Source organism: Molossus molossus, unplaced genomic scaffold (genome assembly GCF_014108415.1).
Source record: "Molossus molossus isolate mMolMol1 unplaced genomic scaffold, mMolMol1.p scaffold_m16_p_20, whole genome shotgun sequence".
NCBI classification, from domain to species: Eukaryota; Metazoa; Chordata; class Mammalia; order Chiroptera; family Molossidae; genus Molossus; species Molossus molossus.
The window spans coordinates 31,417,333-31,487,364 of NW_023425356.1; the positions used below are offsets into that span (position 1 = coordinate 31,417,333).

General features: G+C 54.6%; 1 protein-coding gene across 1 annotated transcript; it reads left to right on the top strand.

Annotated features, from left to right (window-relative positions):
- The first annotated feature begins 40,658 nt into the window (after positions 1 to 40,658).
- Positions 40,659 to 48,469, top strand: CDK18 (cyclin dependent kinase 18). Its single transcript, XM_036272687.1, has 15 exons — positions 40,659 to 40,789; positions 40,952 to 41,091; positions 41,674 to 41,799; positions 42,619 to 42,675; positions 43,510 to 43,624; positions 43,812 to 43,906; positions 44,132 to 44,194; positions 44,847 to 44,970; positions 45,059 to 45,179; positions 45,906 to 46,003; positions 46,227 to 46,332; positions 46,458 to 46,500; positions 47,188 to 47,278; positions 47,631 to 47,708; positions 48,317 to 48,469. Exons 1-15 carry the CDS (start codon positions 40,666 to 40,668, stop codon positions 48,349 to 48,351), a joined length of 1,416 nt encoding a protein of 471 aa, XP_036128580.1. The 5' UTR covers positions 40,659 to 40,665; the 3' UTR covers positions 48,352 to 48,469.
- Positions 48,470 to 70,032: the final 21,563 nt, after the last annotated feature.

A 70,032-nucleotide genomic window follows, 5' to 3' on the forward strand; every position in this document is an offset into this window, starting at 1 on the left:
GTAGAGAGGGAGGGAGAGAGAGGAAGAGAGAGAGAGAGAGGGAGGGGCCGGGGACAAACTGCAACCAAGGTACGTGCCCTTAGCGGGAACCAAACCCGGGTCTCTCTGGACCACAGGCCGATGCTCTAACCACTGAGCCAAACCTGCCAGGGCCAGAGAAAGTTGTTTGAGGGGTCCAGACGCTGAGGTGAAAATAGCACAAGCAGCTGGAAGAGGGGCAGGTCACAAGAAAGGCCAAGCTGCTGAAGCAAATGTGTGTGTGTGTGGGGGGGGGGGGTGTCGGAGGTTGGGCAGGAGAGGAAACAGGCGAAGGAAGAAATAATAATCCCAGTTCTAACTGCTTTGCACAGAAAACTCATTTAATCCTCACAAGTCTATGAGGCATGTACTCTTAAAATTGCGATTTCATAGATGAGGAACAATGGCAGAGAGAGGTTCCGTAACTTGCCCTTGGTCACACACCAAGAAAGTCGTGGGCAGGATTGGCACACAGGAAGTCAGGCTCCAGCATCTGGGCTTCGGATGGCACACTGCACTGTCTTGGCAAGCAGGAGTCAGGCCATAGTCGTCTTTCTGGTCCTGCTAAGGAGCCCAAGGTGATCCCACAGGGATGAAGAGATCTCGATGATTTAAATGAGCGAGTCCGCTGCTCAGACTGACACCAGGGACCCACCCGTGGAAGATGGGTTTTAGGGGCAAGGCAGAGAGATCTGATCTGTTAGTGTTATTGGTGGAAATGGGGTATCCCTTCCCCACTGGGTGCTAGGGATTGGGTCCTTACAATATCTCAAGAAAAAAATTTTCTGAGACTCTCACAGGATGAGTGATTTTTATTGGTATGGAATTATATCCCTGGGTTTGTAAAGTTCCATTTCCTTTTTAATACAGTCCCGGAAGAAGCTCAGCTGTGGATTCAGTAGAGCTAGAAGCAAAGCCAGTGTCCAGAGGTTCCGTTCCATGGCAGAGCTGGGTCTGGTGTAGCATCGGGCTAGGTGCAGTCCATCAGCCCGTTGTGTAGGGTCCACACAGCTGTGGGCCACATGGGTGAATACAGGAGCATGAGAACCCCCGAGAGCCAGGAACCTGAACCAAGAGAGTAAGAGAGAGAACTCCTTTGTTTAGCTTATGTATCTCAAATCTTTCTGTGCTTACAGTGGCCATGTCTACTCTGTCCAATGACCTGTTCCCAGGTGTGACGAACAGGCAAGTTCCTTCCCTATCTCATCCACACTTTACTGGGCATGCGTCTAAACTGCAGCTCCCTGGCAAAGCTGCACAAATGGCAGGCCTATAACATTCGCCTTCCCTTTGCTCCTTTCCAGGTATTGATAACCAGGTTATTTACAATGAAATCATTAGGAGGCTGTTATTGTGACCCCAGTGAGAAGAGGGCCAAGGGAGCTGGTTGGAGAGGAGAGGGTGGGTTTGAGAAAAACTGAGAAGGTGAACTTGGCAAAATGTGTTGACTGACAGGAAGTGAAGAGATGGAAAGAAGGGGTATGAAGGGAGACTTCCTACTTCTGGCTAAGGGCTTGGGCTCAGGTTCTTCACCAGCCATGATACTGTGGACAGAAAGGGGCCACATGCTAACCCGACACGCTCAGGGACCTAAAGTAACCACTTGAGATGGATGATCTGAAATTAAAACTTTCTAACGTAAAGCAGTTAGTGGTGGGTAGTCATGTCCAAGGGCAGTATTTTCCCCTAAAAAAGGTCAACCTTCACCTTAACTGAGCTTGTCTTATTGTCTTTTGTGCATCTAGGATAACATACCTGGTAAACAAGCCTTTAGAATAATAAAGTAATTTCCTTTTCTCAGGACCCCTCAAAGCACAACCACCCGCACCAGAGCCGAGACCACAAATCCCCTCAGTCATTGTTATCCTGTTACTTGTTGACTATGAACTATTCTGTGCCCACCTATGTAAAAGAAACACGTGTCTATCATTTTACTTTTTATCCAATCCCAGAGGTCTCCCCACTTTACTTTCTCCCGCCTCCCTGATCTATCACCAATGGATTTCACGTAACCCCAGTTATGCCTTCTGTTTTTATTGTAATGCATAAAATAAGGTGCAAAACTGCCACTTTCTGGAGCATTTTCTCAACCCATTGAGGTTTTACATCTTGGCAATTGTCATCAAATAAACTCATAAAAATTCTTACAGGTTCGGATGTTTCTTACACTGATAATATAGAACCCAGAAATGTCGTCAGGCATGACAACGAATTCGGTTGGGACCCGTTGTCTCTGAGGTGCTGGGGGACACCCAGATGGAGAAGTGTGGCAGTTACGGAAGTGCCCACTGCACTGCTCCCCGTGCCCACGTCCCCTCCCCCACCGGCACCACCTGGCCCTGTCTTCCACAGTCCCCCAAGGCACCAGCCTGTGGGCAATGCCAGTGCTTACTCTGGATTCCCAGTCCCGGCCATGCAGCCGTGGCCTGCCACCTGTGGGTGGGCCTCACAGACCCTCCCATTCCAGCCTGCCCTTACGGTGGGATGGGACTTTGCTACTCTGGTTTCTCTGCCAAGTGTGGGAACGTTATCTCCCTCTATGTGACATGACATTGAGACAGTTAGTAAGCCAGGGCAAGTCAAATAGGGAAACTGAGACAGAGAGTTATACAGCCAAGCAGTTTACAGAGGTCTAGTAAGTTGCAAAATTGTATCTTCCCTAACCAAGCACACTTATGAGTAAATGGTTACACTTCTCCTCCCCAACCAGAGGGCAAATAGCTTAAATCACCCTCTTAGGGAGGTAGACAGCAGAAATCCAATTAGTGCCATTTGCCAACCACACCCAAGGATGGATGAAGTCAGGGAAATACATTTCATGCAAAATAGATCGAGACATGGAAGTAGGGAACAGACTGTAAAACCTCAGAGGAAAGGGGGTGGGGGAAGTGTGAAGAGATAAACTTACATGCATATGTGAATAACCAATAGACACGACGATAGTGTGGGGAAGGCAAGGAGCCGGAGCGAGGAGGAGGGGTCCATGGGGGGAAAGAGGGAGGGACATCTGTAATACTTTCAACAATAGAGATTTTAAAAAAATTACACTTTAAGTTTCAGGAAATAAATAAATAAATAAACCTCATTTTGGTGACTCAGCATAAAGCTGATGTGTGTTCTATTGAGACCCTCCCCTAAGATCTCCCCTGAAATCCCCAATTTTAGAAACAGATAAGAATCCAACAGGGCTCTCCCTGGAGCACACCAGCCTCTCTTCTCCCTCTCAGGTGTACGTCTTTACTTTGCTCTCCTAAAGTCTAAGGGTCCCCACCAGACTTGCAAACAGGGGAGCAGTGGGCTGTGGCAGTTCGTCCCGGGCTAACCCCCCGAACCTGTGTCCCAGGCCCCCTCTAATCTAACTTGTTAGTGAGCTAATAACAGCCCCACCTTGGCTCTGTCCTGAAGCTTCTTCTACCCGCAGCCCTTTCTTCCCAGCTCTAACACATGTATTCTCCAGTCACCTGGACGGTACTGTGGCTCTTTCCTGCGTGAAGTAAGAGCCCACACACTACGGGCCGGCCTGAGGCAGCCCTGCTCCGGGCCTGGTCCCTTTCCTTTGACAACCTGGACTGTGACTCTACCCCTGAGAGCGAACCAGAGCCAAACCGAAGACGACCTCGTGCCAGGCCACGCACAGCGAGTAAGTCATCTGTGAGGGTTCCCAGAGGACACCCCCAGGTCTTCGGTGGGAAAGGGGGAGCGTTGAGTGTGGCTTGGGATGGCAGGGGACCCAAAGTGCACAGGCGTGACCTGTCACTGGGGTCAGGAGACCCGAGTGCTAATCCTGGCCCTGCTACTGACTTTCCACGTCACCCTGGGCAACTGACTGCCTGGCCCGGGTCTCCTCTAACACAGCTGAACGGCAGAAGCTGTCGGCTTATGCTTCGGCTCTCACCCTCCGGATGGGAACACCAGGAGAGGGGGCGCCCCAGGGACATCAAGTGCAGCTCTGGAGGAGGGAGGGGCACTTGGCAGAAAACTCAGCAAGGTGTTTTAGCAACAAGCAGGACAATAGAGCAGCTTAGTGCCTGGAGCTTATTCTGCTCATTCCCCGCCTGCGTGGGACGTGCCGGGGCTGGGTGTCTACGTTCCGCCCCCGGCTACAGCAGCATTCTCAGCAGCTTCGGTTACTTCGGCCACGGTAATCTGCTCAGGAAGAGCCCCGCCCTGCCTCAACCTGGGGGTGTTTGGGGTGCTGCACCCGCCTGCCTCCGCAGCCTCCTGCTTCCCTGCCCCTCCCTCACCCAGGGTGTGCCCTTCAGATGCCGGACAGGCCCACCAGCCAGCACGGGTCCGGGGCGGGAAGGGATACACACTGGGAACTGCCCCAGAGCTGGGTGGTGAGGAAGGAGGGATGTGGCCTCTCTTCGTTTCAAAGAGTCCTTACATACCAAATATTTTTAAATATTCTTCTGTCTGAGGTAGAAGTAAGATGAGGGGAGATCTGGCATGAGGGCTTTAAATCCCCAGAACTTTCTGGCATGGAGTTGAGGGGGTTTTGGGGGGCTGCACAAACATGGGTGAGGATCTCCGGGACACAGCTCCTTTCCCCCTTGAGGTGATGAACCGACTGACCCTGAGTTCTGGGTGTGGGGCTGGCTGCCTACAGAGCCTCTCTGACCCACGGTGTCCTCTTCTGGCACAGTTCTTGGGCAATAAAACATCTCTGCCCTGACACTCAGCGTTTGACACTGTTCACCCCTCCTTCCATTTGGAATCTTCTCCTCCCTCAATTACCAAAAAGTGGCATCTTCGGGCTCCCTTTTCCTCGGTATGAGTTAGGAATTTTCCATTTGCAGGACACAGAAAACTGGACCTAACCGCCGTAAGCAGCAAAGGACATCTATTTCTTCCCCCACGGTGCAGGCGAGGATTGAACGCACTTGGTGTCACCCAGGGCCACGTTTCTCTGGGATCCCAGATGCACCAAGGGCTCTTAGCCCCACGGGCTTCTTGTTCATGTACCGATGGAAAGAGCTGCTTTTCCCAGCACGACGGTCATCAGTGCTGAAACTCTCGTTGGCCCGACTTAAGACAAATGACCCCCTGAACCAATCATGGTTGCTGGGGGTGCCATGTGCTCCACCTGGGAGCCACTGAGTGGGAAAGGGAACTGATGCCTGGGGAGCCTCCTACACCCCTTTCCCCTGGGTCCTCCCCTTCTGGTCCCTGGGCCTGCCCACCTCGGCCTCTCTCCCCACAGCTCCCTCGGCATCCTCGCTCCCTCTCTCGGCTCTGAGATCATGTCCTTGGGGCCGAGTGCCTCCTTTTCTGTGTCTCAAGCCCTGACTCTCTTCCAACATCCCACCCCGTATCCTGATGTGCTCCCGGAGCATTTCTGCTAGGTACCCTCAAATTCATCCTCATATAGGAAGAATAGTCATCTTGTGCTGGCCGGTATGGCTCAGCAGTTAGAGCTTTGGCCCACGGACCAAGGATTGGCAGGTTCGATTCCATTCAGCGGCACACAGTTTGGTCCCCAGCACTGGTTGGGGTCATGCGGGGGGCAACTAGTTGACCTCTCCCCCCTCCCCCACTCTATCTGAAGATAAATGGAAATCTATCCTCGGGTGAGAATTTTTTAAAAAGTCATCTTTCCTCTAACATTATGCCTCTCACACAGACACACTTCAGTTACTCCCAGCTTGGGTTAGTCCTTCTTTACCTGCCCGTCACGTCAGGCCCGACATCCTGCGTTCTCCGGAATCCGTGCCGTCCCCATTACATCTGACGTCACCTGAAGCCTGGACCACGAAACACCCTCCTCTGCTTCCTCCCCAGTGTGCCCTGTTTCCTAGTTACGTTCTTTGTGTGTATGTTGCAAACATGCCCCCCTATATATATATATATACTTTTTAAAAACATGTTTTTTTTTCAACCACAGTTTACATTCAACATCATTTGCACCAGTTTCAAATGTGCAGCAGAGTGGCCAGAAACCCACACACTCTACAGAGTGGTCCCAAGCACCCCAACCACCTACCTGGCCCCCTCCCCAGTTATCGCGACATTAATGACTGTATTCCCCAAGCTGCAATCCACACCTCATTACTTTCATGTCAGCCCCTCTGAGGACACGCTGAAACTCCGTTTCCTATCACACCCACCCTCAAAAGCCTTCGCTCTCTCCCCATTGCCCACGTGACAAAGCCCCCTCTCTAAGCCTGGCATTCAGCATTCGGGGCTCCTGGTGAAGAGCCCCCTCTAACTTCAGGGGCTCCCATTTTGCCCTCTGCTGTCTGTTTCAGACCCCTGTCTGGTTTTGCAGACAGACCCTGAAAAACCATGGGCATTCCTGCCTCTTCCCTGTCCTCTCTGCAGCCTCCCAAAGGCCATCTCCGGCAGCCTTCCCTGGCCGCTTCTGCCTGGCAACCTCTTTGTCCCTGTCACATCTGTGTGTGTGTGTCCCTCTGCCCTTGAGTTCACAACTGCATCAAAGGCCCACGGACCGAAGAGCCGCTGCCCTCGTCTGTCCCAGGGGAGCCTGTCCTTGGTAGAAATGAGCTCACACGTGTGGAAGCGCTTGGAACAGTCTGGGTTTCATGGGGACAGAGGGGTGGTTTCTTGTTTCACCAGCCAGGAGGACAAGGACAGGAATGCTGAAAGAAGCCGCAGAAGGTGGAGCCTCAGGGAGATGGGGTCCTTAAGGACACGTAAGGACAGCTGCTGACCAGGAGAGAGCCACACTGGCATCAGAAGATAGGATTCGAGCTACAATCCCAGACACACTGCTAACCAGCTGCGGGACCTAGGGCAAGTCATCTAACCTCTCTGGGCTTTGGTTCCCTCATCGGATGAGGGGCATTATCCCGCCTGCTGTGCTCTGCCTCCAAGGTCATTGGAGATGAACCAATCATGGTGCTGGGGGTGCCATGTGCTCCACCTGGGAGCCGCTGGGTGGGAGAGGAAATGAGCACATAGACTGGAGACGGAGTGTGTGCCCAGAGACCTGGGCTCTATCTGGCCTGCCTCTGGGGGGCTCAAAGAGTAAGAAGGAAGCCTGGCCTTCCTCCAGCATGAAGTTCTGAACCAGTCTGGCCCCCAGCAGGCTTCAGGGAGAACAAGAGCTGATCAAAGGCCAGGGTTGTAAACAGCAGGGCGGCACCTCTTCCCAGGCGGAAGCCTGCAGACCAACTCCATTTGATACCCTGGTGGCTGCCAGCAGGGCCTTCCCGCCCTCTAGTGGGCGCAGTTAGGAGGTGCACCACTTCCACAACAGCCACAAGTTCTGTGGATTTCAGAATGCCACCTGGCACTTTTGAGCTTCGTCCTCTTATAGAATTCTCAACAGGCCTTCCAGGTCTGTGATAGGGGGTCTTATAGATGGAGATCTCCAGGTTTAGAGATTCTGGAATTGGACAAGCTCACACAGTTCATAGTGTGGGAGCTGGGACTCTGAGGCCAGAGGGTCCCTGGGGAGCTAGCTCAGGGCAGGGAAGATGTGGGTTCATTGTTGGAAGAGTTTTGTCATGGGAAAACAGGGGCGGCTGGCTCTGGAGAGCCCACCCCCTCCTTCTGCTGCTTTGGACTTTCCTGGGATGCTTTCCCTCCACCACGGGGGTAACCCTGTGACCCCGGGCCCTTTTCCTCTGAGGGAGGGTCTGCCAACTTTTCTGCAAAGGGCCAGGTAGTAAATAGCTGAAGCTTTGTGGGCCATATGGTCTCTGTTGCATGACTCGACTCTGCCACTGTGGCAGAAATCAATCACAGACAATGCATAAGTAAATGAGTGCGGCTGTGTTCCAATAAAACTTTATTTATAGACTTTGAGATTAACTTTCAGATGTCATAAAATATTCTTTTGAATTTTTCAACCATTTAAAAATGTAAAAACCATTCTGAGCTCGTGGGCAGTACAGAAAGAGGCAGGCAGTGGGCTATCGTGTCCCAACTCTTCCACTAAGGTGTAGGGGTCTGTCTTTACAGTGTTCGGGCTTTAATTCCTCCATCGACGGCTCCCTCTTTGTCCCTTGTTCTGGCTCTTCTTGCAATCCCCTCAGTGCGGCTAGAACCCAAGTTCTGCCCTCAGCCCTCTGTTCTCTTCACCTTCTCTCCGCAGACACTCACGTGGTCTCCCTAGTCTGGTGCAGGGATCCCAGCATGCCACCTCGCCCACCTCTCCTCAGCCACAGTGCCTTTGTCCAGCCACCCCGGGCAGCTCACCAGCCCATCAGTCGTCTTACACTCCCTTATCTGTGTGTTTGAAAAGCCATTTCCCTTCTCCAAACCCCAGGAGGGACATGGCATGTTCCAGAAAGCATACTGGGGTTGCTGCCACTCTGACTTGGGTCCAAATCCAGCCAGCACGTGATTTCTAGCCTGTCCTTCTCCAGGTGTTCATTTGGTTCATGCTTTACGTGATGTTGTTGGCGAAGCAGCGATGCTGCGACGTGAGAACTGAGTGAGGAGCCAGGGCACCTGGGCTCCGGTTCCAGCTCTGAACTTCTGGGAGTCACAGGTGCTGGGCTGTGAGAGCATTTGCATAGGATACACCGACCTGGACCTCAGGAGAGATAAAGATTCAGGCAGAGACTTATCACCCCCCAAAAAAATCCCAACTATGTGAAGTAATGAATGTGTTAACTAAACTTATTGTGATTATTTCACAATATGTGAATCATCGCATTGTGCACCTTAAGTTTACACAATGTTGCATGTCAATTACATCTAAATAAATCTAAATAAATCCAGGGGGGGAGCCTGGAATAACAATAAATATGTATATTGGAATCAACAGCATACAGATGATCACATGCCCCTGAAAGAGGATGAGGTCATTGGGAATGTAGGGTAAGAAGAATCCTGAAAATTATCTGCAGGGCCAGTCTTAACCCTCTGTGGCCAGGAGGTGGCAGCATAGGCCATTAAGGGGTGTTGCGAGGGGCAGGAAATAGGAGCTCAAGAGAGAGGGGTAAGGTTCCCCTAAACTTCAATAACCCCCAGCTTGGGCAACAGTGCGTGGCACTAAGTGTGGGAGGGAGGGGAGCTGAATCAGAGGGTATATGGTCTATATAACTTTTTTCAACTAAAAGCTCCCTGGATGGGGATCAAGCAGGTATTATACTTCCAAGAGCACTGAACTGGGAGCCCAAAGAGTAGCACTCATTTGGGGAAAAGTGGAGGAGCACAGGTTACCTACTCTCAGGCTGCCTAGGTTCAAATCCCAGCGCTACCGTTTACTAGCTGTGTTGCAGTTTCTTTTTTTCTTTGACTGTCCTAAACTGTTTACTAGGTAAGAATTTTACAAACATGACTTATGTTAGCGGGAACGGGGGAGCTGGAGAGTAGTGCGCCTTCCCCAAGCTCCACAGCAAGAATCGCCAATGGTGTGGTGGGCTTGTGGCCCCTTCCGAGGCCACGGCTCCTGCGGCCTGCAGATGTCAGCGCTCGTCCCCTGTGCTTGTGCACTGGTTTGGCGATCCTTTGGGTGTCCGGGTTCCGTCTGATCGCCTTATGGAATGACCAATGGGGATAACCTGGAAGAATGTGTGTGTAGACCCTTCACCAACCCAGTAAGAGTGCAGGACCCCAGAGCCCCACAGTGCTGTCCAGCCGGCTCCTCACAACACACTGAAGACTTGGAGCAAACGTTAGCTGGTTAACACCATGATGGACAGGCTTGCCCTAGGTCGCACCTTAGGAACAGGGCCTTTGTGGCCACCACGGCGCACAGGAATCTCACACGTGACATAACCTTGCTTGGCCTCGTACCCCAGCCTGCGAGTCTTATCCAGCCCGTGGGGCCCTGTGGAACGCAGAGAGCTGGCAGGACCGCCAGCAGCGCCCCGAGAAGGAGGCGCCTTACATCCGACTGCTTCTTCCTCCACAGCTCCTGCGTGTACTTGTCAGCGCCCAACTTGGTTTACCTGATGGCCGCGGCCAGACGGAACAGATGCGTTTCATTTTCTTTATAAAATAGGGACAATGATAGTGTCTGTCTCCATAGAGTTGTGTATGAGATTAACTGATACCTGAAAAGCTCTTAGAATAGTGCTCAACATGTAGAAAGTACTTAATAAACATTAGCAATTAATGTTATTACCTTTAAGATCCCACACTGAATGGGAGACCCTCCAGGTCACTCCTTCCCATGAAGAAGCCCCAAGATCTCAACCTGGGGACTCAGGCAGGCAGCTGCCCTGTTAGATCAGCCATTGGGAAAACGGCCCTGGTAGGAGCAGAGCATGTCATGCCACCCCGAGAGACAGATTTCAGAGGCAATGCCAACACTGGGGTTAGAGGGCACATACCTACTTACCCTGATATTTTTTTTCTTTGTTGATTTTAGAGAGAGAGGAAGGGAGAAGGAGAGAGAGATAGAAACATTGAGAGAGAACATCAATTGGCCGCCTCCTGCATGCCCTCCACTGGGGATTTGGCCCACAACCTGGGCATGTGCCCTGACCGGGAATCGAACCAGCGACCTCTTGGTGTATGGGTTGATGTTCAACCACTGAGCCATACTGGCTGGGCTACCCTGATATCCTTTTTAACTAACTGGGGTCTGACACCTCCCTTTACCAGTCTCCAGAAGAAATTAGAGCTAGAACAGACCCGTGTGTGTGTGTGTGTGTGTGTGTGTGTGTGTAGAAGTGGGGAGGGGTTAGAGGTTGAGGAGAGGTGGTAAGACTGCCTCTCTTTCCCCTACTACCCTAGTTTGTCTCTGATCCTGAGCTCAACTGATGACATGAAAAGACCCCTGGGCTGGGCATTAGGAGACTCAGGTTCCAAGGTCCTGGCTGTGTGATGCTGAGTGACTCATTTCCCTCGCGGACCTCAAAGTTCCTTCTGATATTGCCTGATGTTGGGTGGGCTTGTGACTCCTCCCTGCCAGTCCTGCCGCTCCACCTCAGACCCCTCTTCCACCGTCTCCACCTCCCACTCCCACACCGCACTCCAGCTGCCTTGTAGAAGGCCCCTAGGCCCAGAGGGCATTGCCCTTTTACTGAGAGCAAATGAGAGAAGACAGCCTCCCAGCCTGTCAGTTTCCATTCTCCTGTAGGATGCTTCTCAGGGTTCAGTAGGTGGGCCCAGACTGGCAGCTCGGCTCCTGGGAACTAGAGTCTAAAAACAGCGGAGGGGCAGAGCCGTGGAGGTCAGACGCCTGGGAACAGTCTGCATGGGAGGGAGGGGTGGTGTCCAGGCAGCCTCAGTTCCAGTCCCGGGACAGGCGGCATCTGGCCATCACTTCCTGACTTCATTGCTCAGAGCCCTGTCTCTGCCCTGGCTTGCAGCCCTCACCCTAGTGGGTGGGCAGCGCAGGGGGGCTGGGGGGTCATGACACTGTTGGACCCTGCTGGAGGAAGTGAGGGGAGAGGCGGGAGGGGCTGGTTAATACCTAACCACGCTGGTGGCATCAGGGGGACCACTCAATTGCCAGGAGCCAGGGCTCACAGTTCTCCCCCAAAAGTGCCTCTCCTCAGAATGAGCAGAAGTATAACCTTCTCCTGACATGGTGGAAGTTCTGGAAGCTGAAGAGAGATAGGGTTCTGTCTGGTCCTCTCTGATTTCTTATAAACAACAGCAAGGTGCAGGGTGAATGGGCAGAGAAAATTTCCTGGGATTAGAAGATGAAGAAATGATGAAATGATGGCTTGTTCCAGAGTGTGGGGCACAGTTAATCCTTTCTGGTCAAGGAATTGAACTGGAACCAATAAGCAGGGTTGGTGAGATAATTCGTGACTCAATGCAAAATGAAAACATAGCACTCCTGTTCCAAAAGTATTCAGAATGTCCAGAAGGCAACAGTAAGGCATTAATCCAAGGGTGGGGCTTCTGACTGGGGGGCCCTTCTGAGCACAGGGTCCTGGGAGACTGCATGACCAGACGCCCATGAAGCCAGCCCTGCCAAGAGCTATCATTTATTAAGCACCTACTGTGTACTAGACATGTTATGTGCATTATCTCATCTAGTTCTCGAACAACTCTATGAAGTAGGCATGACTAGGTTCTCTCTACGAATGAGGAAACCTTGAGTAGTTAAACCACCTGCCAAGGTCACCTGTGCTAGGGAGTACTGTCTGAATCCAGTTTCCTCTGAGGCCAATGCCTGTGTCCTTCTGATCGGTGCTGCCTCTGTTCTCTGGCCTCCGGGGGCTGTCACGGCATCTGAGCGTGACAGTCTGAGGTTGTAGCAGAGACTCCGTCCCCAGTCTGCCCTGCCCTGTGCTGGGCTGAGGGCATGGGGAAGGGCCTGGTGCCACATGCGCATCCAGGTGTTGCAGAAAGCACACGTGCTTTGGGCTCAGACAGCCTTGGACTGGTGTTCAGCTCTGCCTCTAAGTGACTAGAAAGGTCACCGGAACTCATTAAGCCTCAGTTTCCTCATCTGTAAAATGGGATAACAATATCTACTTTATGTTCTCACGAGGGTGGCATACAATGCCTGCCACATGACGGGCACCCACTAGAGTCCATTCTAGTCAGAAGAACACATTGGGGTCCACGCCCGGCCCACGTGGGTCCCTCCCTTGGGCAAACCCGCTCTCCACCTGCTGCCTGCCCCTCTTCGAAGCAGCTCCGCTCCCCCTCTCCCGGGAGTTCTTCCCCGCCAGGCTCCCCCAGCGGCCTCTCTCCTAAGTGACTTGGCAGTGTCCTTTAACATCGGGGTTCAAGGTGTACTGTTCATCCCACCAGGGAGAGTTAATGCCAGACGTGGGGAGGTTACCAAGTCCCTGGATTCTTGCAGTCTGGGTCGGTCTGACCCCTTTCTGCTGTGGCAGCTGCCAGCCCTGATGCACCCTCTCTGCCCGGGAAGAGCGGCTGAGCCCTTCCTGCGAGACGGCCCCCGCCCTGGAAGCTCCCACTGGGTGCCTGGGCAGCACCTGGAGCTGGCTTTCTCCAGGGAGGGCTGTGGGTTTCTGACCCCTCCCGGTTCCTCTACTCAACTCTCACCCCTCTCACGGACAGGTCCCCGGGACAAAGTCCTCTTCCACCCCCTCCCAGCCCATGCCAGGAAGCGAGGCGGATGGTTCCCAGCAGAGTAGATGGTCCGGTGGGGGGATAGCTAAGGCCCCAGAAACTTCTGGTACCTGAGAAAGAGCACACTCTCCCTGCCCTCCCCCCTCCCCCGAACCGGGCCAACTGCTGCTCGGGCTGCCCGGGTGCCACCTGCCCCTTTGCCCTCTCTCCGGGAGTAAATATTGGCTCAGGCTCACTCACCAGCTGTTTAACTAGAGCGAAGTCATGGGTTCGTCGAAGGCTGAGATCCTAGGAAAGACATGCTGGACATTAATGCCCCACGGGGACCCCGGACAAGCCCCCTGGGCAAACAGTTCACTCGGGGCCCAGGTCCGGCTCCTTTCCTTCCCCTGGTTACACCAGGTGCTGTCAGACACCAACTGCGAGGCGGGGCTGTCACCTGGAGTAGCTGGTCCCGTGGACTGGGTTTTTTTTCTGGCCAGGGCATTTGGCAAGATGGTCTGATTTGGGGCCGTCTGGTGTATTCACGACTTGTACCTGGCCCCGCCTGTACAGACTTGTCACTACTGCTTGGACACTCGGCAGTACTCGACACATTCTGTGTATCTTGATCGGACGTCGCTATTCATTCATGTAGGGTCCCTGGACCTAGCTGATCATCCAGGTGTGTGTGAGCTGTACAGGTCTGGTATCTGCCCCATCACTTAGTGTGTGTTCCTGGGAGGCCCCGTAATCCACACTATTCTGGCCCCGAGCTCACCCCAGAGGAAAAGGGATTGCGGATATCACCCCCTGCTTCTTATTCACCCCTTTAGATGTCCCCCCACCCTGGACCTGTCCAGACTGCTTCTGGTTCCTGGCCCCTCCTACCTGCCAGGCCCCTCTTCCATCCCTCCGGCCACACCTGGCTGCTCTGGGGCCCCAGCCCCTCCCAGGCAGCAGGAAAAGGGGAAGCTGGTCTGGGAGGAGCCCCTGGGAAATTAGCTGTGACTCCAGGGACCAGTGGTTCCAGAGCTGGGTTCACAAGGTGTGGTGGCAAAGGCCATAGATCTGGGCCCGGAAGCTTGCCTCCGCCAGGCTGAGGCGGGAGAGGGGCAGCTGCCTTCCCTCTGCAGTGGACACATGCCCCCCCCAACCCCCTTCCCGTCTGGCCAAGGGCTGCTAAGAGCTGAGACTGAGAGGGCGGGAGAAGCACCACCCACACAGGCGGTTCTCTGGGCTGTGCCAACCTCAGAGCCCAGCCCTGCCAGGCTGGCCTCATCTTTCCCTCCCTCCCAGGTAGGGGCGGGGGACACAGACAGGTGACTAGAGGGGTAACAGTATTGGCCTGGAGCCAGTCAGAGCCAGGAGAACCCAGGGGAGAGGGGGAGGGGCCGAGGGGTTTCTGCGCACTGTCCTGACAGCTCCCTGGGCTCCAGGTGAGCGCTGGCCACCAATCCAGCTGTCAGTTTAAACTAAAACGCCTCTCAAATGTACGCCAAACAGCATCCTCATCTTCTGTCTGCCCTGGTTTCAGAGGCTCTGCCTCTGGGTCTCCCTGTCTCTGCCCCCCGTGAACCTGCTTTGTTGTCTGTGCTGAATGACTTTCTCAGTGGCTCTGTCCTCTATTAGGGTCCAGCTGCTGGAGCCAGAGCTCAGCACGTTTCATCAGCCAGGCCCAAGCTGCTCGGCGAGGGGCAGGGGCTGGGTACCAGAGAACTCTGAAAGGTCTCGGTGCCTCTACAGGAGAGTCTGATCTTGTGTCCTCCTGACCCCTTGTGCACCTCCCCAGGCCCCAGGCAGCTGCCACCTCTGCAGGCTCCTCTCTCCTGCTCCATCCTCTGGGCCCTGGGCAGCAGCGTGAGGTAAGGTGCAGAAGCATCTTCTCTTTCCTGTGGCTAGCGGTCATGGCTGGCTGGAGGTAGAAGCATCCAGAGCAGGCCGATCACTTGACAGCTCTTCACCAGGATATTTTTTCAACATCTTTGATCAAAGTGCATTTAGAAGAGGGCCTTGTGGGGGTGGGCAGAGATGTGTTGGGGCTGGCCTTGGCCCCTCGTGCCTTCCCAACTGGTTTGTGTTTCCCAGTCAGCAAAGCAAAAGCTCTGCTATTTAGCCAACCCCACCATCCTGTCTAGAGCAGTCTTGACCATGAGGGGAGCTCACCTCTCCCCTGAGAGACTTGTCAAATGATTTCTCCTACACACATCTCCTTACATTTCCACCTGCAGCTAGCCCAACCCTTACTTCAGTTGTGACTACAGGGGACTCTGGTCTTGCCTGCCCCCCAGCATCTGTCCCCGTCAGCTCCCATCTAGTTGCAACGCAATGCTGGGGGCAGGTGGGGCTTCGATGTTCTCAGACAAACCTGCAGCAAGGACTTCATAACCTGCCTCTTCCTGGACCTCGCTCCCTGAAGTCAAGCGCAGAGTCTCCTGGAGAAGCTAGTTTGGCCCGTTTGCTCTCAGTGGGTCCTGGGTCCGGGCAGGGAGAGGCAGGGTCCCTCCTCTTATTCCATGCCCTTTCACTTCCTTCCTTGAGGACTTTCCAGATCTCCTCGCAAGGTCACGGGAGGGCCCTAGGGCTCCCCACTCACAACTCACACCCCTCCAGTTTCCCTTCCCTCAGCCCGCCCCCAGAAGGGCCTGGAGCAAGGCCTCATCCTTGCTCTAGCCCTTCCCACTACGTCCCTGTCCTTCGAGGAGGGGCAGCCGGTGCCTTGAAGAGACCGGGATTTTGTGTTTAATTATGGAGCAGGCACTTGGCAATGAGGCAGCTCCCAGCAGGGTGTGTGATGTCTCTCGGCCCCCTAGCTAATGAGACAGTGCAGAGCCAGCTGACAGAGGAGGCTCCGTCATTCAGGGGTGCCTAATGGCTGTGGAGGCTATTGCTTTTTAATGAGATCAGGAGCAAAAACTGTCTTTTCCTCCTCCCCTCCTTCTCCCCCTCCCCTTTTTCCTCCTCCTCTTCCTTCTCCTCCTCCACCTTCTTTTTTTTTTTTTTTTTAAATCTGTCCAGCTAGGAGAAATGGAGTTCTGGTCTCTTCTAACATGCTATTCCAACCTGGACATGCAGTACAATGGCAGTGGGGGGTCCATTTAAACACTCATCAGTCCTGAATGACTTGTTTAGAGGAGGGTCCGATCCACACTTGGTACTTGGGTGATGCAGAGAGGAAGTTCAAGGTGTCCTGACTGCCCCTCAGACTAACCCTCCTCTAGCACCTGTCACAGCATGCAGCCAAGGTCAGCTACAGGTCAGTCCCAACCACCGGACCACTGGTCTCCACCTTCTCTGTGTCACAGAACCCTCTGAGAGTCTCACAAAAGCTTATCTATCTCTAGCTCTTTCGAAAAGAAGAACAGCTAACACTGATTGTCCTCTGACTATGTTCCAAGAACCGTGCTAAGTTATTATGCATTTAACCCTCACCATGACCCTTGAAAAAGGTGCTATATTATTCCATTTCATAGATTAGGAAATCGAGGCCCAGAGTGGTGAATAATTTGCCTCTATCACACAGATAAAACTTGAGTCCAGAAGACTGACTCCACGTGAACATGGTCATTTGTAGAGACCCTCTCTTTAGAAACATGCAGTCCACACACACGCACACGCATGCACACACATGCACACACGCACACATGCGCACATACATGCACACACACACACACAAAGACAATATTAGCATATACTGTTATGGGTTTTCACAGACTCACTGAAGCCTCCCCCTGCTCAGAGGTATGAAAGCCCCCACGTTTAGGAAGTCCAAACCCAGACTGTGAGAAGCCCGAGGGCAGGAACTGCCAACCCTGATCACTGGGTAAATTAGTGTTTACGGAAGGAAGAAACAGGAAAGCAAGGGAAAGAGGAGATGGGGAGGGAGGGCACGATCCCTGCCTTCAGGAAGTTCAGAATCTGTGTGGCTCAGTTGGTTGAGCGTCGTCCCATCCTCTCTCTGAAATCAATAAAAACATATTAAAAAAAATAAGAAGAAGTTCAGAATTGAATTCGTTGGGCAAGATATGCAAACTAAAAGACTTGAATAACAGCTCGAGGGAAAGGAGAGTCCTGCCAAGCCAAGCAGGACCACTCTGCTCCTTGGGCAAAGCACACAGAGGACGGAAGGCCTCTGGTGCCGCGGGGACCAGGTGGGCGACAGAGGTGGCAGGCTTGGAGCCCTTCAGCAGTAAGTCACCGAGGTGTACATGGTGTTCCCGGCGCCAGCTTTGTTTGCTTTCTCTCCAGGGCGGTGTGGGCAGGAGAGATGAGCTGGGAGGCTGGCACAATCCTCGGGCTCCTGCCTACTCTCCCCTTCCCAGCGCAGCCTAGCAGCTCACAGCCCCCCGGGCTCCCAGATGCCCTTCCCCGCCTTCCACTCACCCCCCAGCCCCCCACAATCAGACAGCTGCCCTACCCCGACCTCCAGAACTGCCCTCATTGAGGACCAACCATCTGTCTTTCCCTAGGACTTCCCATTCTAGAACTGAGAGTCCCAGGAAAGCCAGGACAGTTGGTCACTCTGTCCGTGGCTTCCTAGCTGAAGAATTCAGTACCTTCCACCTTGACCTCTAGGCTGCTCCTGGAGCCCCTTTCCTTCCCGACACCCTCTCTCCGCCTGGCTCCAGTCCTGTCCTCCAGTTCGCTCACTGGCCTCCTCCTTTGTCAGCTCCTTCCTCTGCTGACTACCTTCTGCCATTTTGTTCTCCAGCCCGACTACTTGCTGGGTACTGGGGCTACAAGGCTAGCGATCTGCTCCCTGGCCTCAGGAGACCCAGAGCCAGTGAAGGCGACAGACACAGCCCCGCTCACTGGGAGATGCAATGAGAGAAGCATGTACATGGAACAGAAGCGCCTCAGACTGCAGAGCAACCAAACACGTGTGGACGGCGCCAAGGACTCGCACAAAGAGGTGGTAACTCCTGAACTGGGCTTTGAAGATACCAGATGAGGGGGGAAGCCCCTTCAGGTGGCGAGAACAATGGGCAAAGGCATGCAGCAGTGAAATACAGCAGTGTGCACGAGTAAAGTACACGTGGTTGGATGTGGCTGACGAGGGAGGCGGAGACCAGGTGACGGGGGCCTCAGATGCGATGTGTCCCTGAGTGAGTCAATGAGTGAGCTTCAGGAGGTCTGTAGGTCCCGAAATGAATGGGAAATACGCATGTGTTTTTAATAGCGTGTCAGTGTCCGCAGATTCTGAAGGAGGTCTCGGGCCCCAGAGGACCGCTGTTGGAGGGCTGTCCGAAGCGGCTGGCAGCGCGCCTGATGCCAGGTTTCGGTTTTCACCAAGATCTCTCTGGTGGCTGACTGAGGGAGGATGCGGTAGGAGAGCTAGAAGCCAGCTGAGGGGGTGCGCAGAGTCCCCCCTTCAGCCCTCTTCCTCGGCCCCGTGCCGTCTTCCCGAGCCAGTCTGCATCCCTAAGACACTGGCCTCCAGGCCTGTCCAGCGGGCCTTCTCCACATGTCCAGACATTTCCACCAACATGTTCTATCGGCCCCTCGGAGCCTCCCTGGCCACAGCTGCATCAGTGTCTGCCTGGCACATGCTGGGCCCCAAAGAAGTGTTTTCCTGCGGAACTGTGGCCCCTCTGCGGGGTGGGGCAAGAGTGGGTATACGGTTGTGAGTATGCAAAATACAAATTATTCTCATGTGATCATTTATTCATCATTGTATTATTTTCCGTACGAACAACTGTAAACCTACTTCTGTTCCCACCCTGTATCATGAACTCAGGAACTGGATTTTAGATCTTTCTGGGGATCGATCAACTTTTCACCCAAAAGTCTTAAAATTCTTTTTTTTTTATCCTCACCCGAGGATATTTTTCCATTTATCTTCAGATAGAGTGGGAGGGAGAAAGAGAAATATCAATGTGAGAGAGAGATACATCGATTGGTTGCCTCCCACATAACCCCGACCAGGGCCAGAGACGAACCGCAACTGAGGTACATGCTCTTGGCTGGAATCAAACCCACAATTCTTTGGTCTGTAGGCTGACGCTCTGACCACTGAGCAAAACTGGCCAGGGCCATTGATATTTTTTTTTTGGACAGAGTGGGAGGGAGGGAGCGAGAGAGAGAAATATCCATGTGAGAGAGACACAGCAATTGGTTGCCTCTTGCATGACCCAACCAGGGCCTAGGATCAAACCTGCAACCAACTGAGATACATGCCCTTGACTGGGAAGTGAACCTGCAACTCTGGTCCATGGGCCAACGCTCTAACCACTGAGCAACCTGCCAGGGCTCAAAATTCTTAAGATTTCCTAAAAAAAGAAATCTGTAGCTCCTATCCTCACTTATTAGCTGAAAAGTAACTGCATACTCTGAGCAGGTGATACTACAAGCAGGAGTGTTTGACCCCGTCTACACATGAGCACACTGAGGCCCGCGGCTAGCAAATGGACTTAGAAAGTCCCGGTGACCCAGCTCTCTCTCTCCTCCCACAGCCTGCACAGGGACCCTCTTGGTGACCTAACCCCAGCATGGCCAGTGCTGCCTGCAACCTCGCCCCATGACTGCTCGAGCCTTGTTGCTAAGGGCCGCTGGCCCATCTTCTCTGGTTTCCTTGCTGTGGCAATGCAGCAATCCGAAGGACTGTGTGTGCAGTATGTTTGGGAGGCACTGCTGGATACAGGGGTGGGGCTCTAATTGGTTTGATGGTTGCTAGGGTCAACAGGGCTGTGATTGGCTGACTCTATCTGTGTGTCTACTCTGTCCCAGAACCCTCTGGGGATGTAGCTGTTGCCCCTCTGAAGTCTGGAGCGGCCGTGCATGGTGTGTGTGCATGCATGCATATGCACACGTGCCTGTACATTTAGCACATGTGCAGTGAGGAGAGGATATCATGCTTGGTGCAGTGATAACAGCCTGGGTTTATTCAGAGGAGAAGTAAGAACTGGCTGAGTCCAGCCAAGTCCTGTTGTCCCTACTGACTGGTACATCCTAGGCAGCCGGACCACAGGGGTCAGTCCTGTTGTCCCTACTGACTGGTACATCCTAGGCAGCCGGACCACAGGGGTCAGTCCATGAACGCAGTCTCCGTTGCCATTCTCTCTCCTCCCTGACAAGGGCACACCTGCCCTGGGGAGAGTTTCACTTCATTCTTACTCAGTTTCCCATTTCCCTTGTCTTGACCATCTCCTCCAAACCTAAGAAGGACCCTTGGGCCAAACACAAATGATCTCATCACATGCAGATCTTGCAGTTTACAAAGCACTTTCACAGTCACACTCTCATGTAACCCTCCTGAAAGGAAGGCGTTCGCATTACTCCCATTTTGCAGAGGAGGAAAACTGAGGCCCAGATAAAGGGAATGACTCTGGTACCCGACCGAGGGGCAGAGTCAGGGTCTTGGGCCTCCCAGTGTTCCTGCAGGGTGTGCCCGCATGGGTATGGGCAGAGCCAGAACGAGAGCCTTTCCAGCTGTGCGGAAGGAAATCTCTGTTCGCTGAAGCTCCTGGTCTGGGTGCTGTGCCTCCTGGGGGAAGAGGGGCGGGCTTGAACTTTGTTTTTTCAGAAGCTATTCCAATACACTACCCACACAATCTGTGAGCGAGAGCTGTTTCCAGCTTCCCCACTCAGCCCGCAGGCGCCCAGGGACGCCTGTCCTATCTGCAGAAGCAGTTATTGTGCTGCAGAGGAGGGCAACAAGCAGGGACTGGGCGCCAAGTGTCCGTCTCATTGAAACCTCACAACAGCCCCATGAGAACAAGACTATTACCATCTCTGTGTCACAGATGGGAAACCAGAGATGTGAGGAGCTGCCCAAGGTCACAAGTCTGAGTGGCTTTAAAGTCACTTTAAAGATCTTGCTTGGTGGGGCAGCAGGACAGGAATCCCTCCGTGGTGGAAGACCCAGGCTGTGCTGCATCTACTGAGCGGAGCGTGTTGACAGATGTATGGGGGGAAAATGGCATGGGAGCAGGTCAAGGACACCAAAGAGTTCAGACGGGGAATGGAAAAATTAGGATAGCTCAAACAATGCACACACATAAGCTCCCCAGCCAGCTAGTAAGCTCTGCCCACCTGCCCAAAGTCACTCTTACCTGGTGCCCCTTTCTACCTGCCCATCTGTTCATACACCTTCCCTGGGGCTGCCAAAGTTTCACCTGCCATTATCTGGGCCCTATACAGATAGATGCCCATCTGCAGCCCATTTCCTTACCCTGACCACAAGGAGAAAGATAATGCCTTCAAAACAGAAGATTTCAGCCCGGGCTGGTTTGGCTCAGCGGTTAGAGTGTCGGCCAGTAGACCAAAGAGTCATGGGTGCGATTACAGTCAAGGGCACGTACCTTGGTTGCTGTTTGGTCCCCCACCCTGGTTGGGGTCGTGCAGGAGGCAACCAGTCGATGTGTCTCTTTCACATCGATGTTTCTCTCTCTCTCTCCTTCTCTCTCCTCCCACCTCCCTCCCTCCCTCCCTCTCATTCTATCTGAAGATAAATGGAAAAATATTCTTGGATAAGAATTAAAAAAAAAAACAACACACACACACAAAACAAAACAAACAAACAAAAAAAAAACCCCAAAAGATTTCAGAGATTCTGAAACACAATCCCATGTCAGGGGTAGGGGGTGATGTGACAGTCTCTGAGCAGGTGGTTGGCAGATGGTTGGCCCTACATTGTTTAAGTTGTCACCTTTCCTCTGAAATTGTCTCTGATTTTCTTGAGTGCAGTTAAGGGATTCTTCCTCTGCCCCAGCCCATATTGCCTTACCAGGTGACTGTTCCTCTGCATGTCCCTCTTCCACTGGACAGTGACCTGCTTGAGAATAGGGATTGAGACTTAAAGGCATCCCTCTATCTCAGGGATCCAGTACAGTCCCCGGCACATAGCAGGTGCTCAATAAATGTTTGTTGAATGGGCAAACAATAGTAATTATATCTGTTTTTTATTGAGTTCCTATAATGAGCCAAGCCCTATGCTTTGGTGTACATTTTTTTTTTTTTTTTTTTTTATCCTCACCCGAGGACATTTTTCCATTTTTTGTTCAAGTAGAGTGGGAGGGAGAGAGAGGAACTGAGAGAGAGGAGAGAAACATCGATGTGAAGGGACACATCGAGTGGCTGCCACCCGCACGACCAACCAGGGCCGGGGACAAACTGCAACCGAGGTACGCGCCCTTAGCGGGAACCGAACCCGGGTCTCTCCAGACCGCAGGCCGACGCTCTAACCGCTGAGCCAAACTGGCCAGGGCGGTGTACATTATTTTTATAAGTATGTTTGTATTTATTTTTTAGAGAGAGGAAGGGAAAGAGAGAGAGAAACATCGATGTGAGAGAGATACAATGATTGGCCACCTCCTGTACACCCCCCACAGGGGGTCGAGCCCGAAACTGGGGCATGTGCCCTGACCAGGAATCAAACCGGGACCTCTCAGTCCATGGGACAATGATTACTCCACTGAGCCACACCAGCCAGGCGGTGTACATTATTATTATTATTATTTTATCGTCACCCGAGGACATTTTTTTATTTCTTTTTTTGTTAAGATAGAGCGGGAGGGAGAGAGAGGAAGAGAGAGAGAGAGAAATTAACACCCATGTGAAAGGTAAACATTGAGTGGCTGCCACCTGCACAACCCAATCAGGGCCGGGGACAAACTACAACCGAGGTACATGCCCTTAGCAGGAACCGAACCCGGGTCTCTCTGGACCGCAGGCCGACGCTCTAACCACTGAGCTAAACCAGCCAGGGCCATTATTTTTAAAATGCACAACAACTACACAAGATCAATTTTAGTATCTTTGTTTTTCAAATGGCAAAACCAGGCTCAGAAAGGTTAAGTCACTTGCTCAAGGCCACACAGCCAATACAAGAAAGTTCTGGGAATCAAGGTGTTTCTAAGACGCTCCCAGCCTGGCCTATCATACCAGTGGTTCCCACCTTGACAATCTCCGCTACCTTATCTCCTAGACTCAAACAGACACAAAGGAGTGACTGTCTCCTATTTCTAAGGTAAGTCCCCTCTTCTTCCTGCCACTGCTCTACTCTAAGCCTAGAATTTCTTTTTCACCAGGATTTGCCTCCAAATTGGGGTCCTCATCTCCAGATTTGCCCTCACCATCACTTGGCTGCCAGAGCTCAGCCTAAAGCACAGACTGGTGATATCGCTTTCCTCTGAAATGCTCCATGTTGCATGTTGTGTTTTCAGGTAGGGTCCTGGCTCTTAGCCACAATGTAGTAGGAGGGTCTTCAGATCCCAGAATCTGCCTCCCATTATGGCATCACCCTCGGCCCTACTGACTCTAAGCTCCGGTCTCAGAGAACTGTGTGGCCACCCATATTCATTCTCTCTCTCTCTCTCGCCCCCCTTCATTTTACTTATGGTGTTAGCCCACCTGGAAAAACAAACAAAAACTCCTTCCCCACCTCCGCGGTCCTCACATCCCATAACCCTCAGCTCAAGCAGCAGAATGACCCCTCCAGGCAGACACAGCTCTAACCTCAGTCTTACAGCCTCATAGCTGTTCACTTAGACTGTGAGCTCCCTCAGAGGAAGGACTGCGTTTCACTCATCTTTTGTACCCAGAGACTTGTCTATTATTTGGCATACAAGAGATGTTCAGAAAACTTCCGTTGACGCCTCTTGACCTCATCCACCCCCCTGGTTCCTTGAAACGCTATCTTTTGGGCCCAATTCTCTCGAATCTTCTAAAGCACAGTTCCTTTGCCATCACCCTGTGCTCTGCCTTTCCCTGCCTCTGCATGGCCCCTTGTCCCCAGTGTTCTCATCACAGACATGGGTTATGGAACCAGGCAGGTTGCTTCCCCTCCCCAAAGCCTGGAGGTTCTGGATCCACCCCTCGTTATACCCTTTCAACACTCAGCAGTTTTGTTTTATAAAGTGTGGTGCCCAGGAAATCGACATGCCCTGGCAGAGAAAACATATAGCAGACAGCTGGGAGGCCCTTTGCAGGCGGCCTCTGCAGGCTACCCACAGGCTCTACTCTCCTGCAGAGCCCGGTTACCTCCTTCTTTCCGCCATGTCCGTCCCCTGTGGATCCGGAGAGATCTTGGGCTGCAGGCTGATGTTGGGGGCAGATGGCTGCCCTGAGGGTGAGACCTCAGGCCCATGTCTTCTAGAAAGGAAGTCCTTCTACTCTCAATAACTCCTCCCCAGGCTCAAAGCCAGGACTTAAAGGGTGGCGGTCACTTCAGATCAATCCTAGGGAAGAGTTCAGGCAGAAATATATCCCCACTGCATACCACCCTCCCTCAAGAGACCCCCTGACTAGGGCCCCCAAACTGGCAGGGCAGAGGACACAGACCTCCTTGAGGTGCCCATCAGATCTGAGGTACAGCCCTCCGGCAGAGGAAGCGGGGCTGGGAGGGGCCCAGATGGGGCCACTTGGCCTGTCACCCCATCTCAGTTTTCCTTTGATCCCAAAAGTCAGACGAGTAAAGTGGCCTTAATCATGGCTTGTCACTAACTCCTTGTGGGGCTGTGGGCCAGTTCAAACCTTCTTTCTCAGCCTCAGTTTCCCCTTCTATAAAATTAAAACTGAACCAGCACTCGCTTGTCCGTAAGTAGTCTTGGATGGTTCTCAGCTGACCTGTAGGGTTTAATTCTAGGACAAACTGAATTAGCCTTTAGAGTAGGACGTGGGGGTGACAGCTATTGGTGGGGCTGGAGAGGTAGGGTCAACCAGGCCCTGGAGAGGTAGGGTCAACCAGGTGGGAGCTTTGTACCTAAAGGTAACTGAAAAGTCCCACCGGACAAAGGAAGAGTCCCACGGCCACTGTGGTCAAGAACTCTAAAAGCCAAAAGGACCCGCAGGACCTGTCTGTGCACCTTAGCCCCTCAGGTGCCAGGTGCTGGGATCAGGATCACTCAGGTGGGTCAGCTCCATTTAGAGACAGGCCCTTTCAGCAAATCACCCCAGTGCCCTGGCCCCAGTCCCGGGGTACTCCAGGCTAGAGGGTCTCACCCCTTCGTCAAGGCTCTCATGGTCAGCCCCAGAGGAGGGCCAGCAGAGGCCAGGCCCAGGACCCAAACCGGAAGAGGTGCTTGGAACAGGGTTCCCAGAGTGGGAGAAAGGGGTGGGCACTCAGGCAGAGGGAGCCTGGAGATTGGCAGCTGCTGTGGGCAGCTAGGGAGGGACGGGGAGGAGTCAACTTGTACACGTGAAAAACTCTAGCAGAGGCCGGGCTTTCCCCTTCCTCCTCCTCCTCCTCCTCCTCCTCCTCCTCTCCCTCCTCTTCCCCACCTTCCTCCACCCTCCTTTCCCCTCCCCTTCACCCTCCTCCTCCAGCTCAGGTTGCAGCTTCTCTGGGGAGCCGCTCACCTTTCCGGGGCAAAGAAAGCACCTCGGAGCCTGAGTGGGGACCCCGGCAGGGCGCAGGGCGCAGCGCCCAGCCCCGCGGCCCCTGGATCCGCGGTGAGTCCCGCCGGCGGGGGCCGGGGAGGAGGGAGGTCGGAGCAGGGGGCACCGTGGCGCCGGCAAAACGGAGCAAAGGTAAGCCGGGCAGCTCTTAAAGGCACCGCTGCGTTTGCCAGGGGGCGAGGGGTTGGAGGAGCGGCGTGGGAGACGGGGGATCGCGAGGCGGGCTGGGGGCGGGGGTGGGGGTGATGTCCTGCGGAGGCCACTCCCAGGTCCCAGGTGCTTAGGCGGGAGGGCGATTTTGGGTGCGCAGACTACCCCTCTCCCCCGGGGGCGGCTCCGTCGGGACTCCCTTGGGCACCCCGGGGCTTTGTCTGAACCCCGGGAAGCAAAGTTTTCCACCCCGTGGCGAACCTGGCGCTTTCCGAGTGCCCTTCCTTCTGGGGAGGGCAAGGGTCAGGCGCCCGGCGCGGAGGGAAGCCGCGAGTGCGGGCCGGCTCGCTGCCTCAAGGGCTCCCTGGGCTCCGGTGAACTTTCTGGAGCCCAGGCTGGGGGCGGGAGGCCGGAGCCCTGGGGTGAAGGTGGAAGGACACCGCGTGAGGCGTCGCGGATTCCGGCGCTGGGAGGAGGGGGTTCAGTGCCGGGCTCGGGATCGCTGCCTCTTCTCTCTCTGCCCACCCTGGAGCCCAGGGGGCACCCCCCCCCCCGCCCGGCAGCCCCTGGCAAAGGGTTAATGCAGCCGTGGGAAAGGGTGGGTGGCCTGCTGGGCTGAGGAGAGGGGTCTGAGGATTCTGCTGTGGGGGAGATGATCAGGAATGGAAGGACTGTGCTGGCCCTGGGGTGGGAGGGGGCTGTTGAGATAGTAACTGATTTTTTGTGCTGTCACCGTCCTGCTGGACACAAGTGGCCTCTTCCTCTGAACCCCTTGCCAGGGTGGGGGCAGTGAGGAGGAAGTTAGCTCCTTAGAACCTGCTCCCTACCCCCAGACGTGCCCAGCGCCCCGCAGTTCCCAGCTGTGGTCTAGGCCCTGGGTGTCTCGCCGACACCACTGGCTTGCCCCTCTTGTGACAGTGCCCTGAGAGATCCCGCGTGTTCGCGTGGCGTTTTCCACCGGGCTGGGCACGCACCACATTCCTGGACACAGGCCTGAGGGAGCTGAGCCCTCGAAGACGCCTGGGAAGTCTGGCCAGCAGGGCGTCTAGTCCTCAGAGGTCCCCTGCCTTTAGCCTGGCCTTGGCAGGGGGTTGAGACAACAGTGGCTTAGTGTTGGCGAAGGTGAGGATGGTGCCAGGCAACGCTGGCTCCCAGGTTTGGGTCCACATCCTGAAGGTGTGCTGAAGAGAGGGTCACCTTGCCCCAGCCACCTCCTGTGCAGCTGAGGAGCCAGTGAGGCTGACCTCCCCCCACCCCGGCAACCTCATGCCCATTAGGTGCCTGGGAGGCTCCCCACCCCTTGCCCACACCCACCAGGAGAATGGAGCCTTCATAGTCCCCAAACTTACTGGGGTTTCCAGAGCCAGAGTAGACTTCAGTAAGTTACATCCAATTTTTGAATGCCTCAGTGGCTGCCATTTACTATCTCCTGGGCGCCCAGCAGTGTCGCACAGTGTCCAGGAGTAGGCGTCGTCCCCCCCAGACTCCGGGGAGGAAACAGAGGCTCTGAGAGACCAACCTGCCCAAAACTGCACAGAGGTGGGATCCAGCCCACTCCCTTCTGCGCCCCAGCCCCCCGCTCTCAGTCTCTGCCCCACCAAAGGGGATCCCAGTTCTCCGGTTTCGCCTCAGCCCTCAGGAGAAGGAAGGATGGGGTGGTCCTCCAATAAGAGACTCCCTTTCGCCCTGTGCCAGGCAGAGCTGGCCTCTCCGTGGGTCTCAGGGGACGGGGCACCAGATCTGAGGAACAAGCAGGTTCCAGGTCTGAGACCTCAGGGGAACAGCTGCCTGCCTTGGAAGCCTCCCCCGGGACCTCGAGGAGATGGAGCTGTCTTTACGGCTGCATTTGTTTTCTCTCCAGAGCCCAACTGTCCTCTGCCCACTTGTGCCCAGGCACACAGGCCCCATGCTCTGAGGCGGAGCCTGGCTGGGCTCCTCTCAGCTCCTAGCCCAGCCTGGCCTCTCCTATCCTGGGGACAACCCATTTTGAACTTCTGTCCAGCATCTCCATCTATCCCCACCCCGATTACATCTTTCCTTCTCTGATTTTAAGGCCTAAAGGGCGGGGGGGGGGGGGGGGCTTGATGGAGTCCAGCTCCGGCACACTCTAGCTATTTGACTCCTCTCTCCCTAGCAGACTCCTGAGCTTCTCCAAGCCTCAGTTTCCTCATGTGTGAAATGGGATCATAACAGGGAAGACTGTTACAGGAATTAAATGAAGTAATGCAGAGCTCCTGGGACGTAGCCGATGCTGAATAACCAGTAGCTGTATGCACTGTTGCTATTTGGAAAGGGATTTCCTAGTCATGCCTGGCTCTTGTTAGAGACTGAGACGGGCTTTTCTAATCCCATCAGGCCAGGCTCCTAGACAGTATCTTGCTTGTTCTTCCAGGCTGGGGAAGAAGGCTCTGCATACGAGAATGAGGGGGTGGGGTACAGGTTGGATGGAAACCTGCAAGAGGGAACCAGGAAACTGCTGTGGGGACTCCCCTCTAGTTTCCAGGATGAATGGGGTAGGCCTGGGAGCTGGAAAACCTGTAGCCTCTTCCTCTGAGGGGCCTCTGGCAGGCCCTCCTTTCCCTGGGGGAAGAAGACCACCCCCGCCCCCAGTACTTAATTAATTGCAGTCCCCGTTCTGCTCTGTTGTCCATGAGGGAGTGGCTGGCCTGGATCCAGGCTCACCTGATTAATTTCACGAACCCTTTGGGAACGAGTCACATTTCTCTTCCCGAGCCCTGTGTCCCGCCATAACCCCTTCCCTCTCCCATCTCAGACCCGTCACCTTTGTCCTCCTGGCATTAGCTGCTGAGCGGGCACTTTCCCATCTCCAGGGGGTGGGAGCCGACCAAGGGTAGGCTTGCTTCGTCTGGTCCCCACAGCTGTGGACACACGTACACAGAACCCACTCTGAGGCCGGGCTCACGGTAAGTCAGGTGAAGGGTCTCGGACCCAGGGTCATGACAGAGCCAGGGACACAGCAGCACATTGGGAAGAGGAGAGCTGTGGCACATCTGAGCCAGACCTCCTGTTTGAGGGAGAGCCCATCTGCTCCCGAAACCTCCACGGTGGTTCCATCTGCCGAGGAGGAGGGATCGGGAGGCAAGTGTGAGGTTTGGCTTTGAACCGAAAAGGGTCTTGATGCTCCCTGATCACATGAGCGGCCCTGGTGAGACAGGACGCCTGGTCTCAGAGTCATTGGCCGGATCTTTCGAAGGGGCAGTGATAAGACCCCCTGTCTTGAAACTGGATGGTGGTCTCACCCTGTGCATCTGCCCCTCCTACCAACATTCAGGTCTTCCTGGAAATGGAGGGGTGGGGATAGGCAAGATGATATAATGGCTGGCTGGTGCAAACATTCATTTTTCACATGTTGAGTGTGCGTCTCCTGTCCACCGTGGGCGGAGGACTTGTTTGGACTTTGGGGTCAGTTCAGATCCTGCCCCTGCCATGCGGTAAGTGGTCGCCTAGATGAAGGAACTTGCTCACCCAATTTTGTTTCCTCATTTGGCCAATGGGGAGAGTAACAGTGTCACCTCACGTGGTTGTGCGATTCCAATGAGACACTGTCCACCGACCTGGTGTCATCACTGACAGGCGGTGGCAGATGGGGTTAGTAGGCACATTTGACAGTTCTCAGTACCTGCCTCTGCTCAATCCCTGTAGAAATCAGGGCAAATGGGGAAGGAGACTCTGTTCTTAAACTGTTTCTACCCTCCGTCACCCCCAGCGCCCTCTGCATTTTATCATGATCATTCGGGCAAAGCGCCAACATGATCTGTCCTCACACCTTCCCTGAAGAAGCTGCTCCTTTCTTGCCTTTTGGGGGTCCCCTCAGGAACCAGGGCTGCTTCTCTCCCCTGCTCTAACCATCCAGAACAGGGGAGCCTTGCTGGGTGACAGGCCCAGGAGGGAACATGGCTGTCCTTCCCCATGTCCTGGTAGTACCTGGGAGCAGGTAGGTGGTAGGTCATGTGCTGGAGGGTGTCACTATGACATCAGCAGTGCTGGGTCTGCAGACCACCTCTGCCAGCAGGGCATGAGACGAGGCCAGGAAAGGGGTCCCAGAGCCGTTCCTTGTTTCCAGCTTGGAGCCCCCAACCATGGCTGGGCTGGGAACCACATTCTGAGCTGATGCCAGACCTGACGCGGCCCCTTCTCTGTGCAAGGCGGCCCTTGAGTGGGCTGCTGATTCCCCTGGAAACAGTGCCCGGTGGAGGGACTGCTGTCTCGGGAAGCGGGAAGGGCACTGAACTCGAAGTCACAAGCCCTCAGTCCTAGTCTCAGCTCTGCTCTGTCAACCAAGTGGCCTTGGGCAGGTCGCTCCCCTTCTGAGTCCTGCCTTCTTCACCTGAGAGATGAGGGCACAGACCAGGCGATTTCTAAAGCCCCATCCAAGACTGCTAGTCTGTGGTTCCAACTTTTACCAGCCCTGCTGACAAAGTGAGCTGTTTTTCTGAGACCTGGGGAGGGTCTCCACGTTCTGTTCCCCCAAACTCTGGAGCATGGGGACTTCCCTCGCTGAGGCCTGGGTAGCCGGTCTCTGCCATGGCTCAGATGGTCAAGGAAGCCTGGAAGGCCTCCCCCCAGGTAGATGGGTGCTAGGTTCTAATGCCACACAGGCCCTGGATGCTCAAGGGCAAGGCTTGGCGAACTGGGGAAAAACGCCACAGGAGACACTAATATTTTGGGACACTTGAAAAGGATATAAAATTCAAGTTTCAGTGTCCGTGGGTGAAGGTTCACTGGAACGCAGCCACCCTTGTTTCCGCCCCGTCCGTGGGCACTCTGTGCAAGCGTGGATCGCGGCCGAGGCGGGGGCCCACGGAGCCCCGCGTGCTGCCTGAGGCCTTCGACAGCACCCTGGCCGACCCCTGCTCCAGACGAGGCTTGCTCTAAACAGTGCTGGAATCTCAATCTAAAAATACTTTCTTTTCACTTAAAAAGAAGTGTTACTTCTCTCAACGTGAACAGTGAATGTTCATTGTGAAAATATTAGATAATGCAAATAAGAACAAGAAGATCTTAAAATCCCCCACAATTCTGTCCCCCAGGGATAATGACTATTAGCATTGTAACATCTGTCTCCCTGGGTTATGTGCAGTGTTTGCATGTATATGTGGACATGGATGACACATGTGTATCCGCACATGCAACTTTTACGAATCATACACATCTGCCCTTTTTCCTTAAAAACTCATCTCAAACTGCTTGCTGTCTCTGATTGTCCGAGGCCCAGTGGGGTTATCCTCGTATCTCAGACCGTTGGGGGCCAGCCAGCCAGAGGGGCCTGGCAGGCAGTCTGCCCTGCCTGGGTGAGATTCAGGGGCTCGGTGGGGCCAGTCATCAGCACATGGGTGGTGGTTTCCACCGCTGGAAAACGTGAGGTCACCGGGCAGAGTGGGTAGATGGGGAGGAACAAAGGGCCAGAGAGGGTCCTCTGGAGAGTGCAGACACGGGGACAGGAAGAGGAAGTGAGGCCGCCAGGCACGGAGGGAGAAAGGAGTCGGAGGAGGGGCCGGGGGAAGGGAAGACAACGTGCCTGGCACCGAGCAGCTGCTTGTGAAATCAGACAGTGATTAGAAGAAACCAGCACCTCCCTTCAAGAGCCCTGAGCTCCCGGTGGCAGGTGCCGCTGATGGGGGCAGTTAGTGACCAGGTGAACAAGGGAGATGTCCAGAGGCTTCCCAGGAGCCTTAGAGACAGGGAAGGGTGGGGGTGTTCCAGGCTGAAGCGGTTGCCTGGGCCCAGCCTGGTTGAGGGAAACCACGCAGAGTGTGAGGAGGCAGCCGGAGAACGTTGACCAGGGAGTTCTGTTGGAATGCGGGCATGGGGTACTGTGGGCCAGACTCTGCCGGGGGCTGAGAGTGGAGTATAAATAGGAATATGGTCTAGAAATGCTGGGAAACCCTTCCTGCCTGCCCTCCCTGCTCCTGAGACGGAGGGCTCCCCAGGGACACCAGCCCTCGAAGGCCCCTGCAGTTCTGTTGCTAAAGTTGGGCATGTAGAGAAATCCAGAGATGTTAACAAGGATCCTATGACAGGTTCTCAGATCTGGGCGAGGGGAGGCCAGAGAGCGGGTGAACTCGATGCTCCTTTTTCCTCCTAATTTATAGAAGATGGGGAGCATCCGCATCTGTGCTTAGGCAGATGGAGAGGAAACAGATGTGAGCTCTTTCCTTTGGGATTTAAGGAAGACTTCAGAAAAGTTTTTGGAATTTTGAAAGCACTAGGCGTTAGGTGAGGGGCTTCCTTTGAGGGTCTTTAGCGGGGTTACTAGAGGGAGTGGGAACGGGTCTCCTGTGCCCAGCAGTGGGGCGGGCGTTGCCTGGAAGCAGGACAGTGTGGGGGTGGAGGTCTGGCTTCAGCCTGTGGTCTGGGATGTCAGCTGACATAAGGGCGCCTGGTTCCATCTTACCACTTGGGAAGCCAGAGACTCCCCAAATATTGCAGGCTTTAGCTGGGTCTCCAGATAAGGTTAAAAGAAAATACCGTGCGTTGATCTGTGTGCCTCCATTTCTTGAGCCTTAGGAAGCCAGAGAGAGTATCAACAGTACTGATGCGGGGCCCACAGAGAGGCTAGAAGTGGGGCAGTCAGGGAATCAGAAGGGGTCTCTACAGGGGTCAAGGCCAAAGTCTGAGCTTGGGTGGTGTACCTGACCCCTGAGTCTCTAGGAATCTGCCCCTGAGGGATGGGAGCCCAGGAAGGGCCCAGGGGCCTGCCAACCTCCCTCCCCATGAGCCCTGGAGGCCTCAACTTGATGTCTGTCTGATTGGAATCTCTTACTAGGATTTTGCCCATCCCCATTTCATCCCTCGCTGTGGTTGCCACCCGCCAGCCCAGAGACCTCTGCAGGCCTCACTTAGGAAATTGCCGCCAGGCAGGAAGCTGCCCCTCCGCCCACCGCCATCTGCCCACTGCCACGGGGTCAGAGGCGGCTGGAGAAGCAGGGTTAGGTTACGGCTGAGGCTCCGAGTCCAGTCGGCAATGATGGTCTCAGTTCTCTTTCCTCCAAACAGCTCCTGGAACTAGGAACGCGCCGCTTTCATCTGTTCACGCACTGACTGGGCGAGGGTTCGCGGGGGCCAGGCCCTAAGACAGGCCCTGGAGTGTAATGATGAGTCAGACCCAGCCGTTGCCCTTAATAAGCTCACAGGTGAACTAGGGAAACAGACAAGTGAACAGGACAGGGAGCCAAGGGCTGTGCCTGGGGGTGCCCAAATGCTGTGGGAGCCCAGAGGAGTGGCTCGCCTGGCTGGGCCAGCGGGGTTCCAGGCTGGAGAAAACAGGAGGGGCAGCATAGCAGGCGTCTAGGGAGAGACTGTGCCTGGATTGAGCCTTGAAGATGTGGGCACTTTGCTGGCTTTTCCCCAGTCCCTGGCCCACCATCCTGGTGTCCCATTCCCCCTCCTCCCCACCAGAGCCAGGAAAACGAGGCAGAACCACGCCCCAGGGAGTCTAGGGCTGGTTGGCTTGCTCTAGTGTGTCCAGAGAGGGCAGGGCAGGACCCGGCCCAGTGGTGCTCAAGTCCTGCTGACAGAGTGGGGCTGGTCCCACAAGAAGGCAAACCTAGCCCTGGCCGGTTTGGCTCAGCGGTTAGAGCATCGGCCTGCGGTCCCAAGAGACCTGGGTTCGGTTCCCGCTGAGGGCACGTACCTCGGTTGCAGTTTGTCCCCGGCCCTGGTTGGTCGTGCGGGTGGCAGCCACTCAATGTGTCCCTTTCATGTCGATGTTTCTCTCTCTCTCCCTCTTCCTCTCTCTCCCTCCCACTCTACCTGAACAAAAAAATGGAGGGAATGTCCTCGGGTGAGGATAAAAAAAAAAAAAAAAGAAGGTAAACCTAGACACCGGCCAGACACAAGGAAGGGAACCAGCACTGCTGCACAGACGGACGGAGCGTCCTGGAGATCTAGGTGACTGGAGGGCTGTCCTCAGTGGGCCTAATGTTCATCTGTCCGGAGAGGAAAGAGGCTTCAACAAGTCATTGTGATACAGTGGCTAAGGTCGAACTCAGCCCTCTGTTCACGTGTTCTGCAAACACGGCTGAGCACCTGGGCGGTTCCGACGCCGTGCCAGGCACTGGGAGACGAAGGTGACGCTCCCGCCCTGAAGGACATCGCAGTCTAGCTGTGAGCGGGCGCTGGCCGCTCTGGAAGCAGCATCTCATTTTACTTAGAGGAAGGAGGTGGTGTCACGCGCAGCTTCTCGGGAAGGACACTGGAGTTGAGTTTGGAAGGGGTTTTGCCAAGGGAAAATGAGGAAGGGCGTCCCAGGCCAAGGGAAGGGCCTGTGCAGAGCTGGGGGGCATAAATGTGGTTCCCTCGGTGAATGCTCAGTGCCTTCCATTGAACTGGACCCTCCACGGAGGGGTGCGAGCTGAGACGAGGAGGCAGGGATTCCAACCCTAGAGCATTTGGACTTTTTCCTGAGGACAGTGTTAGACTGAAGGATCTGGGCGGGAGTGACCTCCTCAGAAAGCCCCGGAGAAAGTGAAGTCTCCCAGCCTGGTAGCAGCTGGTTAGGTGTTAGCCCCATTTAGCAGACAAGGACACTGAGGAGTGGGGCCCTGCCCAGGTGGCAGTGACAGTAAGCGGGAGGGCTGGGATTGTTTCCCATGACTCCAAACTGTGCTCACTGTTGGATGTCCCATCAGGTAGCATGCTGCAGGGGTGACCCTGAACCCCAGACGCTTCGCCTCCTAACCAGGCTTCCTGCAGGTAGGCCCAGCGTGCTCCCAGAAGGCCTCCCCCTCCTGCTTCCTACATTCCAAACAGAGGCGGTGGGAATCGTCTCTGAGTTCCCTCACTGTGTCCAGAGCCTCTGTTCACTGGCAGGGTGACGCAGGCCTGATGTCTCCCGAGATTCTTGCCCCCCAGAGGGCCCCAGGCTGGTAGCCTCCCTCGTCCAGATCGGAGCTGGGGCAGGATGAAGTCAGTGATGAGAGCTCAGGGCTTCTGCGTCTGCCCTTGCCTCCCAGCCTCAGTCAGCCATGGGATGCCTGGCTTCCCCTGAGGGCCCTCCCAAGCTCGGGAGGGAAACTCAAACCTCAAGCTCTCAGGGCAGGGTCAGTTAGAGGATGAAGGAAGAGATGCTATCTGCAGGTTCCCTGCAGGCACAGTTCTCACTGGGAGGAGGGAGTGTCTGAAGTCTCAGCTCATGACGTCTGCAAACTTGGTCAGCTGTGGCCTCAAGTTCCTTTGAAACCTGCCCAGAGGCCCCACATGGCTGAGTTACCGAGGTGGGGGCAGGGAGCGGGCAGCAGAGGGTATCATAAGGATCCTGGCTGGTGGTCAGCCTTTAGGACTAAGGGTCAGACCCTCTGGGCTTCAGAAAGTGGGCATTTGGAAGTTATATCCTTCAGCCCTTGCCCTTGGGCCCACAGAGACAGACTTAAAACAAAAAGAGGAATTGGGGAAGCATGTGACGTGTACCCGGACATGGGCTGTGAAACAGGCAGCCGTGTTTGCTGTCTGTCACCAGCACGGTCCCATGAGGTGACGCACTTTGGAGTATAGATAAGGGCACCCAGCGGACCTGGAGGTTCAGCGAAGCTTCTGAAGACCCGAGGCCTGAACTGCATGTAGGGGTGTGGCCTGGAGCAGAGCTGGAGGGGGGAGCACAGCCAGAAAGGAAGAGGGCCCACATCTCAAGGACCTTGGGTGCAGGCTGGGAGCGGGAGCTGTATTCAGGAGGAAGGCAGAGAGGTTCCTCCTGAGGGCTGGCTGGGAATCTCCAGGCTGCCCCTTGGAGGTTAAGAAGCGAAGCTGACCCTGCCCGCCTCACCAGGGGTGGTCAAACTTCGGTGAGGTGGAGGCTGCTGCCCAGCTTTCCCTGCATGTTCGGGCAACTCCTCTGCCTTGTGGTCTCCTGGTCAGGACCCCAGGGCTTCCAGACACAGGTCTGGGCCTGGCAGAGGTGGTCCTGGGAGTGGGGCTACCTGGATGGTGGCTTCAGGGGCCTGGCCTGCTCTGAGCGGATGATGGGGTCTGTCAGCCAGGAGGCCAGGTCCCCTGAGCTGCATGGCTCTTCTGAGTTCCCTCAGTCGAAGTTGGGGAGCCCTGCCTGCCTAGCCTTGCCCTCTGGGGGCTCTGGCCTGCCGATAGCACCCGAGTTCCCTGCTCCCCTCTTCCCTGCGGGTCTCAGAGCACCTGTGGGCTGTGCGGACGTGTGAGGGGCGTGTCTGATGAGCTTTACGTGGGGCCTCGTTTCTGGTCCGTCTCCATGTCTGAGCAGGCGCTTGAGAGAAGAGAAGGGGGGGCTGACATTTTCTGGGCGTCTTCCTTGTGCTGATGCTGCGTCATGGCGGCTCACTCAGCATCTCCATCAGACGTCCTCTGGCCATCAGACACTGCCCCAAAGCCAGCCCCCCCAAGCCATCCTGGCCTCCACTCTCAGTGGCCCTCACCTCCGTCCTTCCGTCTCAGGCCCGAACCCTGAGTCCCGCTTGACTCCTCTCTCCCAGCCCATGTGTAGTCCTTCTGCAGGTCCCTTTGGCTCCACCTTGCAGACGCTTCCAGAATAGACCACTTCTCCCCACCCCACCGCTCCCACACTCGCCCCAGACGTCACCATCCTCTGGCCCTCTGAGTAGCCTCCTGCTCATGCAGTCTGTTCTCAACACCAAAGCCAGAGAGAGGCATTTCACATGTAGGTGGGATCATGTGCTTGAACCCTCCCAAGTCCTCAGAGGCCCCAACATGATGTGCTCTGCGTGGTGCTCCCCTCTGGCCTCCTCGCCAGCCACACAGCCACTCCTCTTCGGTTCCTCGCATCTGCCTCAGGGCCTTTGCTTCTGCTGTTCCCTGGCTCACCTGCTTCCCCAGATTCCACATGACTAGTACTCCCCCAAGCCTACTTGAAATCTTTCCAAGAAGATGTCACCTTCTCAGGGAGACCTTCCTAACCACCCTCTTTAAAACTGCCGGGCCCCACCTCTCACACCCCACACCTCCATGCTTTATCTCCTCCACTGCACTTGTCACCATCTGACGTTTTGTGTGTGTTACTTTATTGTCCATGCGCCCCTCCCCGCTTCATCAGACCGTAAGTACCATGAAGGCAGGAATGAATGGATGTTTTGTTCACAAGAGTCTCAGGATTGGTAACAATTCCTGGTATGTAGTAGCTGTTCAATAAATAATTATCAAATGAATGACCAGAGCCAAAGCAAGGAATTATATAACTTAATCGCCCTCATACAGCCTGCTAGTGGTAGCGCCCGAATTTAAACCTGGGTTTGTCTGAATTTTAATTCGAGGGGTGGGGGGCTGGAGGGTAGGGAAGGAACCTGGAGGACAAAAGAACACATACAGCCTCGCCACAGGGAGGGGTGGAGGGGAGCTTTGCAGTTAGGGAAGAAAGGAGCAATGTGGTCGTGGAGTTTGTGCACTTGGCGACACCAGGAAGGGCTGCATGCTTCGGAGCCAGTCCCGGCCTCTGTCCCGTGGGCCGGAAGCGTTGGAATGTGGATCGGTAAGTGCCTTCTGCTGAGGTTCCAGGACTGCAGCCCTTGCTCGCTCGCTCGCTGCACACCAGCCTCTGGGCAAGTGTCCGTTTCCTCCTGGCCTGACTCCTGCTTCCCCCTGCCATCCGCTTCTCTGGCACCAGCAGGAAGTTCTGGAAGGCCTGCTTGGCAGTCTGCCTGCCCAGCCTGAAGCTCCCAGCTCCCGAGACGGCTGTGCCCCTTCTCCATCCCCCACCCCACCCCAAGCAGGCCAGCATCCCTGGACGGCCATCTCCCTCTTCTCCTGGCACCAGTTGTACGGGGACAGCCCCAGATGGCTCTCTGGCCTGGGGACAAAGGCCACACTGTGCCCAGCCCTGGGCTGGCCTGAGGCTGGGTCACACTGAGCCCTTCTGTCCCCATATGGGGGTGGGGACAGATAGCACAAGGTGACAGGCCATTTTCCTTCCCCCTCGACCCCCAAATCTGAGGAGCTGACTCTCCCGAGGGAAAAGCGACAGAGGCATCTTGTGTCGTGAGCTAGGGAACAACAGGCCATTTACTGCCCAGGCTGCCCTGTCACACCCAAGACCCTGCTGGGTTCAATGCCCCAATTGTCCCCAGCAGAGAGAGGCAGCCACTCTCTGCTCTGGTCACCACCCCTGCCACCTGCTCCCCATCACCCTCCGGAAGTCCATCCCTAGTCTGACCTCCATCGCTACTGCAACAGTGACAGCCACTTCCTCTTGGTCTCTTCTCAGGCCACTGGCAAGCAGCTGGTCCCCATCCCTCGACATTGCTTGCACCGCATTCCTGCCTGAGTCAGCTGTCCTGTTCCATCCCTCTGGCTCCCTGTCCCACCTTCCCCCTGCCCAACCCAAGCTAGTGGCCCTTTCTAACTGAACGTGAGGAGAGCAGGTACGATTCAGGGCCAGGTCTACTTTATCTTGCGAAAATTGAGGGCCTCTCTCCCAAAGGCTTTTAATGAGCTCCCCTGCCCCTCCTACACAGACAAGAGCAAGGGCATGAGATTTATGGTGGCAACTGGTGCATTCCTGAGTCACAAACCCATCACGCCATGCCATAAATCCCAGGCTGCAGGATGGCTTTATGGGGGTTCCCTGTTTTTAGAAGGGGGCATGGCTGGCCCTTCTTGGCAGAGCTCAGACCTCAGGGAGCCAAGTGCATGGCCCCCCACCCCCAATGGATAACCATGGTCAAGCCTGGGGCATCAGTTTGTGCCAGGCAGACATTTCCTCCCTTTCTCGGGGGTTCTCCTGCATCACTCCAAGTGCTGTCCACCCTCCAGCACCTCCCCAGCTCTGAGGAGTCCCTATCTCAGCCAGTGGGGCAGCCTGGAAAGCCAGGCAGGTTACTATCCCTTACCTGGACCTCAGGTGCTTCCCCACCATGGCTCATGTCCAGATCACTGGGGATGCTTTTTAAGGCTGCATTTTCCCGGTTGCCATCCGCAGAGCCTCAGTTCCAGGATCTGAGGGTGAAACCCAGGTATCTGAGTTTTTTATAAAGCTTCTTGGTGGTGCTGATGATCTGCTGACCTTGTAAAGAACTGACCCACATGATGGAGACTTTTCCACTCTCCTGTCATGCTGGGAAATGTGAGCCAGCAGGCAGGGTGTGTCCAGGTGCTCTTGTCACGGGAACCCCTATGATTCCCCAAGGCTGGCTGCACACTGTGAGGCAGGTGGCTGCCCTCTGCGAGCTTCCTGTCTGAGGATCCTGCAGCCGCAGGCCCGAGACCCTGCGCAGAGCCACGCGGCGGACGAGGTCGGCTCGCAGGAACGAGCTTCCAGGGTGGGGGACTGGGAGGTCCGTGGCTGGCGGGCTTTGCCGGGGCAGCTGGTAGGAGAGCCCTCAGCTACCTCCTCATCAGATGGGGCCTCACCAGCCCTCGAGTTCCCTGAGAGTAGGGACCACCCTTGACTCAGTGTAACCCCATTGTCTAGCACAAAGCCTGGCACTTAGTGACTAATCAGTCCTCGTTTGTGGAGCTGAACCGAGCAAGACTCCAGGGCCCACTGACAGGGAAGCTGAGCTGGCCGTGCAGACCCAAGGCCTGTATCCGGAGAGGCACACGCCTGAAGAAGGAAACCTGGCCATTCCTAGTCTCAGGACTCAGAGGACCTGGGGGGCCAACCTTAGGTGTATGTGGGGGCAGCCAGGAACATGCAGGCCCAAGGAAAGGACATTTTTCAGAGTTCTTATTGGTGAGGACGGAAAGATGTGATCGTTAAGCAAAGCAAACATGTTACTGACCCATAATCCCTTAAACCGGAAGGATTCAGGAGGGGCCTGGTTACCTTGGCAACTGAGTAGTGGCCAGTGACAGGGCTGAGAGCATCCTCTGGGAATGGGCTGTGCCTGGTGTTTGGGTAAATGCTGGGGGAGGGTGCAAGGTGGTCCCTTCCATCACAGGACTGGCCTGATGCCTTCTGGGCAGGTGTGGGTGGGCACCCTCGTGGGAACTCCTGGTCCCGGCCCCACTGCAGCTGAGGGAGATGTGAGCAGAGCACGGTGAGGGGGCGGCCACCGTGGGAGCTTATGAAACCATGGAGGGGAGGAGGGATAGCCCCGCTCTGGGCTTCAGAGCAGAGCAGAGAAGGAAGGGTCTGTGGGAAGAAGCAGTTGCACACGTCTCATTGGGAGGCCAGCAGGGTGTCCCCTCACTCAGAGGGCAGGAGGGCTGAGGAGCCGCAGGGAGAGAACCCCTTCTGGCTGGGTAAGTGGCCTTCCCCTCCCCTGCTATGCTCCCTGCAGTGGACGCCCTTCCTGCTTGGGGCTCCTCAGGGACCTCTCTGTTTCCAACCCACTTCTGTGTTTCCCCTGAGACCTTCAGCTGCTCCTGACCTCCCACTTTTCAGCTGGGGAGAGGGGCTGGGCCAGCTCAGATGCACACACCTCATCCCTCATTTTTTTGCTCTTTTTCCCTGTCTCCTGGGGACCCAGGATGAGCCAGAGAGGGACCTCCAGGTGTTGGTATTAAGATGAGTGGAGTTTGGACCAGACTCTGTCACGAGGGTGTAAGCCAGGCTGATACTTAGCTTACAGGCATCAATCAATGAGGCTTACTGGCTGCCGACGTTCAAGTGCTCACATACAAGTTGGTCAAGAACTGCTGGCTCGAGGACCACCGGGTTCTGGTGCCCTATCTGCCACACAGCCTTCCTTCCAGACTCCCTAGACCCCTGGCATTTAAAAGGTTACCTGGCCCTGGCCAGTTTGGCTCAGCGGTTAGAGCGTCTGCCTGCGGTCTGGAGAGACCCGGGTTCGGTTCCTGCTAAGGGCACGTACCTCGGTTGCAGTTTGTCCCCGGCCCTGGTTGGTCGTGCGGGTGGCAGCCACTCGAGGTGTCCCTTCACGTCGATGTTTCTCTCTCTCTCTCCCTTCCTCTCTCTCCCTCCCACTCTATCTGTACAAAAAATGGAAAAATATCCTCGGGTGAGGATAAAAAATAAAAAAAAAGTTACCTTCTGGCCCTGGGGAGGCCTCCAGGATCCCCTTGGCATATCATGCCGATGTTAGGAGCACTGCTTTATGGTTCTGACTGATGTAGATTGTGACTATTCCCCCAGGGCAGGGAATCCTGGGGAATTCCCGGGGAGGGAGAGGGCCGGGAGCCCCAGCTTGGTGGAGAAGACTCAGCCCTGGCTCCCGAGCGAAGGGCTGCAGAGCCTGATGGGAAGACGAAGACCAAGACCCCGGAGTCCCTTCTGGTGGCGACGGGCCCCTGTTGCCTTGTTCTCATGGCTGCTCTTCTCGCTTGTCCCCTCTCAGGCCCTGCTGTTGGTCCCTGCGGATCATGAACAAGATGAAGAACTTTAAACGCCGCTTCTCCCTGTCTGTGCCCCGCACCGAGACCATCGAGGAGTCCTTGACGGAGTTCACAGAGCACTACAGCCAGCTCCACAGCTGGCACAATGAGGGTGAGGGTCTGCGCGTGCCCGCTTGGCATTGCCCTGAAGCCCTGCTTGCCCTCTACCCACACCGGCTGCTGGCCTTGGGGGAGGGCAGAGGGAGGACGAGACTTCCTTCCCTCCCTCTGGGGCAGAGAGGCAGGGAGGGGAGCTGATGCCTCTCCCTCTCAGACTTGCAGCTTGGTCCTCTTGGCAGAGACCCCCAGCCCGAGTCCAGCACCTCCTCCCCCACAGGCAGTGGGGAGGAGCCCAGGCCACCGTCCCCTGGCATGCAGCACCGGCGGCAGAACCAGCGCCGCTTCTCCGTGGAGGTAAGGGGCTCTGGGCGCGTCCCGGGGACCTCACACGATACAGCCACCACTCTGTGCCCAGGAGGCTGGTGACCTTGCAGCCAGTCTTCATGGGTTCAAGGTCCAGCTGTGCCATTGATTAGCTCTGTGACCTTGAGCAAGTTCCTCAACCTCTGTATAGCAGTCGCCTTGTGTTAAAATGGTCATCGTGAAGATTAGATGAGTTCATATATGCCAAGTGCTTGGAACATTCCTGGTACATAGCAAGGGCTAGACAACTCAACTGTTGTTCTTATGACGCATATACACGTACCCACGTATATGAAAAATATGCTTATAGGATTGTAGTGTCTGCAGTTTAACGATTGTGATCCTGGCCCAGGGCGGGGAAGGGGCTTTCACAGGTCACATAGCAGCCAAGCCCTGGCTGTTCATGTATGTCCCTGAGTACATCACTGAATGAGCCTGGGGTCACAGCCCATGTTCAGCCCTGCTGGAGCTGCTCTACAGAGAAAGCCGGCCCAGGGTGAGAGGCAAGGGTCTCACAGCACCAGCTACCCTGGAGCAAACACTGGTGTCCGTGTCTCATCCTGGCCACTGCAGGACATCAGTAAGAGGCTCTCTCTGCCCATGGACATCCGCCTGCCCCAGGAATTCCTGCAGAAACTGCAGCTGGAGAGCCCAGACCTGCCCAAACCGCTCAGCCGCATGTCCCGCCGAGCATCCTTGGTGAGTCCCAAGAGGGTCAGAGACAACCAGGGTGGACCATCTCCCAAACATGGTCGCATACACATCAGTGCTGTTTGGCCTGTTCCGGCTGAGGCATGCAGCAGTTTCCAGGGACGTTCCTAGGCCTCTGGCGCCACCTGTTGGTCGTAGCAGATTCATATAGTCTCATGTCCTTGGTCAACATTCACTCCATAGATGGGTCCCACCCCGGCTGACGCTGAGCCCTAAGCCTCCTCTGGGTCCCAGGGTCTCCACTATGGTGAGATCAATAGACCAGCTGATACATGCGTCCAGTCCTGGGTGCCTATCGGATTTCCTTGGGAGCATCTTCCAAAACACAGACTCTGGTTCCCACTCTAGATATCCATAGAATCAGACTCGGGGTGGTGGGGCCCAGGAATCTGTATTGTTAAGGGTTGGGTGTCCTGAGCTAGAGGAAGTATGCTGATGAGAGAGGCTATTGGGGTGGTGGGTTCTAAACTGGACATTTGAGGTACAGTGGAGAAAAAGACACAGTTCCTGGGGCCAGTAGTCTGAGCAAGACAGACAGGTAATGAAGGGGTGCTGAGGCGATCCCAGATGCTACAGCCCGGGGCTCCACGCCCTCCACTGCCAGAGGAGGAGGGAGCTCACCCTTCCAAAGTCGTCTTCCTTCGTCACAGGGAGAGAGGGTTTGTGGCTGTCCTCACTGCTGCTAGCCTGTGTTCTCTCTGCCTGAGGGGTCGCATCACCCTTCCTCCTGGAAGCTGGAGCCGGGGAGGTGTAGTCTCGGGGTGCTGGGCCTTCACGCTCACAGGACCCTGTGTCTCTTCCTCTCAGTCAGATATCGGCTTTGGGAAACTGGAAACATATGTGAAACTGGACAAACTGGGGGAGGTAAGAGGCTGAGTTTGGTCTTCTCAGGGAAGCCAGGCAGGAAGGTTAGGAGGGACAGGGTCTTCCCCAGCCCTCCCTGCCCTGCCCCCTCCCTGCCCTGCCCCCTCACTGCACCTGCCCCAGGGACGCACACCATCCTGGCTGGGCAGTCAGCCTCAGCCTCTGGCAGGTCTGAGGTGAGCCAGGTGCTGAAGGCGGCCGTGAGGATGGAGTTGCCCATAGGCTCTGGGGAGGATCCAGTATCTTTATTCATGCAAGTGTTTCTTGTCTGAATTTGAATCCCCACTTGAGCATGTACTAGCTCTGTGGCCTTGGGCGCGGGATGTGATCTCTCTGTGCCCCAGGTTCTCCTGTCAGATGGAGATCGTAACTGTTCTACCTCAGCGCTGTTGTGAGGACTGAAGAGGTTACTATAATAAGCTTTTGTACAGCACTTAGACAGTGCCTGGCTTGCAGTTACGTACATCAGCTATTTCTGTTATCCTTGCACCAGGCTTTCTGTTCGAGGCTGGGGGTGGGTGACGGTTTACAGAGAGGAGCAAGATGGCCCTTTCCCTGCAGAAACCCAGAGACCTACACATATGCATCGATCTCAGGAAGAAGAATCTGGCGTTGTGATAGAGGGGCGCCTGGCCTGCTGGGAGCCAGGGGAAGGACAGTGCCCTCTGACTGGGAGGAGCTAGGGACAGCTTCACAGAGACACGAAGGGAAAAGGGGGGGAAGGACACTCCAACCAAAGTCACAGCCCCAACAGAGGCACAAAGAGGGGGGCACTGGACAAAGGAGAGCAGGACCTGAGTGTTGCTGGGGCTAGTGGGGTTTTTATTCCTCCAGGGCACCTATGCCACAGTCTTCAAAGGGCGCAGCAAACTGACGGAAAACCTCGTGGCCTTGAAGGAGATCCGGCTGGAGCATGAGGAGGGGGCCCCCTGCACTGCCATCCGAGAGGGTACAGCATCCTAGGGTCCTGAACTCCTGAGGGCTCTTGGGAGGAGTGGCTCATTGACCAGAGCCCTGGTGGGAGCCTGGGTGTGGAGGGTTATTGCAGGAGTGGGGACTCCGGGGGTTGATCTTAGGAAGAGAGGGTGTGAGGGCATGTGGGGCCCAGGGACCCAGGTGGGCCTGTCTCCCCACAGTGTCTCTACTGAAGAACCTGAAGCACGCCAATATTGTCACCCTGCATGACCTCATTCATACGGAGCGGTCTCTCACCCTAGTGTTTGAATACCTGGTGAGTTGAGAGCTTCTTCCCATGGTGGTGGGGGCAGGGAGGGGTCCCAGGCCTTGTTCTAGAATCAGGTTCTCGATGTTCCCAGGCAGGAGTGGGCCAAGGCCCAGGCCTAGGGGCAGCTTGGAGCCAGGAACCTATCCCACTCCTGGGCTTGGGCCCTACCCAAGTAGGGGCTCCCAGCCATGGGTTGGGACAGGGTGGGGCTGAGCCAGCTCTGTGTTCCAGGACAGTGACCTGAAGCAGTATCTGGACCACTGTGGAAACCTCATGAGCATGCACAATGTCAAGGTGAGAGGCTCTGCGGCAGGGACCCCGCACGCAGGCCCCCACCTGTTCTCAAGCCCAGTATGGGAACTCACTCTCACCACCAGGGCGCTGGCTGCTGCAGGTGCTCACACCTTCAGATGTAGGGCGGAAGGAAGGGGGCTGAGCGCCTTGCTCCACCGCATAGAGCGCCTTGCCACCATCTAGCTGTTAATATAACCACCACTACCACCACGCCCCCCCCCCCCCCCCCCGCCAATTCTGAGCACCAGTTTTTCCATCTGTCAGACGGAAGCATGAGTTACCTGCCAGGATCAAAGGAGGCTTCTGGGGAAGCTCAGAGGGATGAATGACCTCCTCTGGTGTTTGTCAGAGAATCAAGCGCCTACATCCCCACATGGTGGGCTTCATGGCCCGTTGTGCCCCTCAGCTCCCAGGCTAGAGAACTGTCTGGCCCCCCATCCTCCTGCCTCCTCTGCATACCTGTTGTCCCCTCCTGATGGGGTTCCCTGGGGTGGATGGGCTGCAGTGTGGGCAGAAGAGCCAGTAGCTCTCCAGGTACCTCAGCCCTGCCCAGTCCCTGTCCCCGTCCCAGCCATGGGGCAGAGGCACAGGGTCTCCCAGGTGGCACATGTTCCCACCTCACTGCTCCCCGTTCTCTTCCCTCCCGCCCCAGATCTTCATGTTCCAGCTGCTCCGGGGCCTCGCCTACTGCCACCGCCGCAAGATTCTGCACCGGGACCTGAAGCCCCAGAACCTGCTCATCAATGAGAGGGGGGAGCTGAAGCTGGCTGACTTTGGTGAGGACTGAGGCTGGGTGGGGTCTGACCATCTCCTCAGAATGCAGATGTCATGGCGGGAGAGGTTCAGTGACATGTCTGTCCCTAGGATTGGCCCGGGCCAAGTCAGTGCCCACGAAGACCTACTCCAATGAGGTGGTGACCCTGTGGTACAGGCCCCCCGATGTGCTGCTGGGGTCCACAGAGTACTCCACCCCCATTGATATGTGGTGAGTGAGTGTCAGGGGATCTGGGGCGGGAGGACCTTCCACACTTCCGGACCCCCTTTTGCTGCCCCAACCTCGTCTATGAAGAACTGCCCAGCCTCCTTTGATTGGAAGCCAGGGGGCATCCTGTTGGCCTGGATGTTAAAGGATGAAGTCTGAACCACACTGGGCTTTCTTGGCTGTAAACAGACCCTCCAAGCCATACTTCTGAAAATTCCCCCAGGGGTCCCCAGGGGCTTACCAGGGGACAGGAGGGCCCCCACAGTGAAGAGGATTCTTCCCACGCATCGGTTCTACTGAAAATTTGGAAAGAATATATTATATAAAAAATTAACATGGATATTATTTGTTGTAGTATGAATTTGAAAACGAAAACACAGGTTTCCAATGAATGGCCATTGCACCCTGTGCCCTGGGGTTCTTCAGGAGAATGGATTTATGCCTTCTCTCTTCCAGTGGGGGAAAGCTTTGAGACCTCATTGCTTAAAGACCTGCCACGTGGGTGCTGGCCCTGCAGACTCAAACCCTACAGAGTGAAAGGGGAGAAGTCCGAGCGTCCCCGGCCCAGAGAGGGGCTGTAGTGGGGGGCTGTGCTGTGCTAGGAGCTTCTATTGTCCTGGGCCACCCCCCCAAACGCCAGGACATATCTGAGTCACTATGGGGCAGCCCTCGGAAGGGTGGGCGCGAGCAGGCCCAGCCTGATGCGCCCCTGCCCATTGCTCCCCGCAGGGGCGTGGGCTGCATTCACTACGAGATGGCCACAGGGAGGCCCCTCTTCCCCGGCTCCACGGTCAAGGAGGAGCTGCACCTCATCTTTCGACTCCTCGGTCAGTCTCCTGCGCTCCCCCAACACGACCACCAGGGGGCGTCAGAACTCTGTCCAGCCCGAGCGTAGAAAGGGACTGGGAAGGGCGGCTGCGCCTGCTCAGCAGGGCGAAGCCCCCTGTGGCCTTGGCCATTTTCCGCTCTCACCCCTACATTGCACTACTCCACGTCGCCCTGAGTCCTGGCTCCTCACTATGCCCTCCTCATCCCCTTTTGTCTCCACAGGGACCCCTACAGAAGAGACGTGGCCCGGAGTGATGGCCCTGTCTGAGTTCCGCGCCTACAACTTCCCCCGGTACCTCCCCCAGCCGCTCATCAGCCAAGCCCCCAGGTAGCCCCGCCTCCCCACACCTCCTCTCTTGCTTGTGGTCCTGGCTGGCCCCCCTGGAGGTGGCCACACACCCCACCCTCCCCAACCCGCCCAGGCCAGGCCTGTGCAGCTCCTTCCTCCTGCAGGTTGGACTCTGATGGCATCAACCTCCTGACCAGCCTTCTCCTGGTAAGTGTGCCCTCAGCTGGTGCCGGGAACAGGCAGCCAAAGGCAGCTGAAGCCCCAAGACCCCACCCCAGCCTTCCACCTGCCTCTGTGCTCACGTGCTTATAAGTCTGCACTGTCCCTTCCTCTGCTACTGTCCACCCCGACCCCACCCAGCCCCAAGAGGGGCACCAGCTTCCCCACTGGCTTGGAGTGGGTGCGCTCAGAACTCAAACTGAAATTCACTAGCTATGTAGCTTGGGCAAATGACAGAATTTTCTGTGCTTCAGTTTTCTCACCGGCGAAGTGGGACTGATCATTCGTATTTTATAAGATGGCATGAGGCTAACTTGAGATTGTGGAACAATAGGTGCCCGTCTTGAAGTAAGCACACGATAGAGGATACTTGTGGGTGTTACATATTGATATTACTGTTATGAATGTCAGGATCGTGGTTGCTCTGGCTGCGTTTCTGTCCCAAGAGGAGACCACTCTCCTGAAGTCCTATTTTGGGGTTCTCCTGGTAGAGACTGAGCCCTGAGACGGCCTTGGATTGGGTTGGAGATGGGGCTGGCAGTTGACCCCCAGGCTTCTCAGTTTAGACTCGGGCCCCTCCCATTGTGGCCATCTAACTTAGGACAGGACTAGCACTTCCCAGAGGGGTCCTTGCAGCCCCCCAGCCAGGACCCAGGAGACTCCTGTGCTTTTCAGTATGAATCGAAGAGTCGCATATCAGCAGAGGCAGCCCTGAACCACCCCTACTTCCGGTCTCTGGGAGAGCAGGTGCACCAGCTCGAAGACAGTGAGTGTCAGGGCGGGGTGGGGAGAGGGAGCCGGGCCACCCCAGACCAGGGAAGGGGGCAGCAGGTGTGGGCGGAAGAGCCGTGACAAAAAGGCCAGAGGCCCTCCATCCAGCTGAGCAGCCTTGGGCACCCGGCTTCCCTTCCGCGGTTCTCATTTGTGAGGAAAGGGCCACTGAATCGGAGACTCTGTCTGAAAGGCCCAGTTTGGTGCCCCTGGGCCAGTCCTAACCGAAGGGGTTCCCCAGCGAGGGGGTGCTCCCAGCTCCGTGTACTCAGTGGGGGTGGGGGCCGCAGCCTGGCAGTGCAGAGCCAGCTCCACTCAGTTCTCTCCTGGTCCTCTCTCTCATCCAGCGGCCTCCATCTTCTCCCTGAAGGAGATCCACCTGCAGAAGGACCCAGGCTACCGGGGCCTGGCCTTTCAGCAGCCAGGTAGGCGCTCATGCCTCCCCACCTCCCCTCGTTAGAGGAGATCAGGACAGACTGCTCCTCCCCCTCGAGCAACAGAGATGGGGCCCATCATCCCCTTTGGTGATGAGAAGTCAGCATGGCGACCTTGACATTGGCCTCCCTACAGGGGGCCCGTGGTTTCTCTGTCTCTGGCCCAAGCTTCCTCCGCTAGTCCTCCCTCCTCCACCCCCACCCCAGGCGGAACTGGGCCCATCTGACAGAGCCCTGACAAAGGAACGTGCTCTCAAAGGGGCGTTCTCTCTGTGCCTCTGAGCTCTCTAGCCTGCACCCTGGAGAACTACTTTGTATCAAAAACAGCTGATGGCCTTGGAAGCAACAGGCACTTTCCAGGCATTATGTCATTTAATCCTTAAAACACCGTGAAGTCGATACTATCCATGCTGCCCAGCCAACCGCACAGGCTGTGAAGAGGCTCAGTCACAATTGCATGCAACTCCTAAGCAGCAGAGAGAGGACTGGAACCCAGGACTGACCGGCTCCCAAATGCCGGCTCGCTCTGTTCCCAGTTCTGAGCACGCCCTTCCCTCCAGCCTCCGCCCTGCAGTCCCATCTTGCCCTCTTTTCTCCAGGACGAGGGAAGAGCCGGCGACAGAGCATCTTCTGAGTTGCACCCACCCTCCTGTGGCCGGAGGGATGAGAGGTCGCAGCTCAACTGCCAGCAGGCTGGGCTCATGCAGCCCTCGGAGGACTGAGGAACGAGGGCAAGGTCGGCCCAGGGGACCTCTTGCAGCCCTGCTGGCCACAGCCGGGTCCTGACTCTGCTTCCCACATGCCTCCCCGGTGACCTTGGCCTGGACACCACCCTCCATCACCTGCCCTGGGAGGAGGTGAGGGGCACGGAGGGACCTGGGATGCTCTCCCATCCCTGAGTCCTCGGGCACCAGCATGGGACCCACAGGAACAGGAGACTCCAGCTGCCGTGTTGAGCGCTGTGCCCTGGCACAGGCACCACCCTGCCGCCCAGGGGCCGCCTGTCTCACCAGTTCGGTGTCCCCGTGGGCCCCTCTTTCACCTTCTCCCCTCTGAGGGCAGGAAGAGACGTGGCACCTTTTCCGGGACCCTGGAATCCCGGGTGCCAGTGTGTGTGCCAAAGCCCACCCCCCATCTGAGGGGCGGGTGTCCCCAGAGCAACAGGGAAATCGTAGCCCTGTCCTCACTTTCAACCATCGCCCCACCTGTTCCCGCGCGCCCCTCCTTGCCAGAGGCCCCCTGCTGCTGGATGCCCGAGTCCGGAGATGGGCTGGTACCGCCAGCTGCACTCCTGTGCCTCTGCTGCCCCGCCATCTCCCTGGTCTGAGTGGGGCTGCCGTGAGCTGGCAGGTGGAGCGGACCCACTGCCCTTGGGCTCTGACCCCCGCTCCTGCTGTCCACCCTTTCTCGAGAGCAGCCCCTGCTTATCACATCTGAGTGCGGAGAAGCCAGCCCTGAGCCAGGATCCTGAGGACAACCCCCAGATATGCAGGGTCACCCACACTGGTGTCAGGCTGGCCTTGGCTCCTTGGGGCTGACACAGCCTCCCTGGCCCCTCCTTCCCGGCCCCTGTGGCCCTGTCCTTGCCCCACCCGATCCTGGCAGCACCTCCCCCAAGGGTGACGGTGAGAAGGGGAGTGTACATACCACGGTCTGAGGTAGAGGAAGGCGGATGGGACAGGCCAGGCTTTGATCCTGAGAGCCCGCCCCAGGGGGCTGGCAATGAGGGGCCTTGGCCCCTGAAGAAGGCACCCCTTCGGAGCATGCCTGTTGTACCCCCAAGGGCACCTCAACACTTGGCTGAATCTTGAATAGCAAGCCAAGGGGAGGTCAGGCCCAACCTTTCTATACCAGCCCATGCCCAGCCCTTCTATACCAGTTCCGGTCCATTGCCACCCCTCAGCCTGAGGAGCGAGCTGGGGGCTCCCTCCAGGGTCCCTCCACTCCTACCCCCCGGTACTGTGAATGTCCTGGGACTCAGCACAAAGACAGATGACATATTTAATTCATGTACAGAAAGGAGCCAGCAGGCTCATGCAGAAACGCTGAATTTGACAGATTGATGCCAAAGATAGAGGCCTTCTCTGGGTCTCAGGAGTGCGGGTGGGCTTGTGTGTGTGTGTGCGTGTATGTATATATATAAAGTGGAGAGAGAGCTTGATTTGTATGTGTCTCTGAACCCACCTGGGCTGCAGGGGGGCTGCCCTCCACCCTCCTGCTGTATTCTGGGTACTGCTGTGTTTAGGGCCAGAGGGCAATGCTGGGTGTTGTGGGTGGCGCAGCGGAGGCCTGAGTCCAGTCTTGGACCAGGTCAGTGCCTGAGGGGTTGGACCAGGTCAGTGCCTGAGGGGTCGGCCCAGCCAGGGGAGCGAAGAGGGAGTCCCAGGGATGACGGGGGCTCTGCCGTTCTGGCTGCTGTAGCCAACCCTGGTGCTCCCCCAACCAAATGGCTCCCTGACTTCTTGGGAGGGAGGAAGATTCAAGAGGTTGACATGGGGGATGGCCAAGACCAAGGAAGCAAAACTAGAGCACAGACCTCACAGTAATTCTGGCCCAGCAGTAATTCCTATATACCTTGGCTCCACCTCCTGCCGCCCAGGCTGCCTCTTACCTTGGGTCTGGGTACAACCTCTTTCACACACGTCTTCCAAAGGTCCCAGCATCCTGCTCTGTTCTGATCCTGTGTCTAGATGTGTTCTCCCAGGGCCTCTGAGAGAACGTGAGGCCCTGAACCACACCTGCTGACCCCCCCTCCCCGCCCCCCGTCCTGTGGACTCATGTCTGGCCATACGAACTTTCCAATTCACTGCTGTGCTTGAGGGGCAGCTATTTTCCAGAGGAGGAGGCCGATATGGAGGTGGAGTGATGTCCCCAAGGCCCCAGAAGGAAGGAGTGGACCAGGGCCCGATTCTCGGCCTGCCTGTCCAGCAGCCTGGACCTCCTCCCCTTTTGGAGCCAGCTGGTCATCAAACTGTAGGAAAGTTTGCTTCGTGTGAGGTCAGGGGCCCGGAAACCCACTGGTGGGAACCGGAGTTGGGCCTTTTAAGCTGAGTTTGGGAGGAGATGGGGCCGAATGTTTATTAAGCTCCCTACTATGGACCAGTCTCTGTGGAAGCATCTCTTTGGTCCTCACACAGTCCACTTACCCCCACTTTGCAGGTAAGAACACTGAGGTTCCCAGGGTGAAAAGACTTGTCCGGGGTCACATAGCACATTGTAATCCCGGGTCTGTCTGCCACCCCAGCCCTTGATCTTTAAGGAGGGATGGGAGTTGAGGAGGGGAAAGTGGAGACAGTGTGGAGCCCCAGGGAAACAAAGGGGAAGGACTCTGGGCAGACATTAAGAGTCTTCCTGGGGTGCACCCGATCTTGGTGCCACGGCTTCAGGCCTTCTGTGACGGCTCATGTTGGGGACTTCAGAAGCACTCTGAGCTGCCCTAGCAGCCTGGGGGCTCCGCTGGGCCGGCTCACACTGTCGCGTTGTCAGTGTTCAAAAGCTTTCAGTGGAGAAATGGTGGGTTCTGAGAAGGGAGCTGGAGGGCTGAGTGGCTGGTGATGACCTGCCGGGACAGGAGAATTGCTTGGGCTGCCCCCGGGCTCTCCAGTGACCAGACTCCCCACACAGGGCCTGTGGCCCGGAGCCCTCTGTGTCCTGCCTCCTGGTGGCGCTCACAGGCTACTGGTGTCCGGGGCTGAAGCACCCTTCAGCCAGTCACCTCCCCTCCGCCTCACTCCTGCCATCTGCTCCTGGCCCAGGGCCCCAGCTGGTTTTTCCTTTCACGTGTCCACGGGCAGGAGCCCTGCAATGCCTGGCAGAAGGTCCCCTTTGCAACAGCAACGGTGCCCAGATCATGTGCCAGGCCCTGCCCCACCTCAGGTTCCTCAAAGATGGGCCCCGGGCTGGCTCTCCCTGCCTCGCCTTTCCCTTGCTGTGGGGTCCCAGCCACCCTGTTCCACGGTCTGATCTGGGCCCTGTGATCAGGGATGGTACCCGAGAGGCCACCATTTCCTTCGTCCTGCTGGGCCCCCGGGGCCAGCCAAGTGTCGGACACTGTTGCTAGGCCTCCTTTCCTTCCGCCTTGAAGCAGCTCGGCCCCTTTGGCCCTCCTTTGCTGAGACCCCTGCTTCCAGTCTCCACTCCACAGCATCCCATGAGCCCCTCTTCTCCAGACCAGCACCGTGACTCGGTCGCAGCCAGGCCCCATGCTGGTGGCAGGACACAGATGCACGGCCACCCTCGCCCTCCAGAATCCCAGCCCTGCTGGCAGAGGGCCTTTCTCGTAGCAGATTTCTATCAAGCACCCTCGCTGCGTAGGCACCGTGCTGGGCACCGAGGACAGGGCAGGGGACAGACCATCCTGTCCTCACTCTCATAGACTTAGACACTCAAATGCACAGGTGGCCCAGCGAGGGGTCAAGTGTGATGAAGCAGAATCAAGCAGGGTCAGGGAGCTGTGGTGGCCCGGGGTCTAAGGGGCTTCTCCGATGAGATCGGGGGGGAGTGGGGCATGTGCCCCCAAGGACAGAGGATTCCAGCGAAGGCCCTGGAGGGAGCATGCCTGAAGACAAGGAGACATGTAGCCCAGCACAGAGGCGGGCAGAGGCGGGTGCTGGCTCCCACCTCCCACGGGGCGGTGGTTCGGCACCTGAGGTCCACCAGGAGCGTCCAGGAAGCCCCGATGCCTGACTCCAGCTCATCCCTTCGCTCAGCCTCTCTGGCAGTAGGACCCGGCATCAGTAGTTTTAAAAGCTCCCTAGATGAGTCTCATGGTAGCCAGGGCTGGGGACCACGCAGGTGGGGTCTCGTGGAGCACAGGAGAGGCTCTAGATTTCTTTCTGAGACGGGAAGCCACTGGCCTCTGTTTTCTTTTTTTTTTTTTATCCTCACCCGAGGATATTTTTCCATTTTTTGTACAGATAGAGAGTGAGGGAGAGAGAGGAAGGGAGAGAGAGAAACATCGACGTGAAGGGACACATCGAGTGGCTGCCACCCACACGACCAACCAGGGCAGGGGACAAACTGCAACCGAGGTACGTGCCCTTAGCGGGAACCGAACCCGGGTCTCTCCGGACCGCAGGCCGACGCTCTAACTGCTGAGCCAAACCGGCCAGGGCTGGCCTCTGTTTTCAAGGCTCAGAGGCGGACAGGCCATGTCAGCCCCCGTGAGGATGGTGCTGGGGGGCAGGGGAGAAGGACATCCTCCCAGCCCTACAGGTACTGGAGGGCTCTGGCCAGGAGCGAAGGAAGGAGGGAGGCACCTCGGCCCACGTTGTGCTGGGAGATCCCATTTCCCGGGTGAGGGGCTGAGGCTCTGGAGTGAGGTACCTTGCCTGGCCACACAGAGTGAGGGGCCTTGTTAGAATTCAAACCCAGGTCTGCCTACCTGAGCAGTGCCGTGCTCCCCTCCTAGAACACCTTCCTCGGGGTAGGTGTGAACAGCTGGCAAAGGAGGCCCCACCTCACCTGTTGGCTGGATTCCTGGGGACTGGGAACAGCACCCTCACCCTCCACAAGCATGGCTGACACACAGCCAGTATGCACTGGAAGGGTGACCAAAAGTCACTGTGCCCCCACTCCCCTGGCATCACCCAGCGCCCTCCTCTAGACCCGCTGGGCCATCCCACCATCCACCAACTCAAAGGGCAGCGTTGGGCACTGGAGGCCCCGGTTCCTGCTCCATGCAGCGGCCGGCGGCCTTTCTGAGGGTCAGTGCCCAGCTTCAGTGAAAGTGTACCGACTCTCAGACCGGATGAGTGGCAGAGGGCAGCTCCGATGGAATCGCCGATGCCAGCTGGCCACTGCCCTCCGTGCTCGTCAACCTTTCTCCTCTCCTTCCCACCCCAACTCTCCTCCGACCTCTCTCCCCCCCTCCCCCACTGTTACCCCATTCTCTGCCCCGCTCTTCCTTCTTCTTCCTGGAGTGGCCCCAAGTAACACGGACACCCAGAGATCAGTTCTCACCCGGCCTCCTCCCTGAGGGGGAGGACGGCAACCTCCCCTCCCTGTCCACCCCCAGCCAAGTCCCAGAAGGGTTCTCTGGTGTCAGCCGTCATTCCTTCTCCTGCACCCTAGGCCATCTCCTAGGATGTCAACACAGGCACGGGGGTTCAGTCGGAGTTGCAGATCCATGGCCCTGCTCCCCAGTCTTCCCTGTCGGAGCTTCCAGCCCCTTCCTCCTCTTCCCGTCTCCTCCTGGGCTCCTCCTCCCGCGTCCACTCGCTACATCTGAGGACTGCGGACTCCGTGCCCGGCTGTGCTTCCGGCACCTGAAGCACAAGCACGACTCTGGCTCAGACCCTACGTGCAGGATCTCAGGTTCAGTTAGGACGTGGTCTCTGCTTCCTCTCCTGAGGTCTCAGTTACTTGGGAGAAAGGAAATTGTCCATTTGTCGTTCTTTTAAATTGAATTTGCCAATGTTTCTGAAAAGATTTCAGACACACCAAAACGGGATGCCATCCATGTTTTCCCAAAGGGAGGCATTGGCTGGGTTCTGAGTTCCTGGGGGGGGGGGTTACACCTCCAGGGCTCTGAATACATGGACCTGGGTTTAAACCCCAGCTCGGCTGCTTTGTCGCCTCAGGCATGTTACTTAACCTCTCTGTGCCTCAGTTTCCTCCTCTTTAAAATGAAGATAGTGCCTGGCCGGTGTGGCTCAGTGGATTGAGCATCATGGACTGAGAGGTCCCGGTTCGATTCCTGGTCAGGGCACATGCCAGGGGTGCGGCCTGATCCCCAGTGCAGGGCATGCAGGGGGCAGCCAATCATTCTTCCTCACATCTGTGTTTCTCTCTCTCTCACCTTCCTCTCTCTAAACAGTCAATAAAGGCATGTTAATAATAATAATACAGTGAAGACAGTGACACCTTCTCCACGGGGAGTGAGGGTTCATGCCCCGAGTGCTCAGTCGTGGTAGCATTGACCTCTCCCTGCACATGCCCACCCCTTTCTCCACCAGTTTCGCCTGGGGTCCCAGTCCTGGCGTTAAAACTGGATCATACTTTTTCTGTTCTTGCTTTCTTCACCCTTGGTATGATCTCAATTAGCAAGAAGGTATTAAACATATTCTAACTAAAAGCTTTTGTAAGTCTTTAAGAAGATGACCTCCAGAGAGCTTTAAACGTAGCTGGGTTAGTAAACATGGAAAAAGCGTTTACGATAAAAAGCATTGGGTCTCAGGGTCACTCAGAGTGGATCTGCTGCCGTCTGAGACAGTGAGCTCTTCGTCCCTAGGAGCATTCAAGCCGAGGCTGGGAGACCACTTAGTGGGAAGTCCAGGGGCGTGCACTGCCACTGGGAAGCCTTACCAGGTTTGGGAGGAGGAGGCCCGCTTGAAGTCGGCAGATCTGCACCTGTCTGACCATATTCCTTGGGTCTCTACTTTGCTAAGAGGCAGCAGGTGAGAGGCGCTCCCAGAGAAACTGAGAGAAATGGGGCTTCTGGGTTTGCACACACCCTCCCCCTGGATCCCTGGGTGCCTAGCCATCTTCCCACTCTGGCCAGGTCGTCTGGAGGCCAGATTACCTTGGCCTTTCTGTTTCCTGCCTTGGGCAGATGCAAGGTTGCCCTCAGCCACCTGAGACCTGCACTTCCAGGAAAGTGCTGCACCTGGCAATGGGATTGGCTGCCCAGCTTCCAGGTACCCGAGGGGGGAGGGGCTGGGATGGGGGAGCAGCGGAGGCAGTGCTGGGCCAGGAGCAAAGCTCTAGCACCAGCCGGCCTCGGCTTGAATCCCGGCTCCATCAGCTCCTAGTTATGGGACCACGCGCCTCAGTTTCCCCTTCTGTAAACTGAGGTGATCATAGAACTAGTGGAGACTGAGTTGACACATGGAAAGCTCCAGGAATCTATTGGCCACACAGAAAGTACCAACCACGTGGGTGTTGGCTGTTATGTCCGTCCCCCAGGTGGAAGCAGGCGGAAGAAAGGGTTGTATGGGGGTGCGGGGGTGCACAAAACCCCTCTATCTGTGGGCAGCCACCCAGCCTCCCAAACTGCCACCAGAGTTTTAGAATTCTGATGCCCCTTATCCTAACAGATATATGCGTTAGACAAAGTACTGTGAACTTAACAAACATTATCTAAAGCTGGAAAACATTTTTAACATATTTCTTTTTAAAATATGTTTTTACTGCTTTTGTTTAGAGAGAGAGGAAGGGAGAGAGAGATCAAAACATTGATATGAGAGAGAAACATAGATCAAGTCCACAATCCGGGAATGTGCCCTGACCGGGAATCGAACCAGGACCTCTCAGTCCATGGATCAACGCTCAATCCACTGAACTACATTGGCCGGGCTTAACAGACATTTTTTTTAAAGATCTCCTTAGCCAAAACCATTCTATGAAACACTGGAAATTCAGAAATTAGTCAATAGTGCTCTCTCCTCAAGAAATAGTCTGCTCAGGGATAGATAAGTCAATTGCAGAGATAATAACAATAATGGCTTTGAAATGGGCTCCCTTCCTGCTTTTCCAGATGCCCAGTGATAGTCCCAGAGGGTGTGAGCGGCCACCCAGGGCTTTGCTCCTTCACGCTCCTGCCCTCTTCTCAACCCCTGCAGCAACATCAGTCTTGCAAGCCTCAGGAAGTGACTCGGACCCTTAGGCTCAGTGCACACTTGTGAATGAAATGAATTAGCATCAAAATGAAACATCTGAGCCCAGAATGTATGGCTCAGTGGTTAAGCATCAACCCATGCACCAAGAAGTTGCTGGTTCGGCCCTGGCCAGTTTGGCTCAGCAGTTAGAGCATCGGCCTGCGGTCCGGGACACCCGGGTTCGGTTCCCGCTAAGGGCACGTACTTCGGTTGCAGTTTGTCCCCAGCCCTGGTTGGTCGTGCGGGTGGCAGCCACTCGATGTGTCCCTTTCACGTCGATGTTTCTCTCTCTCTCTCCCTTCCTCTCTCTCCCTCCCACTCTATCTGTACAAAAAATGGAAAAATATCCTCGGGTGAGGATAAAAAAAAAAAAAGAAGAAGTTGCTGGTTCGATTCCTGGTCAGGGCACGTGCCCAGGTTGTGGGCCCAATCTCCACCGGGGGGGGGGGGGCATGGAGGAGGTGGCCAATCGATGTATCTCTCCCATCAATGTTTCTCTCTCTCTTTCCTCTCCCTTCCTCTCTCTAAAACCAATAAAGAAAACATTTTTTTTAAATGAAACATCCGATAGGTTAGGAACCTGCTGGAAACCACCCTTCCCCAGTCCCTCTTTAGGTGTGAATGCCCATTTACAGTCTTATGGTCTTATTTCTAGGCATTTCCAAACTCTACCCCTCCCCGCCCCTCTTCCTCCGCCACCCCTCAGAATACTCAAAAGAATGTGTCCCCCAAGCTGCAAAGGGCTTTGAGACATCCTGTTGACTGTCCCACTGTCATGTCTAAGGGGCAGTGCTCCCCTAGCAAGGTGCCCATGGCCCTTGTGCCCAGCCCTGCCCACCTCTCTCTCCAGCCCCGTGTCTGACCACCCACTGCACACTCTGTACTCTTCCACTAGACCAGGGACCCACCTTTCCCTGAAGGCGCCTTCTCCCTAACTCCATCTGTCCCTGTTCCCTCTGCCTGGGCTTCTCTCTGCAGCTCCAGCTCAGTCAGACTCACTGGGCCTCGGGCAGGTGCCTCGCCCTTGCTGGGACTCAGAGCTGTCCCTACAACGAAGGGGGGCCTTTGAGTGCCCTCCCTGCTCCTCGTTTTACATCAACCTGTCTGTCCCTACTTTAATGTTTTGTAGAAGTCATTTCCCTCTCTTCTTTCAAGCATACCTCCAACTCTCTTCCTCCGAGAAGCATTCCTTGATCAACGACACGCACACTCTTTATGGGCTAGGTCTGTCGGCACCAAGTAAGCCTACACCAGTGCTGATGCAAGAAACTCTTGGGGGTCTTAGCCTTTCATAACCCCATCGCCCAAAGGCCACACAAATATAGACAACCTAAGTAAAAACAGAGGATTCAGTATGAAAATCTGAGTTCTAGGTAAGACCTCTAACACCCTCTACCCCCAGCCTTACACTCAAGCCCAACAATCTAGAAATCCTAACAGTCTGTAGTCTACACTCAAGTTGTGCAATATCTATTAGGTCTCTTTGGGTTTTGGTGGTAAATTCCTGGGTCGAAGAAAGCCATGCCCTCTTGAGTGTGATCTCCCCAAGGTGAGCCATCCCACCCTCCAATTGCTTTGTTAGTAATGACACCTGTTGGTGACCAAGTAATTCCTTGATAATTATTGAGGCACCTTCAAGCATCGTAGCCCATTTTGCTCTGAAAACATCCTGTGAGATTGGGCTGGCACAATTCTACTATTCATGGATATGGAAACTGAGGCCCCAGGAGACTGAACACCTTGTACCAGTTAAGCGACAAAGCCAGGTGTCCCATGAGATCCGCCTACCTGCCTCACTGCCCTCTGAACTGCTTTGTTTGCCAGCTCAGGTTCTAATCCGGTCCAGTGTCAGGGCTGCGCAGCGGCCGGGCTGGCAGCGGAGCCAGAACAAGCAGATCTGACTTCTAATCTGACTCGCCCAGCTGGTTCAGAGCGCAGCCAAGCTGGGGAAATGTGGTCGCAGCTCCCACTCCGCCCCTTCCCCTGGGCCACAGCTGCTCCCCACACCCCCTACCCCCCGGTGCGGGGAGCCTGGGGTGGGGTCCCAGGAGGATGTGAGCCTATGGATGTTGTTTTCTACTCAGCATTGTTCTGCCCTGCCCATTGTGTGGGCTGAGAGCAGGGACCACAACCAGCGGCCTGGCCGGCTTCCAGCAGGGCTGGGAAACATTTCCGGAGGTAACTGACCTGTTATGAATGGCTGAAGCTTTTCAAAAGCTTTGGCATTTCCTTGGATCAGCCAGACTGGGGGAGCGGAGGAAAGGAAGAACATGGAGACTCCCCACTCCTGGCAGCAGCTACAAGGCTAAGGGTCCCGGGTACCTTGGCAGACCTGCTGCTTGCCAAGAGGGCTTGCCCTTCAGCACGAGGGGTTTGGGGGTGGGGGTGGGAAGAGCTGGTGGGTGAAAGGCTTGGCTAGGGGGCATTGAGCCAAAATTGAATGGTATTATTTACATTTGAGCCCAACTTGACATGGCTCACACCTGAGGATGGGAACGGACTTCATCTTGAAAAGCTTCTTTGAGCTCTTCTCGAAGCAAAGGCAAGGTCAGAACTGTTTAAAAGCAGCTCTGTGTCTGCCACGGGGTGAGTGATGCTCCATGTTCTCAGCGCAGCCCTTCCCTCCGGGGAAGGAGTTTCTGTATGCACCCCTCTCTTCCCACCAGCTGGGTGTGCCTCAGAGGGGCCCCTCAAGCCCATGCTAGTCAGCTTTCTCCTCATTTGATTTAATCCTTACAGCAAGACCAACAGGCAGGTGCAGTACCTCATTTCTTACAGAGGAGGCACTGTCTCCAGACCATACCGCTCATGTTGTGGTAGATCTGGGATGTGAGCCCAGGCCTGGGACACCCCAAAGTTGTACAGCAGGAATTCTCAGACGTCCACGTGCATCCTAACTGACTGGGGTACTGGTTAAGAATTCAGATTTCTGGGCCCTGTCCCCTCTCCCTCGTTCCATTTCAATAAACCAGGGCTGGGAGCAAATAGCACGAGTAGTTCTGAAGCGTGGGCCCCAGGCCCACTGTCTGGAGGGCTGATTTCTGTTCTACGACTTAAGCCACAAGAGCAGCATCCTGGTCTAAACACACAGGAGGAGCCCCAGGTCCTTACTAAGACCTCAGGAAGTGCCCTGGCCAGTGTGGCTCAGTTGGTTGGGAGTCGTCCCCTGCACCAAAAGGTTGCCAGTTCGATTCCCAGTCAGGGCACATGACCAGGGTGACCAGGGCAGGTTCAGTCCCCAGGGTTGGGTTGTGTATGGGATGTTTCTCTCTCTCTCTCCCCCTCTCCCTTCCTCTCTCTCTAAAATCAGTAACAAATATGTTAAAGCCTGACTGGTTTGGCTCAATGGTTAGAGTGTCAGCCCTCGGACCAAAGGGAGGCGGGTTCAATTCTGGTCAAGGTCGTGGGGGAGGCAACCAATCTCTCTCTCTCTCTCCCTCCCTCCCTCCCTCCCTCCTAAAAATCAATGGAAAAATATCCTTGACTCTCCCCTCACTCATCCCTTGGCTGTGGAGTGGAACCCAGGAGAAGCAGCCGAGTCTCCGAAGGCAAAAAACCAGTCAGCAGCCTAGAATAGACTGTCAGCAGCCTAGAATAGACTGTTTTTAAAATCCTCACCCAAGGACATTTTTCCATTTATCTTCAGATAGAGTGGGAGGGAGAAAGAGGGAGAGAAAGGGAGAGAGAGAAACATCGACGTGAGAGGGACACATCGACTAGTTGCCTCCCACACGACCCCAACCAGGGCCAGGGGAAACCGCAACCGAGGTATGTTCTCTTGGTTGGAATCGAATCCACGACTCATTGGTCCACGGGCTGATGCTCTACCGCCGAGCCCAACTGGCCAGGGCCCCCATCACCCTTTTAACATTTTAAACCCACAGGAGAGGCACCTGAGCGACAAAATCAGAAATAAAGGGGCCCTCATTCATCCCCCGGGTGTTTATGGACCCTTGCCATGGGAAAGGGCTTGGGACAGAGGCCTCTGAGGTCCTGGGATGCTGAGTAGAAGAGGTTTCTCAGCGCTGGGTGCACCAGGGACCTTTTGCTCCAGAATGACTTGGCGTTTGCTAAGAAAGCAGAGTCCTGGGCCCCCCTCCACAGTCAGAACCTGCTCGGGGCAGACTCCGGGACTCTGCGTTCAATACACTCCCCAGGCAATTCCGAAGCAAACAGAGGTTTTCAAGTCTGGAAGTAAAGGAACTCCTGAGGCGCAAGGACAAAGCTACAGGGCTGCAGAAACCCGGTGCAGCTGCGGACCAGTGGGAGGAACACCGCTTGGTATGTGCAATTCTGGGTTTAGATCATGGCTTGGCCACTTCGTGATCCTGGGCACGTGGCCATCTCTCTGAGCTCGGTTCCTCACAAGCCCAGGAGGAATCTCTGGACCACGGCACCACACGGCTGGAAGACCTAGCACACACGTTGCGTGCTGAATGGTCAGCATGGGCGTGTGGTCGAATGTTTGAGGCCGTGCCAACAGAGCGCTCCCAGCAGCCTCCGGCAGCCACAGACCCACTTCACTCCGCTGAGAGCCGAAGGCTTGTTGGACATGGGGTCAGAATTCAAAATCACGACTCTGGACTCGATGGAGTGGCCTGGGACACCCTCAGAGGGTCAGGGGGCAGGCTGAAGCCCCGAGGTGGGGTCTAGAGGGCTGCTTCTACCACTTGGCTCCCCTGCCCATCCACACCCAAACCTCTCCGCTTCACTCCAGTAGGGTCACACCGAAAGCACGGGCTCCCTGGGGTCAGCTTAGGGGCCCCGCCCCATCCTACCCTCACTGTTTCTCAGTCTTGTTTCCCCAGAGTTGTCTCTGCGGAGCTGGGGGAACCTAACTATTCCCCCCCTACCCCCACCCTCAGGTGCTCCGAGGACCTCTTGTGCCCTTGACCCTCGTGCCCTCTTTAGAAGCTCGTTTTTCCCTCCGATGCTTAAGAAGCCCCGGGACCATCCTCAGGCCAACCGCCAGCCCTTTCGTAGGGATAAACCAATTTAGACCCAGTCGTTGGACTAGGCACACTGGGGCCTCCCAGGAATGTGTGCGCTTTACAAGCAGATGCCAGCGACAGGCCCGGGGTGCTGGGAAAGGCCTCTCCCCTGGCAGTGAGGCCTCACGGTTGAGAGCCAGAAGTTCAAATCTCGGCACAGCCCCTCTCTGTGCCTCCATTCCCACGTGAAAACCAAGGCTGCAATAAACATGTCCACTTCCTTAGCACAGGAAGAGCACTCAGAAATGTCGGGCACACGTGCGGTACTCAGGAAATATTAGCCACACAGCGCGTTGGCGGAAGGGTTTTGAACATGGGGATGTTTCAGAGTCTGGACTTCATAGGTCTGCCAGGCCCTCGATGGACATGAAAAGACCGGCATCTGCTCCTCTCCCACGTTTCCTTTAAGTGCAGCTGCCACGGGAACCGGGGGCAGGGCTTCTGAAGGAAGAGGGGGGGCAGCTTGTGGACCGCTGGGCCTCTGTACTCTGAGAAACTGGGGAGAAGTGGGGTTCTCTGATAGCTCCGTTCTTCTGCGGGAATCTTCCAGAAGGCAAGGAACAGGCTCAAGTCCTCCAGGGGAGGGAGATGGATGGGGGGGTCTGCTTTAGCCGCTCCTCCTGCCGCTGTCCCTCCCCTCCGGCTAGTTTCCCTCTGGACCGGGGCAGGCAGGAAGACTGGAAGGCTCCTGGAGGGGCTTGGGGGGATGTGAAAATCTCTGGGGCGAATGCCACCTCATCTCCCAGCCCCACTTGCTCCAACGGACAGGAGGGAAGGACCTCTTTCTCCTCCCTTCTCCCTTGGGCAGACCAGCCTTCCCGGGAGAACGCGTTTCTCTCCGCCCGACACTGGGGTCGGTCCAGGCCCGAACTGGTTCGGAAGATGCAGTGTCTAAAGAATGCCGCGGGGTAGCGGGCGCTGCCAGGAGGGAACGGGACTGAGGCCAGGTCAGGCAGAACACCAAGCTCACACCCCAGAAACTCTACCAAACAGAAAGAAGACACCAGGTGACGCGGGGACTACAGCCAGCAGCTCCCACAGCACCTCCCGCGCTCGCACAGCGGAGGAAGCAGCGAGGGGGCGCTGGGCCCACACCTTCCCCATTCATCCCGAGGCAGGGCCGGGCTGCACCTGGGAACCCGACTGCTCAGACAGCCACGCACAGGAGGAATGCAGTCCAGGGAAGACCGTCGTTACCTGGGCACGAAGGCGGGAGCCACTGATTCTATCTGGGAGGGGACATTTGAGCTGGACAGTGAAAGCCAGGTCACATTTCTGCAGGCCAGGGGAGAACAGCCAGGAGGCCTTGTTCAGGGGTCACAAATCATCCCGGGGGGCGGGGGGCAGTGGGGGATGCTGGAAAAGGATGGAAATGCAGACAGGGGCCTTGACTGGCACCTGGAAGGGGCTGAGCTTTATCCTGTGGACAGTGGGAGGAAGCAGCATCACGATTTTTTCCTGATTGTTAGAAGCAATATATCCTTATCATGAACAATTGGCAGAGAGACAGACAAAGGATAAAAAAGAAACTTAAAATCACTCATATGCCAACTACCCAGAAATAACCACACATAACATTTTGCTGTTCTCCATTTAGATCCTGTTTTATAAAAAGACCTTTAAAAAGAGTATATATATATATATAATAAGTACAATATGTAATATATAGGCATATTAGTACAGCAAATGCATCTCTCCTATTAAAAGATTATGTTATGCCCCAGTCGGTTTGGCTCAACAGTTAGAGCGTTGGCCTGTGGTCTGGAGAGACCCAGGTTCGGTTCCCGCTAAGGGCACGTACCTCAGTTGCATTTTGTCCCCGGCCCTGGTTGGGTCGTGTGGGTGGCAGCCACTCGATGTGTCCCTTTCACATCGATGTTTCTCTCTCTCTCTCTCCCTCCCACTCTATCTGAACAAAATATCAAAAAATGTCCTCGGGCCCTGGCCGGTTTGGCTCAGCGGTTAGAGCGTCGGCCTGTGGTCCTGAGAGACCCAGGTTCGGTTCCCGCTAAGGGCGCGTACCTTGGTTGCAGTTTGTCCCCGGCCCTGGTCGGTCGTGTGGGTGGCAGCCACTCGATGTGTCCCTTCACATCGATGTTTCTCTCTCTCTCTCTGTTCCTCTCTCTCCCTCCCTCTCTACCTGAACAAAAAACAAAAAAAAGTCCTCGGGTGAGGATAAAAAAAAAAAAAAAAAAATGTCCTCGGGTGAGGATTAAAAAAAAAAGGTTATGTTTTATTAGAACATAGTATGAATTCAGAGAATATATAGAATGACATACAAGTTACTTCCCTGGGGGTGGGCAAACATAGGTTTAGTTGTGAGAACATGAAATAGTTTATTGTTGTATTTTATTTATTGATAATGAATTACTGTATTGTTGATTTGCATTACAACTGTAAGCCTACTTTGCCCACCCCTGAAAAATAACTTAGCCTAATATGTGTGATTTTTATAAAAACCAACATTGCGAGGATACAAAGGGAGAGTTTTACATTTTGTTTTTAATAGACAATACATTCGTGTGCTCCATAATTCAAAAAGTACAAGAGTGTATATAGTAAAACTATCTCCCACCATCTAGTTTCCCTCCTTGAATATTGCTGTAAACTTCTAGGAATTTTATAAATAGACAAGAAGATAAACACACTATTTTATCCCCTTTTACAAAAGCCTTATTCTGCATCCTTTAGTTTTTACTTAATCTAGCTTAGATGCTATTTCCTATCAATATATAAAGTTTTCTCACCTTTGTGGCTACATAATTCATTATATGGATGGATTGTAAATTATTTAGCAACCCTCCACTAATCGTCAGTTGGGTTGTCTGCACTCTTTTGCTTTTACAAAAGTGCTGCATAAATAAATGCGTACATATGTCATTTTGCACAAGTACAAGTCTATAAGCAGGATAACCACCTAGAAGTGCACAAGGCAGATGCAGGTATAATTTTGCTGGATGCTGCCAAACAGCCCCCTATAGAGGCCATGCTAATTGCTTTAAAGTGTCCCTCTCTTGGTGTAAATGAGGGACAAACTCAGGTCTGAATTTGGAGTGTAAGGAGACTGGATTAGAGCTGGGCAGGCAGGGAGTTAGGAGGCCGCTGCAAGTTGTGGGAGAAACCTGCTTGGAACTAAACGACGGGTCAGAATCATGATACAGGCCAGTGGATGGAGCTGGAGCCACACATTCAGAAAAGTGCTGGACTTGAATCGACAAGACAGACGTGAGAGTGTAAAGGTCTTTGACAGGGGACAGGGTGGATGAGGAAGCTGTGTATGAAGTGAAGGGATGGGTGGGACAAAAGCAGCTACAAGAGAAGGAAGGAGTCCCCTGGTCTTCAGGAGCCTCCTCTTCCCAACGTGCAGAGATGTGTTATAAGGGTGAAAATCTTCATTCTGTTCATTCTCCTACATCAAGAAAAATGACCTTCATTCTGAAAAAGGTACAACAGTCCGTGAAAAGGGAATTGAAGATTTCCTTTCTTTTTTTTTTTTTTTTTTTATCCTCACCTGAGGACATTTTTCCATTTTTTGTTCAGGTAGAGTGGGAGGGAGAGAGAGGAACAGAGAGAGAGAGAGAAACATCGATGTGAAAGGGACACATCGAGTGGCTGCCACCCGCACAACCGACCAGGGCCGGGGACAAACTGCAACCGAGGTACGTGCCCTTAGCAGGAACCGAACCCGGGTCTCTCAGGACCGCAGGTCGACACTCTAACCGCTGAGCCAAACCGGCCAGGGCTGAAGATTTCCTTTCAAGACAGACCATTGGCCATACGTGTTTGTCATTTCTCCTTCTGCGACCCCACTAAAACGATAATAAAGCCATAAAGAAAAGTATATTCTCCTAATAATGAGAACAGGAGGGAGACCACTGCAGATGAACATTTGCAGCAAATATACAGGAGCTGGGAAATGGAAAGAAGGGTGGTCACTGTTGGGGGGGGCAGTGAACTGGGGGTGGCAGTGCAGCTGAGAAGGTGTCATGTTTTCCCAGCAGAACCACCGTGGGGCTCAGGCCTCCAAGTCCATGGGGTTGAACATACGGAGGAGATGGGAGACACAGCTGAGACGAGGAATGGCCAACAGTACCCGGAACAGTTGATTCTTAAACAACAGCTAAGGCAGCCCGGGATCCATCCCAATCTGAGTGTCCAGTGACCCCAGAGAAGGGGCTTCCATGTCACACGGGCTCCCTGCCCAAATGAAATTAAATCTGCACCTGAGCAGCGCAGCCTCACTGTGAAATATGAAAAGCAAAGACTATCGGACATTTGAAAAAAAAGCAAAGCTAAAGAAACGGGGGTGGGTCAATGCTCCACAAGAAAGAGAAATAATTTAGGGGACAGAAGACAAAAGAAAACCTTAATAACCAATAGCTATCCTCAGGGGGAGCTGAGGTATCACGCCCCTCGACAAGGACAGGCTGCTGCAAAAAGGAGCACCCAGAAAATACATGTGGGCTACTGGAAATTAAGGATAGGGTTGTGGAACTCAAATGTCAATAAAACGTGTTAGAGGATTGTTCTGACATATGGATACTAGTATGTCTGGGGGTGGGGGAGGTACAAAGAAAATGGAAGGGAAGCTCTTGTCAAATAAAATAACGATAGTTTTTCAAAGCTAAAGGGCAGAGTTTTTAAATGATAAAGGGACACCAAGAATCGAACACAAGGGGTGAGTAAGAGACCCACCTAAAAGCACCGTCATGGGGAACTTTAGCGATCATAAAGACAAGATCCAAAAACTGCCCTTAGAGGGAACAAATGTTTACCTCTAAAAATGTAATAATCCGAGGGCCTGGGGAAAGGGTGGCTGGCACCCTGTCCGACTGGGAAGGTGGCAAGAAGAAGTCCCTGAAGCACCCGAGAAGCAGGCCAAGGCGATGGACAGAAGCCATTCAAGCAGGAGCAGAGGGAGGAGCAGGCACAGAAGCGAAGGTGGGGGAGGGGGAGAAGTCCCAGGCTAACAGCCCCTGGCCGCAGGCGGGATGATGAAACCTGGCAAGAAGTGACCTGCTCCTGTGCCTGGGGCAATGGTGATCCCAATTCCGTTGCTGTTTTAACTCCTCGATTCCCTGTCCTAACATCTCTTGCCACCCATAGCTAGAACGGAGAGTTGTCTTGGAGCCTGTTGTACATTTAAGAATAAACTTTTGTAAGTTATTAATAATAATAATAAACCATGCAGTGGCTCATCTCTTTAGTTCTCACTCTGCCATTTCAACCTTAGCTGTGGGATCAGTGTAAACCCAGCTCAGAGTCCTGCCGAAGTGTGTTCTCTTGAACTCTGCACCGTGTGGAATCAAACCAGCTCATTGGAAAGTAAATAAATACATAAATAAATAATCAGATTGGCCTAAGGACTCTCACAATGCCTTCAATATTTTGTGGGGAAAAAAGCAATGTTCAACGCATCCCAATTACCATTCAAGTACGAGGTGGGGACCTATGGCACTTTCGGACAGGAGGGACTCAGAAAATCCACTTGCCACACGCTCCTTCTTAAGGAATTACTTAAAGATGTGGTCAGCAAAATAATAGTGTAAACAAAGAAGCAAGAGAGAGGGAGGAGAAAACAGTGGACCCCCCCAGGGCATCGGTGAAAGGAAGAGGTCCCAAGCTGACCACCGAAAGCAATGCCCAGATTAGAGCATGAGGGAGAGCGAGAGGTCCCGGGACAAACAGCGTCCTCATAAATAGAATACTCGACGTGCTGAAAGTTGGAAACAAACTTGTGGAAATGATCGTGGCAAGTAGAGAGAAGAGAAAGGGAAAGGAGGAGGAGAAAGCAATTTGAAACTCTGTAAAAACTAAAACCAATAAAAGAAACAAATGTCGTTATGGGACATTGCTGACTTTACAAGAAACAATATTTACACTGTCAAAAATGTAAACATTACATATTGGATTTAGACTTTTAGAACCAACCTATGGGAAACACAGGAAACTTAACTATGGCTAGAAAATTAGAATACAAATGTTACTAACATTGAGCATTTAAAGTAAGTGTTTAGCAGACAGAAACTGGGAAGGGAAGCCAAATGGAAAGTAGGAGCGATGACCTCCTCCTTCAAACTTATGAGTCAAACTATGATCAGTAGCTGTGGGATGAGAAATAAAGATAAACATATGTTACTTAAAGCAATAAAGGTCATCATCAGCTTTATTTTATTTAGAGGAAACTAAATAAAAACAGCTATATAACCATGTTGGGGAGTCGGGTGGAGGAGGGGTGTTTGGGTGATATATGTGAATTAAATCCTCATCTTTCATAGTTATAGATCAATAGAGGATGTTTAAAATGGAGAAATCCGGAAACAGCAGCGTAAGTGTATTTGCTTCCTGGGAGCAGGACTGGAGGAGGCAGGGGTGAGGCAGGCTGGTTCATTGTAGGTGCTTCTGTTCTGCTTTCTTTTTAACCATGTGCACAAGGTACATGGATATAAAAATTGAAGTACATCACCCGATAGAGGAGCAGGTAGATGGTGAGAGCTTGAGTGACTGCCAGTGAGTTCTGGGGGTCAGATTCAGATGACTTAGACACCAGCGTCATGAACTGCCTCGCAGGTAGGACTGAAAAACGACCCAGATAAATGGTGAGGGCATAGGAGATGAGAAAATGTTCTGATTTGCACAAAGAGACAGAAGGTATTTCTGGAAACTATAGACCAAGCAGCTCAATATAGAATCCTGGCAAAATTCTAGCGCAGATTATTAAACAGATGGCCCGGGAGTGCTTTGTGATTTCTTTATTTATTTATAGTTTGCCTTGTTCCAAAAAAGAAGGATTTGCAGCGGCTTATATAGACGCAATACAGTAAGATTTTTTAAAATTTTAATAAGAAAAGATTATCAAAAAGCTATTACTCTATGATCCAGCAAATCCACCCATTAGGTACACCCCAAGAGATGGAAACATGTTCACATAAAAACTTGTACATGAGTGTCTGTAGCAGAGTTACTCATGATAGCCAAAAGGTGGGAACCCAAAAGTCCATCAACTGATGAATAGATTTTAAAAATGTGGTTGATTGATACAATGGAATAGTATTCAGCCATATAGAGAAGGAAGTACTGACACCTGCTACGATGTGTATGAACCTTGAAAACATTATGCTAAGTGAATGAAGCCAGACTCAAAAGGCCACATATCATATGATCCAATTTACATGAAATGTCCAGAACAGGCAAACCCACAGGTTCAGGAAGCAGACCATCGGTTGCCAAAGGCTGAAGGGAAAGGGGGACGGGGAGTGACCACTAATGGATACAGAGTTGCTTCTTGGGGGGATGAAAATGTCCTGGAACCATGTAGTGGTGATGGTCACAAAACCCTGTGACTCTACTGAAATCCACTGAATCACACTCTTTAAAAGAGTGAATTTTATGGTACGTGAATTATATCTCAATTAAAAGGCATTATTAAGGACAAACAAACAAGGAAAGGAGGGTGAGGAGAAAAGGGCAGAAAAGAAAGAGGAACCAAGTCAGTACACAACACAGATACCATAAAACTCTACCTAGGTGATCAAGGTGGACCATAACTTTGGCCATGAGCTTAGAAAACAGTGTTATTATGGGATTCCCGGCATCCTTAAGATAAACATGAACTGGTTGCTAAGGAGAATCACAACTTTTCCTGATGCTGGTGCCCAATAGAAATCTCTCCTGTGTGTCTTCGTGAAGGAGTCCCGGTGCCCACAACATCCCTGCCAGTAACTATCCTATGATCACGCAGGCTAGGCATAGAGCCCAAGCAAACTCAGTAAAGGCACTTTAACGAGCGGCCTAAACACTGCAGGATACTTAAGTCTCTGATGGTGAGTGTAGGTTCTCGGAGCAGTGGTTTCCAACCTTGGCTGCACATTAGACGGCCCTGGGGAGCTTTTGCCAAATCCCCACGCAGGACTCTGTCAGCCAGAGAGTCTGACTTTTTTGAACTTGGAGATGATTCTAATATATAGCCAAGTCTAAGAAGCACTGATACAATAGATAAGTTGTATATTCCTCATGAAATCCTCTATGAATATTATTTCTTGACTCAGAGGTTTTCATAAGTTCGGGTTATAGTATTAATTTAAACACACATTTAGGTAGCTAATATTTTCTTAATGCGGGCTGTGTGCCAGGCAGGTGCTGCCCCAGCGATACACGGATTCATGTGTGACCCAGCCTCCATCCCCAAGGAGCTGACAGGCGATCTGTGTTACAGACACCCCAGCTGGTGACCACAGGAAGAGTAGTAAGTGAGGAGATAGAGGGAACACAAGGCAGGTTCCTGGGGCACCCCTGGGTGGATGGGGAGCTCCCAGCACAGTGAATACTTCATCTGAGCCCCGAAGGAAAGGTTGACCAGGAAACAGGAGGCAGAGAATGGTGTACTGTGTTCAGTATTTTTCTCAGTGGTTTGGATGACAATTAGTAACCATACATTTTTTTTTTCTTTCTTTTTTTTAAAACCCTCACCCAAGGATATTTTTCCATTTATTTCAGACAGAGTGGGAGGGAAAGAGAGAGAGAGAGACACATCGACTGGTTGCCTTCCACCCTGACCAGGGCTGGGGATGAACTGCAACTGAGGTATGTGCTCTTGACCGGAATCGAACCCACAGCTCTATGGTCCCCGGGTAGATGCTCTAACCACTGAGCAACAAGGCAGGGCTAATTTTTTTCTTTATTGATTTTAGAGAGAAAGGAAGGGAGAGGGAGAGAGAGAGAGAAACA

What these genes read in the sequence shown, in the direction of transcription:
- CDK18 (XM_036272687.1), top strand. Translation starts at nt 40,666, where the DNA reads ATGAACAAGATGAAGAACTTTAAACGCCGCTTCTCCCTGTCTGTGCCC. An exon ending in CTGCACTGCCATCCGAGAGG is followed by an intron (nt 43,625 to 43,811) that starts GTACAGCATCCT and finishes GTCTCCCCACAG; the next exon opens with TGTCTCTACTGAAGAACCTG. An exon ending in CCTCATCTTTCGACTCCTCG is followed by an intron (nt 46,004 to 46,226) that starts GTCAGTCTCCTG and finishes TTGTCTCCACAG; the next exon opens with GGACCCCTACAGAAGAGACG.